Consider the following 55,202-nt stretch of genomic DNA (forward strand, 5'->3'; position numbering starts at 1 on the left):
AATTCTGACTGAATTTCAAGTGATTACTAATATACACAGAAGTACAGATGAGTTCTAATAGCTGAGGTCATTCTCATAACTCCAGGAACCTTGGGGTGGGGTATCCTGGAAAAAAAAAGTGAGGCAGAGCAGTTGGTTTTTCTGCCAGTTAAGCTGAGATGAACTTTTTCTGCCAAAATAGTCTCCTCTAATTGCATAAATTTATACACAACAGGGATAAGAATTGCTTACTCTGCTATTTCACCTATTCTAGCTTTTTTTAAAAAAGAGAAATTGTTTGACATTTCAAGGTCTTTGAACTGCTTTGCATTTGAAAGCATGTGGGACACAAAGATCTCCTGGGGAGCTTATTTAAAAGGCAGAAACAAGAGTGGCACCCTCAGGGGATCTGATTGGTAATGACCCAGGAATCGGTATTTTTGCATTAACTCCCACTTATTCCTACTGGTGCTGGTGAGACGCAGACAGTTTTAGGATAACTGAAAGGAAATTTACTGTCTGTGTGAAGTGTGCAGTTAGTGCCAGAAGGTGGCTCCATAACATATTAGATCAGGCACTTTGCCGTAACTAGCTAACTAGCTCACTTACTTGTTATGGCTGTAGGGATGGAGCGGGAAGGGAGAGTGGAAGACGGTGCAGGAATATGATGTGGCCGAAGCAATAAATGAACACTAAACTAATTTTACAATCATCACTCGTTATTCACTTCCCTCAGAAGTATTATAGTAACACTTTGTTGTCGTTAAAGGAAATTTTCTTTAAAGTACACCAGAAAAACTTTATTTCCTATAAATATTAAGGCACAGAGGCTCTCTTCCTGAACACCAAGCGTTCAAATATGAGAGAAACAATCTTATGGTCCGCTACTGCTGCCATTCACTCTCGTCTCCATACAGAATCCCAGTTGTGGACCATAAAGACCAGGTGGGGATGAGGCGGTACCACATGTCACCACTTCCTGTTTAAGCTGCTGCTTCTCTCTTACTCAGCTTCTCAAAGACACTCACTTGGGTATAATCGGGGTCTGAGTCCCAATAATATGGTCTCCGGCTCTAGCCTTATCAACAAAATGACTGGATCCCCAGCTCCTGACTCTGCCTTTGATGTCAGGAATGTCTGAGATGTGTCACATGTGTTCACAAGGCAGTGTGCTTCTTTACTTCCCCTTCCTTGGAGGTTTCCTGAATGTCCTGAGTTACTGCAATGAGGTCACTCTTCCTGGAGGTAATTGCTGCTGTCACCATGTCCCCAGCACCACCCATGCAGGTGACAGGTCTTCATTCCACTCTAATCCTTATCACAGGTTTTTGGCTTGAATTGCGAAAAGGAGGCTGGGGATGGCTATGGATAAATAAACTCTGCTGATACGAGGCACAAAGCAAAGCAGCCTTATACTCCATCGTATCTCTCATTTACCTGGCTCCTCATTTCAGTCCCTAATCCGCCCCATACCCTCCAGCCAGGAAAAAAATTGTGACCGAGACATCACTGTGGAACCCCAAGCATTATATAACCTCACCGATGTGCTGGGAATGTCCCTGGAGCACACTTGTGCCTGGATTCTGATTCTCTCTGAGGTCTGTTCCTTTCCCATCTAGCACACGGACTGGGAGGGAAGGCAGCACAGGACCTTGGATGTGGGGCCAAGGACAGCTGCAGCGCAGTATCATTGAGCCCGTTGTGTTTCTTCTGAGCCTCTCCGGGTCCCTTCAGTCAAGTATAAGCCAGGCCGTCTTGCCCTGCCAACCGGACATATCCAAATGACAAGCTGTTTAGGCACTTGCTCTGGGACCCTCACTATTCATTTATGACACGAGTCCGAAGAAAATGAACCATCCTGGACATTTTCAAAATATGGTAGCCTCTGAGAGAGGGCAGAGCCTGCAGTCACCTCTTCCGGAATTCAGTGGGGTCCTTGATCAAGTAATGAAGTAAACACTTCCAGAAAAGAAAACAAAATTTGTAGATGGATTCATAGAAACAGGTTGGGTTGTAAACAATGAAAACGGGTGAACAATTTAAGGAGACTTTCTAGTGAGGAAAAATAACTTCAGAAGTAATCAGGCTCTGTACTGGGGCCGTAGAATTACAGAGCCTTGGAGAGGAGAGGCGGGGAGGGGAAGGCAAGCACCACAGTTTAAAAAGGCCATGCATTTGGTCTCTGTGTCCACAGCTTCGGCATGCTTTCTCACTTTTTTCTTGCTTAGTTGACTGAATTCAATGATTATCCTGAAAGACCATATTTCTCAACCATTCTTCAGTATACCAGAATTATCTTCCTAAAGGACAGTGAATCATTTTACTCCCCTTCACAAAAACCTGCAATGGCCCCTTTTGTCTATAGGGAAAAAAAAGCCTAAACTCTTTAATATACTTTGGTCATACACAGCCTTTACCAGGTTTACAAAAACAAAAGTAATAGGTAACATACAACAGGAAGCCACTGGCACAGTGATCGAGACTTGGAGCCACAGCCGTGCCACTAACCAGCTATGAGAACTTGGGCAGACCTGTGTAGCCTCTAAGCTTCGGTGTCCTTGGTAAAGTGGGGATGGTTATAGTACCCAACTCACTGTGCTCTTGTGAAGGGTCAATGACCGCGTGTTGCATTTTGTATTTCCCACTTACTCCACGTGCTGCCACTCTAGTGTAGGTTCTGTTTTTCATGTCTCCAGTTCATTGTCACAGCTAGGCGGATGTCTTCTCAGTTCCACATTCCTTTCCCCGAGCAAAAACCCTCCACCCATTTTCCACGTGCAGAAGTTTTTCTCAGAATTCCAGACCTGGCTTGAGTGCCACCTCCTCTAACAGTGCATCCTTTGCCCTTCCCCCATCAAAACGCACACCTCTTTATCATCCTCCTCATGCACCTCCCTGATCCCTTCATTCCGCCTCATGTTACAGTTTACAATCCACATATTTCTCTCTCTTTTCTCTTGGATTATAAATTATCTGAGGTTTTTTAAATCAGACGCCAACATTTAACTTTTCTTCCATTCCGAGCACGGATCAGAATGATTTGTACATGATAGGCACTCCATTTGGTTGTAATTATTAATTAAATTGACTTGCCTTAAAATTTCAGTCCTGGGGCCGGCCCAGTGGCGCAGCAATTAAGTACGCACATTCCGCTTTGGCGGCCCAGGGTTTGCCAGTTCGGATCCCAGGTGTGGACTCGGCACAGCTTGTCAAGCCATGCTGTGGCAGGTGTCCCACATATAAAGTGGAGGAAGATAGGCACAGATGTGAGCTCAGGGCCAGTAATCCTCAGAAAAAAGAGGAGGATTGGCAGCAGATGTTAGCTCAGGGCTAATCTTCCTCAAAAAAAAAAAAAATTTCAGTCCTCCTATTAATTTAGTCTCTTTTCCTTTTGATAAATTCCATAATACTATAGGTAAGAAAATATTCACTATCCAAATTCTAAATGATATTTCTTATTTTAAAATTATTTTTCCCTAAGTATCTGTGGCATAGCAGAAAAATCCCATTGATAATTTAGTTTCCATTACATTATATGACAGAAAAGTTATTCTCTAATACTTAGAGATTCTTAGCTAGGATTTTTAAAGCAAATTTATTTTTTTAATTATAAAAGTGCTATAAGAATATTATAAAACCTTGAGAAAGAGAGAGAAAAAGCAATACATATCCCCACCTGTCAAATATGACCCTGTTTTCTAAGGCCCTCCCACGCAAAGTGTGGTCTGAGCCAGCAGCAGCAGCAGCTGGAAGCTTGTAAGAAATGCAGAATCTCATCTGTATCCTAGACCAGTTCGATCAGAATATGACTGATTTGCACAGTAAAGTTTGAAAAGCACTGTTCTAAGGTACTATCTAGAACCCAGCAGAGCATGTTTTACCAAGCATCTCCATCCTTCTAGCAAATATTTATTGAGCATCTGCTATATGCCAGGTACTGTACCAAGTACTGTGTTTTCATCTGCAAGATTTCTTCCAGGACTGACTCAAGAATACAAGGAAAGAATGTTGCCTTCTCTTGAACTGTTTTCGCGGGCAAATCAAGTAGTTTTGATTGGAAAAGCTGCTAGAAGTGAAAAACATCTCATCGTGAAGTGGATCCACTTCTCTTGTTTTCAAGTTCTCATGCAGTGATGTCTCTAAGTCCAAAGTTTAATACTTTCTGAATTTGCTCACTCCTTCCATTAAGAGCTGAAAAATAAGAAAAAAAACCAAAAGGCTTTGAAATTAACATGCCACAGCAGAGCTTAAAGAACACATTTTGTTTGCTTTAGATAGCTTCCATAGAGTTTTGTGCTTGGGAGTTAAAAAAAAAGGTTTTTTTACATTCAAGGGAAGCCCAGAAAGGTGACATTTCAAAAGTAATCTTGGGATCTTCCTTCACAGAGTGTTTTTGCGGGGAGGCAGGGGGAGCATTTCATTGATGCAAACAGCCAGATGATGTATTCCCACTATCCTGTGGTGTACTTGAAAAAAGAGCACTGTGCTGAAGTGCCTTTTCAGCGTCAGAAGATCCATGATAAATAGTGTACACTTTCTTATTAACCGAAAGGATACTCCTGCAGTAAAAAAAAAAAAAAAAGAAAAGAAAAGAAAGAAAGAAAGAAAAAAAACTTTCGGTAATATTATACAGCTCAAAAGGTTGAAAAGGAAGCTTAAATGAATGTTAAGAATAGCCGGGAAGAGGAAATTTTAATAAAACGTCAACAGGAGGCAAAATGCAGCAGGAGTTACGGTATAGAAAGGTGGCTGAGGCGCAGGCGTTGCTGTTGGGGAGTTAGCCTGGACATGAGGTGAGGCCATTTGGTAATTAAATGTCAGCTGCCCTACAGATCTGTATAGGAGCCTTCAGTGTGCTCTTGGTACAGGCTGCTGTTTCCTTTTCCCTAAGGCCCTCTTGAGGCCCTGAGGAGCCCCTAACTGGAGCCCTCCAGGGCCCCACCATGGAGGCCAGGGTGCTTTGCCTGTTTGTCAAGATGTGTCTGTGATTATCGATGTCCAAAGTCCTCCTGTCATGAGAGACCCTATAGTTTACTGCCACGGAAAAGTACCATTTGAAGGAGTAGGAGACATTGCGGAAAGCGGGGAAATGGACTTGAGAGTCTCATTCCAAGCGGGATTTCCAAGCAGCGCCAGCACATGAACTGCTCCCTGACTGCCCCCGGGCACCCATTTCATCTACGAAAAGGGGATCTCCCTGCCTTGTGGAGATTCTGTGAAGAGCAAATGGGACAAAGAATTTGGAAGAAGATTCCAAACAAGGCAATACAGATGTAAAGTATCATTTCCTTCTCTGTAAAATGGGAGTAAGTGATGTGTACGTGAATCTTAATTACGAATTGATTGAAACACAGACCATCCTTGATACTGTCATCCAAATATGAGATACAGCACCTTTCTCAGCCACTTCACCTCTCGTATTTCCGCTGCCTCTGTGGTTTATTGAGAATGCAACACTTCCTGTGTAATGTCATTGTGTGTGTGTGTGTGTGTGTGTGTGTGTCGAGGAAGGAAAGACATTTGTGGTTTCGTTTAACATCTGAGCGCTGACTGCGTGAAAGGCTGGAGGAAAGAAGACTTGTCCGAGGTCTGACGGGTCCGACCCTGCAAGCCTCGCCGCTTGCAGCCCCTGCAGCAGGTCTGTCCACCTGCCCGAGCGCAGGAGGACCAGAGGGAGGAGGCGGGGCAGCCAAGGGCTGAGGGCTGCTCGCTGGGCCGCCCTGGAGGGCGCGGGCCAATCAGAGCGCGCTCTGCCGGCGGCCAATCACAGGCCGCCTAGCCCCGCCAATCTGCCCAGCAGTGCGGGGCGGGGCCGCGGGAGTGCCGGCGCCGCCGGTTAGACTTGGGAGCGCTTCAGGAAGCCTCCGGGCAGGGGAGTCCGTGCCGACACGCCGGGGAGGGCTCGCAGGCAGGCCCAGCTTAGGTGGCAGCCCAGGGACACACACGGAAGACAAATCAGGCCGCGATGGTGCGTCCGGGCGCTCACGTGTGTACAGACCCGCCGGCTTGTCTATATGCGGTGTGGGCACCTGTCGTGTGAGTGGCTCCGGGTGTGGCTGCTCGTCGGTCGTGCAGTTTCTGTAAGATTTATCCCTAGGGGCCTACCTTCCCCAGCTCCAGAGGGGAACGTAAGAAGTTTAACTGAGCCGGGTCTGAGCAGATTAAGCGAGTGGAACAGCCGCTGGGCCGGGCCGGAGAGGGTGGGGAGTGCGGGTGTTGGGGGTTAGGGACCACCTATTCGTCCCGTCTGCCAGGCAGAAAGGCCTTTCGGCAAGACTGGCTTGACAGAGGTGGCCCTGAAATGCCTCGAGAGCCTAGGCAATAATGATCACTGAGTGAGTGGCACTGGGCTGACCCTGGGCAGTTTGTTGACTGACAGAGTGATGCTAGCAGTTAGGAAGGCGAGGAGCAAACTCAGGATGGGGACCATCTGCTCCCCCAACCCCAGCGGGACAAAGACATCATCGGAGGTCTGCAATGCCGACTGGATGGCCTCGCTGCCCCCTCACCTCCACAACGTCCCCCTTTCCAATCTGGCAATCCCAGGTATTCTTTTCCTGCTTGCTCCCCCTGTGTGTGATTCTGCCATTTTAGTGTTGTTAATGGGTTGTGTTGCTTTTCTATTGTGCTGAGAAAATAATTGTCAGTGACCTTAACTAAGCCTCTTTTTATTTCCAAACCAAAAACTTAGTGAAGCAGCTGCTGTACGGAGATTTAAGCACACTGCATCATTGGCAGAGGGACTCAGGAAAATGGAAGCACTGTTTTTGTTTGTTTGTTTGTGTCTTTGTTTTGTTTTTACTTAATAGCCTCATTCTAAGAATATTACCTTCTTACTGTTGGGGCCAGGGTATGTGAAGGGTGCGTTTACTTAAAGCACTTAAAGAGAAAAGGAGAGATCAAGGGTAATGAATAGAAAATCATTCATGATTTTAGATCTGAGTCAAAATTAAAACTGAAAAGTATTTCCTTTCTCATTTATCTGACCTTTCATATTGGAGAAACAAAAAACAGATTAGCATTCGAGAATAGGTTCAGACCCAGACGGAGCATAAAGACGTATTTTTGTTGTTGGAGAAGCCAGAAATAGAGAATGCAAGCGCTCGTCACAGGCAGTCATTAGGTGAGATGAGGTGGTGGTGGTTGAAGCTTTGTCTATATATACACAGGTGTCTGCTCGGCTGATCTAGAACCAAAGCCTTGAAAAGCGCTTCTGCTACAGCCACTGTCCCTCTTCCGGGGGTTTTATACATTGACAACACTCTCATTAGATTTGTTAAATGTGACCTCTTCCTTCCACTCAAAAGCTGGGTGAAGCATGGTTCTAGGGAAAGACGTTGGACTACAGTGATCTTGGTGTAGTGGTGCTGGGCAAAGTCCTAGATGCTGGTACCTGGAAAGCACTCCTAGGGGTAGGGGATGGGCCACTCCCACTCCTTTCTCTCACCTGGAGACAGAGCAATCAGCTTCACTCCTAGACTAACAGGCAAATGCCCGAGCATCCCAGGAGCTGTCTGCCTTTTCGGTGGCTGATGAGATGACCTCATGCAACCTCGGATCTTTGCTTTCTATGCACAAGCAAGAGCAGTGCTGGCTTCAGACGCAGCCTTTCCTTCCTCATCTCTTCTTTTGGAAGTCTTCCAGGCTCATTGTCCTCGTGGGCTCTTGTTGCTTTTGAGCAAGGAGAGAGTTGCAAAATCTCTTCAGAGTTATGATCACTTGTGTTCTATCAGCCATTGACTACAGCTTCTTGGGAAAGGCCAGTTGGTCACACTTCAGAACAGGTCTTTTCCATGTTTCCTGGATGCCTGTGGAGTTATCACTGAAGTGATGCACAGGCCTCTTTTAACATTAGTCATTTGTCTTCAGGCCTTCTGATGGAGCTGTTTGGCAGGTGCTGGGGCAGGTAGTGTGTTTGCAAACAGAATGGCATCTTAGGCAGGCTGTAAATAGCTCTGTCACTCCGGGCCTGTTGGGGTAGGTTGGGGCTTCCTCCTTCCCTGTGTCCTTTGGACAGCTCCGTCCACAGCTGCGGCCCTGCCCGTGGCTTGGCTGTGTACCCTGACTCCATGACTCCGCAGAGGAGCAGGCATTTGTTCTGCAGTCTGTTGGGTGTCTCACGGGGATGAATTGCCCGGGTTTGCAAACAGCAGGAGCCTACTCCTGCAACTGGAAATTCTGTGATTACCCACCATGGAGGACGCAGAATTGGTTCATCCTGCTTTGTGAAGTCCAGTCCTTCTAAGCAAAAAAGAAAAGGGCTTGACTCCTCAAAGTATGCTGGATTCACTACTGTGAATGCCCTTTTCCCAGCAACAGAAGAGACATAAGTGTATGCATGTGTAAGCTTAAGACAGGAAAACCACGTATTAAGTGCTAGCCATTCATGGACCGTCTGCCCCACCCCTATTCCACCACTAGTTCCTGTTCCCCTACCTCAGGTTAATATTCCCAGCCAAAGGCTAGCAGTCTAGTTCTGCGGAGCCTTGCTGGCAAATTCTGAAATGCAGAGGGCATTCAGGAAGTGGATCTTCTTCCTCCTTCCTCTCATGCTCTTCTGCCTCATCATCACCTTCACCATAATAGTTGTTATTTACTGAGCCCTACCGTGCAGCACCACTGGCATACATTACACCTCTGGGATAGATATTAACATCGTCATTTTAGAAATAAGGAAATTATTGTCCAGAGGAGTTAAGTAATTTTCTCAAGATCACACAAATAGTAAATAGCAGAACTAATATTTGAGCCCTAGGTAGCAGGCTCCAAAACCCAGGCACTGTCCCTGTGCTCCTAAGGGGACCTTGGGAGGTGCAGAGCAGCCGTGGGGGCTGGGAGGTAGTTTTCACAGACCATCCTCTGCAGTGAGTGAAAGAACTTTTAAAACTAGGTGGTCTTTATCTGAGTGACTATGCATCACTGTGAAGAGATAGATAGACATATATGTGTACATATTATATATCTGAGTAAATATATATATATTTCCCTGTTTACAATTATGTGTGTGTGTGTGTGTGTGTGTGTGTGTATATATATATTTAGAATTGGAACCCAGTGTGTGTGTGTGTGTGTGTGTGTGTGTATAGATTTAGAATTGGAACCCAGTAAGTTTTAAATTCAAATTTAGTGCTTAGACCTATTTTGTGTGTGTGTGTGTGCACGTGTGTGCTCAAGTTGCCAACCTAGGACATCTGTAAGATCGGATCCTATCTGTCGCGGTGGGGGTGGGCGGCAGTGATGTGGGAAAGGGCAGGGAAAAGGCAGAGGGTCAGGCAGTGCTAGCAAACCTGGGATGGGGGAAACTGGTTGGATGTGAGTGTATCTGCCGCATTCACCTAAGTAGTTGTGGGAGAGAACATGTGTGAATATGCACCTCTCAACAAAGCCTCGATGTATTATTTTACTTCCACAACTGTTAAGAACACCTGTTAATGACCAGTGTCACGCAAACACACTGAAATATCTTGGAGAAGAACCTCAGAACAATTCTCATTGCCAACTGTATCGAATGATTGGAGACCCTAAGGATAAAGGATCTGGAAATTGCAAAAGTCAGATTTTTAAATTAAAACGTTAAACTCTACAAACATTTTTGCTGACGTTAGTGAAAGCATGATATTCTTTATGGACAGATAGACTGATAGGAAATTTTTTTCTATAATGTGTACAGCTTTTCAATGAATTCTTTTTCTCTGTATATTTTAGTGCTATTTCTTTTTTGCTTCTTTTTATTTGGAAGGTCTATTGGAAAGAGACTTGAACTTAAGGATCTTGAAATTTGATATTGTTGATTCTGGTTGTGTGATATTGAAGAAGTATATGAATTTCTCGGAACTTAGTTTCCTCATTTGTAATTAAGGTGTTAGATTAAACAAAATATAGAGTCCTTTCCAAATTAAAAGTTCTTTTTTTTTTTTTTTTGAGGAAGAGTAGCCCTGAGCTAACGTTTGCTGCCAATCCTCCTCTTTTTGCTGAGGAAGATTGGCCCTGAGCTAACATCTGTGCCCGTCTTCCTCCACTTTATATGTGGGACGCCTGCCACAGCATGGCTCGCCAAGCAGCGCCATGTCTGCACCCGGGATCCAAACCGGCAAACCCCGGGCCCCCGAAGTAGAACATGCAAACTTAACGGCTGTGTCACTGGGCCAGCCCCCAAATTAAAAATTATTTGATTAATTTGAGAGGTTTTTGTTTAGTTGGTTGGTTTTTGGTTTTTGCCTGTTCTTTGTCTAAAGGTGGAAAGAGATGGGAAGAATGATTGGCTCATTTAAGTCTAAAGGCCATTTCTTTTATGCGTCTTCAGAGCAAGACATTATTTTTGGCATGTGCAAACAAGGACTCGCAATTGCCAGAATGAAGCAGGGTCTTCTCACTTTGGCCTCCTAAAAGGGACTGCAGATTAGTTGTTCTAAATGGACAGATCTGAGTACGTTTTAAGAAACCTCCATGCTCAGGCCTGTGGGAGACCCGACGGTGAATCAGGTGTCAACCTTGCTGTGTGTATATGTGTGTGTGTATATACACCTTCACCATACATAATTTTTAGAAAAACTAATTGGGTAAATATTAAAACAGAGATAAAGTGTTCCAGAAGGACACAGAATGGAAAGATTAATTCCAACTTTTAAGGTTAGGAACTACTTTGTTGAAAAAATGGCAGTTGACTTGGGATTTAAAGAATGGTCAACATTTCGAGAGATGTGGCTTGGGGGTCAGGACTGAAAAGAGGGCTTTCCAAGTGAAATAAGCCAATTGGGTGAAGGGATGGGGGTACATTTGGGACATGGCTGGAGGACTCCCTCTCCTGCCCCTCAGTAAGGCGTTGTTAATATGTCTGATCACAGCACTTCTCGTCTGTCTTCCACATTGTCTATGAACAACTTGCACACGCAGAATTTGACTTATTTCTCTTTATAATACTAAGTCCTAGTTCGGGGTAGCAGCTCGGTTGTTGGTGACTGTTGAGTGAATAATTTAATGCTTGGAACTGGAGAGTAAGAATGCTGGAAAAGTGGCTTGCAGCCACCGTCATTTTCAGTTGTGATCAGAGCTAAACCCAATAGAGCGGTTTGGTTCATCTTCTGTAAATAGCCGTATGAAGCAATCTGAACATTTCCAATCCATTTCTTGTTACTTTTGCATACTATTCCTGCAGCTCTAGATGAGGCTTGTCACTCAGCCCCTTGAGAAATGAAAATTCTGAGGCAGAGCGAAGTGGTCAGAAGAGTCAGAGCAGAACTCTGGAGAACTTCTGTCCTAGAAACAATTCTTCCGCCTGCATATTTTCTGCCTTCCTTCTTCCCTTGTCATGTTTGAGCTTCTCACCTTTCCCGTCTCGCAGCAGCCTCAGCCTGCTCTCATTTCTTGTTCTCCTCTTCACCTTCCTTCCACTGACCCGGCCTGTATCATCCTGCCCTCTCCCTTTCCGGGCTCAGCCCTTGCTCCCACACTTCTCACTGCTCTCCAATTTCCAGACGGTTCTCTGTTCTCATCTTACTGATGATGATTCCCTTCTCTTCTTTTTCGCTTTTCTGGAATCCTCTCCTTTCACGTGCACTTCTGCTTTGACTGCCTGGTGACTTCTATGACTCTTCTACTGTGGTCCCACACTCCCTCCCTACATACGTGACATGGAGACAAAATCACCCTGGGGTCAGGATGCAGGAATCTTACTCAGATCCTGCTATGGAAGTTGGATCAGGTCTGGTGTATCTAAGAGAGATGTGAGGGACACCACCCCAAAAGAAAAGGGCTTGACTCTTCAAGTATGCTGGATTCACTACTGTGAATGCCCTTTTCCCAGCAACAGAAGAGACATGAGTGTATGCATACATAAGCTTAAGACGTGTACTAAGTGCTAGCCATTCACGGTGGACCCTCTGCCCCACCCCTATCCCACCACTAGTTTAGGTTGGCTCTGCTTTGAGGATAGTGTGAGCCATGAGTTGGCCCTGGGACAAATCTATTCTCCTACAGGATTTGAAGCTTTAGAAAACCAAGGACCGAGCTGAATCAACCAGGGCTGACCCAATCAAGAAAAAATCATATGGGACCAAAATGGTCCCCTAAGTGGGAATAGTTTGGTGTTGTCGTTTTGCATGGTCGTAGTGAGGAATAAAAAGAGGCTATGACTTTGGTGTTCCCATTAGTGGGTTTCTCTTCTAGGAAGCTTCATCACTTCCCTAGATTTCCCCCCTCCCAACCCAGTCACACAAAAGCCACAAGGAATTCAGGAGTCACATGTGTCTGTAAGAGGTGGCATCATGGAGGGTGTAGGTTATTAACACTAAAGCCACACTGTCTGGCTTTGAACTCCAACTCTGTTCCTCTCGACTCTGTGACCTGGACAAGTTACTAACCTCCCTGTGCCTCAGTGTCCTTCTCTGTAAAACAGAGATAATAATGGCACTAACTCATTCGGTCAGAGTGAGAATTACATAAATTTATTCATATAGCACACTTAGAATAGTTTCTGTCATAATATAAGTGCTATGTAATAATAATAATAGTAATTATTATTATTATATGTCTTTTTTACATTAATCACAACGTTCATCTGTTGAAAGCCTGAACCTGAAATGAACAACAAAAAAGAGGTGTAAGATGCAGTCCATACGCTCAGGTAATTTACGGTCTAGTCAAAGAGCTGACCTTCCAGTTGAGCCGTGTGGCTCAGTGTTCTCCGTCTGATCAGATCAGGATAACTCGAACGGTACTGTCCTCGGGTACTGAGAGTTAAGGGAAGGGTGCATGCAGGGCTGCCCAGGAAGCGTGCCCCGAGGGAGTCTTCAGTGCAGTGTGAGGACAGCTGATCAAGAGAGCCAGGAAATCCTCTTTATCTCCTTACTCTGCCCTCCCATCCCAAGTTCAGCTGTCAAGCTTTGTCATTTCCAGACATCCAAAGCCTTTGGGAAAAATTCAACTCTCCGTGACAGGACCATATTGTTAACTTTGCTTCTGCTCTCCTCATTTCCCCATCACTTGCCCCCCTAACCCAGTCATTTTGTTTCCAGCTCCAGATTAGGAATATTACAGAATGCTTTCCTTTGAGCAAGTCTCTACGCATAGTTTATAACTCCTTCCCCAGCCATCGGGATAGCTTCATGATCTCTCCAAACATATGCATCACCCCCGCGTCCCCCGCCACACACAGACACACATACTACCCATCACCCACGCAGAAACACCTAGCTGTGACCGCAGCCTCATCCTCAAGAGAGCCCACATTCTAATGCCTGTCATGGTTTACTCTTTATAAAGATCCTGCAAATCATGCCCTCTGACATTTCAAATCCTGGGCGCCTGCTCGGTCACCTGCACGGTGCTGTGTCAGATGTGCTTCTGAAGCTGAGGATTTGGTTTCTAGGACGTGATCTGACCTGACTTCCACTCCATGGGTCAGGCTGGCTCCATATCTCTCCCAGCCTCTAAAAGCGTCCAAGTCCAGGGACACTAGAGGTAATGTTAGCGAAATGCTTCAGTGCCCTGTAACTTTGCCTTTGGGAAAAATGCAAACTATTTTGCAAATGCTAACTAACGCTAATTAGAGTTTCAAACCATGCCTGCAGAGGACGGATTATTTATAGATGTTGTTACAGGTGGGTGTGTTTGTCTGTGTGAAAAGAAATTGAACACACATCAAGACCCAAATTTAGGTGGAGGAGATCTTTGACCAAATCTGTTTGAGTATTTACACACGTGGTTAAACAAGAGTCCTTCCACTCTCTCACATCCATAGAAATTTCAGTTTTATATTGCTAAGCACCCGTGGGGATCAAAGAGTACCTGGGAGGATGACATTAGCAGATCTCTAGGTAGCTCCAAGAGAAAATGGATTTGTTGGGGCCGGCCCAGTGGTGCAGCAGTTAAGTGCGCACATTCAGCTTCAGCGGCCCGGAGTTCACTGGTTCGGATCCCAGGCGCGGACATGGCACCACCTGGCAAAAAGCCGCTGTGGTAGGCATCCCACATATAAAGTAGAGGAAGATGGGCATGGATGTTAGCTCAGGGCCAGTCTCCCTCAGCAAAAAGAGGAGGATTGGCAGCAGTTAGCTCAGGGCTAATCTTCCTCAAAAAGAGAAAAGAAAAGAAAATGGATTTGGCCAGAGACGGCTGCATTGCTCTGAGGGGGATGTCTAGATTGTGGTATCTATGAAAGGTCAGCAGTCTCTCTTGGATCCATTGTCTGCTAAGCAGCTGAAATTTTCTTAGAGAATAACAGGGTTTTTCTTTTTTAAATTTCTAATTATTTTAGAACTATTGGCTGTAATGTGTTATTTCTTCCTGGAGAGTATCCTATCGATATTTTTTTTCTCTGTACACACCTGACAATGGCAAAATAACGGAAAAATAGTAAGTATGTGTACCCGATAATGCAAATCTCTTAAGAGTGCAGCAGTAAGGGTGGAACTGAAAAATTCCTAGACTGTCAGCCTGAGATGAATATTTTATGAACAGGTATGACTTCAAGGCTTATATAATGAAAGCAGTATTCTTAAAGTACAGTTGAAACCAGATGGAAAAAAATGCCAAAGAGATAAAGATGAATAGTCCCTCCTCCCCTCCCTGGGTTTGAGTTCAGGTCGTTGTCCTGGCAGGAGGTGCCCAGATGGACCCGCCTAACAATTATATGAGCACCTTATATCAGTTTGGCTAAAAAAAAATTATTACTGCTTGTTTATTCCTTTTGCTTCTCATTGCCTATGTTCAAAAAATGTATTCATCTCAAGGAAAATCATTTATTCAAAGGATATTTATTGAGCGCCCTTTTGTGCCAGGTACTGTGTTAGATGAAGTAAATATGGAGATAAATAAGGTTCTTCTTCCTGCTCTTCATGAAGTCGTGATCTTAGAAGAGAGCCGAAATTCAAACACTATGGAGAAGAATGCATAGGACACTAAAACCCTCAGAAAACCAACACCCAATTCCGTTACTGGAAGGAGGAGGAAAGCTGGGTAGATTGGGCTTCCAAGAGGAGATGACCCTTGGGTGGAGTTGTAAAGAGCAACTAGCAGACATCCAGGTATTACAAAGAGAGAGAAGAGGGTCACAATGCAGAGGTACCAAGGAGCCAGATAAAAGGTGACCTTGAGGAAACCCAAGAGTCTAGAGTGGTCAGGGCATAGATTTAATTTAAAGAAAGGTTTGGAAATGAGACTGGGAAAGTGGGCTAATGAACCTTATGTGTCATGCCAAGATTAAACGTTAAACATTATCCCGAAAGCAAAAAGCAGCCATCGAAAGACTTGGTCAGGTAACCACTACCCTCACCCACAGCAACTATTATATCCAATATAAGATGACTTGAGTTTGCAATTAGTGTCTTTATTTTTTTATAATGTTTTAAAATTTCACCTCTTTAGGAAATCTATCCTGACCTTCTAGTTCCATTTAAGTGACCTCCCAAGCTCCTCTAATGTTCTGCTTGTTCCGCGTGAATTCTGTCGTTTCTTGTTTAACTATTATTTCCCCAACTATATTGGCAGCTGGGGGGCGGGGGTGGGGGAGCTAGCTCTGTGCACTACACCACCACCCAGCTGTGAAATGGAAACTTTTACTTCCTGTACCAGATCATCAAATACCACTTATTTCACACACTGACATCCAGGGTTAAACCAACAGGCTCAATAAAAGCAGGAGAATTCTGTATTAGAATATTTAATTTTCTTTATTGCAGTAACATTGGATTATAACATAGAATATTTAATTTAATATAATGTTTTCTCCTACCCTAAACAATTTACCATTTTCCCCTAAACGTTCATACTTTATTTCTTTTGTGTTAAATACTGAAAATTTGTTAACAAAACTGAGAGGGCTCATCGGGGGATGACCAAGTGCCCTTGTGAGGTGTCACTTTACCACAGACAATGCCATCTGTTCAGAGATAGAGCAGGGTGATAATTAGCAAAATAGAGAAAGAATTTCTAATTAGTGAATTACTTATACAATATCTTATTTGTAGGTAAGGATTGGGGTTTATTGGACAGTGGAGGAAGAGAAAGTCTTTCCAGAGAAAAATAGATATCCATCCATATGTGTAACACTTTAAAATGCCTCCTATACATGGAATTGAAAACCCTTTGACTCACACAAGTCGTTGGATGTTGAGGCTGATTTGGGGAATATCTAGAACAATGGAATTCCCATGGTGCCCTGCAGAGCCCTGGGGAGGCTTGGTGCTCCCTTGGAGCCCCCAAGACACCTCAAGACCAGGAATGGGGACTATCAGGGACAGGCCTTTACCAGAGAAGCTGAACCCAGAGAACCCAGAGAAGCTCTACCTACATGCATTTGTTTTTACATATAAATACTTCATTTGACAACATTCCAGGTCTTCAAGTGCCCTGAAAACCCGATTTCCTCTAACTCTCTCCAGCTCATCCAGCCAGTTGAGGGTAGACCAGGATCAGCTCTCTCGATTCCCAGGCTGATGTCTGTCCTCAGACAGTCGGATGTCCTTTGGCTTCTCAGCACATAAAAAATAAGTTGATCAACATCCTCTGGTTCCAAGGGTTCTGCCTTCTACAATTGCTTTGCTGCACTGTGAATAATTATGAATTCAGTAGGCACCTGATTAAAAATTAAATTGGCCACATGGCCCTCTCAGATTTTACTGACAGTTTGATGGCTATTATTAACAGTCTCCCACTTGCCCCATGGAAAATAATCCAGTCTTATAGGGGAAGTTTATCCCTTTGGGTTGGCAGAGTTTAAAGATGTTATTCTTTGGTTTGGAAACTGCTAAATGGTCCCCCGATCTTGAACTGTGGACTCCCGTTAGCTCTATTTTTTCTCCTAAAGATGCCTCAGCCTTCCTGCACTTTCCAGGGAGGAGTCAAGTTCTCTACAAATGCGGCACTTTTCTCAAAGACCTAATTCGAGTGTGAGTGTGTGAGATGGGAGACCCCAAGGAGATGTTATTAGAAGATAATTTATGTGGGCATAGTTTGCAGGAAATCTACTCTCTGGGACTTTTCCTCTTAAATTGTTCAATGCGATATTTTATTATAGCTGCTCCTTTAGTCATCCTCTCTGGTTTATTTTCGTCCTCTGTGTTTTCTGACACATTGCTCTCTATTGACCCAGATAACTCAAACTAGAAGGACAAATGGAGATAAATGGGGCTGGGGGTAAGCAGGTGCTGGGGGTGAAAAGGTGCAGAGAGTAACTCTGCCTGTTTAAAGAATATGGATGCACCAAAGAGAAGTTTGGGAAAGGACCAAGAGACCTAGGCTTACCTGTCCTAGGCAGCTCTCTGAACAGCTGTTTGTTCAAGAAATCAAGCTTACACTTAATCTATACACTTATATTCAGTGCCTACTATATGCCAGAATGAATTAGACATGACTCCACCCTCAAAAACTCACAGTCAGATGTCAGAGACAAATATGGAGATAATTACCACAGTGTCCCAAGTTCATCACGTGTCAACAAAATGCCGTGGAAGCACACAGCAAAGAGCAGTTACATCTGCTTGGTGGAGTGAGGTGAGCTCACAGACAAATGACTGGGACCTGAGTCACATACGGATACAGGCACACCTCAGAGATATTATGGGTTTGGTTCCAACCTCCATAATAAAGCAAGTCACATGAATTTTTTGGTTTCCCCGTGCATATAAAAGTTATGTTTACACTACTGTTGTCTCTTAATTGTACAAGAGCACAACCTAAAACAATGTACAGACCTTAATCAAAAAATGCTTTATTGCTGGGGCTGAGCCTGTGGCTGAGTGGTTAAGTTCATGTGCTCCACTTTAGCGGCCTGGGGTTTGCCAGTTCAGATCTTGGGCGCAGACCTACACACTGCTCATCAAGCCATGCTGTGGCGGCATCCCATATAGAGGAACTAGAATGACCTACAACTAGGATATGCAACTATTATTGGCACTTTGGGGAGAAGAAGAAAAAAAAGAGGAAGATTGGCAACAGATGTTAGCTCAGGGCCAATCTTCCTCACCAGAAAAAAACACACACAAAAAACAAACCCCACCATACTTTTAAAAAAAAATGCTTTATTTCTAAAAAATACTAACCATCATCTGAGCCTTCAGTGAGTCATACTCTTTTTGCTGGTGGAGGGTCTTGCCTCAATATTGATGACTACTGACTGATCAGGGTGGTGGTTGCTGAAGGTTGAAGTTGCTGTAGCAATTTCTTAAAATAGGGCAATGATGAAGTTGGTCACATCGATTAACTCTTCCTTTCACAAATGATTTCTCTGTAGCACGTGATGCCATTTGATAGCATTTTACCCACAATAGAACTTCTTTCGAAATTGGAGTCAATCTTCTGAAACCCTGCCACTACTTTATCAACTATGTTTATGTAATATTCTAAGTCCTTTGTTGTCATTTCAACAATCTTCACAGCATCTTCACCAGGAGTAGATTCCACCTCAAGAAACCACTTTCTTTGCTCATCCGTAAGAAGCAACTCCTCATCCATTAAAGTTTTATCATGAGATTGCAGTAATTCAGTCACGTCTTCAGGCTCCACTTCTAATTTTAGTTCTCTTGCTATTTCTACCACATCTGCAGTTACTTCCTCCACTGAAGTCTTGAACCCCTCAAAGTCATCCTTGAGGGTTGGAATCAATTGCCTCCAAACTCTTGTTAATGTCGATACTTTGACTTTTTCCCATGAATCACAGTGTTCTTAATGGCATCTAGAATGGTGAATCCTTTCTAGAAGGTTTTCAATTTACTTTGCCCAGATCCATCAGAGGAATCACTCTCTGTAGCAGGTATAGCCTTATGAAATGTATTTCTTAAATAATAAGCCTTGAAAGTAGAAATTACTCCTTGATCCATGGGTCACAGAATGGGTGTTGTGTTAGCAGGCACAAAAACATTAAGCTCATTGTGCATCTCCATCAGAGCGGTTGGGTGACCAGGTGCATTGTTAATGACAGTAGTATTTTGAAAGGAATCTCTTTTTCTGAGCAGTACGTCTCAACAATAGACTTAAAATATTCAGTAAACCATGTTGTAAACAGATGTGCTGTCATTCAAACTGTGTTGTTCCATTTATAGAGCACAGGCAGAGTAGATGTAGCATAATTCTTAAGGGCCCTGGGATTTTTGGAATGGTAAATGAGCATTGGCTTCAACTTAAAGTCACCAGCTGCATTAGCCAGTGACAAGAGAGTCAGCCTGTCCTTTGAAGCTTTGAAGCCAGGCATTGACTTCTCCTCTCTAACTATGAAAGTCCTAGATGGCGTCTTCTTCCAATAGAAGGCTGTTTCATGTCCAGTGAAAATCTGTGGTTTAGTGTAGCCTTCTTTGTTAATGGTCTTGGCTAGCTCTTCTGGACAACTTGCTGCAGCTTCTGCATCAGCACTTGCTGCTTCACCTTGCACTTTTATGTTATGGAGACAGTTTCTTTCCTTAAACCCCATGAACCAACCTCTGGTGGCTTCAAACTTTTCTTCTGCAGCTGTGTCACTTCTCTCAACCTTCATAGAACTGAAGAGAGGTAGGGCCCTGCTCCGCATTAGGCTTTGACTTAAGAGAATGCTGTGGCTGGTTTGATCTTCCATCTAGACCACTAAAACTTTCTCCATATTGGCAATAAGGCTGTTTTGCTTTCTTATCATTTGTGTTCACTGGAGTAGCACTTTCAATTTCCTTCCAGAACTTTTCCTTTACATCCGCAACTTGGCTAACCGTTTGGCACAAGAGGCCTAGCTTCCGGCCCATCTCACCTTTCATCATGCCTCCTCACTAAGTTTAATCATTGCTAGCTTTTGATTTAAAGTGAGAGACCTGCGATTCTTCCTTTCGCTTAAACACTTAGAGGCCATTGTAGGGCTATCAATTGGCCTAATTTCAATATTGTTGTGTCTCGGGGACTAGGGAGACCCGAGAAGAGGGAGAGAGACAGGAATGAATGGCCGGTCAGTGGAGCAGTCAGAACACAGGACATTTATTGATTAAGTTCACCATCCTATATGGGCATGGTTCATGGCCCCCCAAAACAATTACAATAGTAACATCAAAGATCACTGATCACAGATCACCATAACAAATATAATAATAATGGAAAATTTGAAATATTGTGAGAATTACCAAAATGTGACACAGAGACACGAAGTGAGCAAATGCTCTCGGAAAAATGGCGTAAGTAGACTTGCTCAGTGCAGGTTTGCCACAAACCTTCAATTTGTAAAAAATGCAGTATCTGTGAAGTAGGATATCTTAAAACAAGGTATGCCTGTAATTAAAATGGAAAGGCAAGGCACAATGAGATTGTTCCCAAGGCCTCTAAGGGTTTTTTGTTTTTCTAAACAAATCTTTTGCTATGTTCAATAACTGTAAGGCCTGCTTTTCATACATAACTTTGCAAATGAGTCTGTTCTTACCTCAGGCTGCAGAAATATTTTCACATGCAAAATTACAATCTATTCATATCAAATTTATTGCCACATTCAATATTCGTAGAGATTAAATACCTGAGTTGTAATACAAGATGTTTTTCTACAAAAGCTGCCCTAAAAATCTTCAGCATTTAAGGACACATGTTCATTTTTATGTCTGTTCTTAACATTCTTTATCTTATCTCTATCTTTAACTTTTATTCACATGGGAGGCAGTATCGAGAAGCAGTTCAGCGTGTGGGTTCTGTTTTACCATACGTACGACCAGATCCTAGTTACTAGTTATGTCACCTTGAATAACAAGTTTAACCTCTCTGTCCCTTAGTTTTCCCATCTGTGAAATGGAGATAATTACAGTGTCTACTTCACAAGTGCAGGTTACAGGAGGCACCGTCCACAAGACCACCCTCACTCTGACACCAATTGCAAGTTTGGGGGGTCCTCAGGATCACCCTTAGTTTCAATAATTTGCTAGAAGGACTCACAAAACTCACTGAAACCTATTATACTCACAGTTACTGTTTATTACAGCTGAAAGCTACAGATAGAAATCGGCCAAGTGCAGAGGTATGTAGTACAGAGTCCAGGGGAGGTCCAAACGGGAGCTTCCAGCCATCTGTCCCCTGGAGCCCTGGGTGGAGCAACTTTCCTGATGTTGATGTGTGACAATTGCACAAAGGATCGCTAACCAGGGATGCTCACCTGAGCCTTGGTGGCCAGTCTCTACTGAGCCTCCACATGTCTGGCCTCAGTATCCAGCCCCCCAGAGGTCAAGTCTGGACCCACGTGACTCAAAACCACCACCATAAATCTCATCCTTACACTTTTTGATGTGGCCCCAAAGCCCCTCCAGGTAGACAAAGATACTCTTATCAGCCAGAATATTCCTAGAGTTTAAGAGATTACCTCCTAGCGCAAGGACAAAGAGCAGGCCTCTCCTTGGGCAAGGTTAAAGTATTACACAACAAAGGTGTTTAAGAATTAAATAAGATAATACACTAATACACGCAATGTGCTTAGAATATTACCTAGCACAAAACAGGAATAACTTTTGGTTATATAGTTATTATTAACAATCCTTTCTGATCACCTCGTTTGTACCTAGCATCATACTAGATGCTATAGGAAATCTTTACAAAATTAACAAGGTGTAGTTTGTGATCCTGTAGGAGAGATACTGAGGTTCAAATGAAGCCAATAAAAGCAGAATGCAGTGAGTGCCGCAGTAAAGACACCAGCTGTGCTGGGGACCTGGAAAAGGGGTGGTTATTTCCACATAGGGGTTCAGGAACAGCTGCACCGGGAGTCAACCTGGGAGCTGGCTTGAGGGATGGGTAGGATTTCAATGTGGGGAGGAAGGGCATTCTAAACAGAAGGAACCAAATGAGTAAGATTGGAGATGGGAACGCAAGGGCACCTTCAGGGGACAGAGAAGGGCTGTAGGTACTCACTGTAGAAGTGACAGGAAAAAGAAATGGAAAAGCCTGGAAAGACAGACTTAAGCCAGATTGAGAGAGGTTTTCAACCTGGTGCTGAGCACTTTCTGCTTTATCGAGTGGACTTTAGGGAGCCGGTGACAATTTAGGGCCCAAAGAACCCCCCCCAAAAGTATTTTGTTTCTTTTCATGACTCTGGTCTTTGAAGATGCTCTTTCCCCAACCATGACACCGTCCCTTCCAATACCCCCCACTTTACTTGGCCGATTACAATTTATTCTGCAAGAAACATCTCAGTTCTACTTCTATGCACACCTCCATCATGGGACACATTATGTGCTGTTGAGACTGTTTACCTGTCTTTCTGCTGTACACAACTCTGTGGTCCTCTCTGTGTGCTCGGTGTCTGTATGCTGGTTCAGAATCAGTACTTTCTGGAAAAAGAGGGAGCAAAAGAGGAGAGAGATGAGGAATCTTGAAACGTCTACAAAAAATTTAAGCATAAAGCAGATGTTTCTAGTTAATTTAAGGAGAAACTCAGACACACAGAGAGAAAGTTATCATGCATAGGGAAAGACAAAATCTGATAACAGCATTGTCAAGTCTTCTCAAGGTGTCCCAAGGCTTCAATAATAATAATAAATAGAGGAAGACGAGCCTACTTATATAACACTTATAAAGCACTTACTAGGTGCCAGATATTGCTCTCCTTGATTTTTGTAAACCCAGTTAACCTTCACAACCCACTGACGTAAGTGCTATTATTATCTCCGTTTGACAGATGAAGAAATGGAGGTACAGAGAAGTTAAGCAAATTTCAACAAAAATCCTGATAACAATACTGGAATTGCATAAACCTGGTCTTGCCAAATTCATTTAATTGTATTTGAATAAAAGACATTGATAGAGTTGGAGATTGACCCAGTGTTGGGCTGTGACTTCAATTCCTTTTGTTGCCTGTCGTACAGAGTAGTTTTCTTTTCATCCGGGGCGTTTGTTTCTGTGCCAGACTCTAATGCCTGAGCACCCAGGAGGACGGCTGTGTTGGAAGGACTGCCTGCTAACCTGTTCCGGCTGAACAAGTCACTTTATTTTTTTCAAGACCAGACATCCAGGAGGCTTTGTATTGACTCAGAACAAAAGCAGCCCAGTGGTTTAAGTGGTCTGTGTAGTAATCACCCAGCAAGGCTCCAGCAGAGAAAAATCTTTCTGCCTCTGTACAGAGAGATCAGCAGAGGCTGTTAGCAGCTTTGTGAGCTTGTCAGAACACTTCCTGGGTGGGGGGTGTTCTCCTTCACTTCTCCTGCTGTGGGTAATGTATAAATGTCCTTTAAACCCATCATTTCGTGTAATTTAGACTGCTACTTGTTGGATTGTCCCCCCTCCTTTTTCCCTTTCCTGTCAGAGCGCTGAGCTTAGTGCTTCATTTACAGAAAAGAGAACAAACCCTTCTTGTTCTCGCAGGGGATCGAGCCGAGGAGCTTCCCTGGGTCTCCGTCATTCTGCAGTTTGTCAAAGGGATCTTCAGCTCACCCTGCCCTGAGCAAAATTTCAAACAAGCTAGGGGATTATGAAGGTGTTTTATTCAAAGTCCCCACAATAAATTTCGTAAAAATGTTCCACAAAGCAATGAAATGCCAGCCTTTAGAGTGAAGGGAACTGTTACCTAAATGCTAAACAAGAAGCGAGCTACTGGCCAATAGGTTCAATCAACATAGCGCAGACCCAATGCTCGCCACCCAGAGGATCGTCCTTGTGAGAGTGCGAACCTGGATCTGTGTGAGGGAAAGGACTGTTCCAGCAATTTGACGAAATTCTCGGATGAGCCAAAAATAAATGAATACCACCCTCAGGCTTGAGAAATGATTTGATCTTTGCAAGCATGAGAGTTAAATCTATAAGCACGTTTTCTGCTTAAGTATAGCAAATATCAAAGAAATGTATCTTATTTCTTTGCAATAATTAAAAATCATTGTTAAAATAGGGTCATAAATTCATTTAATTAGCTGTTAATAAATTGGAACCATCCAATTCTTGAGATAGAAGAGACCCTCAAGTTCATTTCATCCACCTTCCTAAATTTGCAAATGGAGAAACTGATCTCCAGTATGAACTTAAAAGCTGAAGCTCAAACAAGTCATCAGAGCAGAGCCAGTGCTGGGATTCAGGGTTCTGAGCTGTGTAACTGCAAAGAAAATGTGTCCTCAACTGAGAGAAGGTTAGAGTGCCCTCATGTGTCCCTACAAAGAAATTCTTCATGTCTTTGTAAAATTTAAAATGACTTTAATCTCTCCATCAATTTTCCTGCATTGGGGTGAGGGTCAGACATTTAGCTCTAAAAGCAAACCTCATGATCACCATGTTATGGGAAGTAAACGTGCAATGCATTTGACTTCTTTGATCAGTAAGGTGGTGGGAGCAATAATACCATCCCTAGAGTAGCTGTGTGTGGGTTCGGGTCTGTTTGACCTGGGTTTCTGTCCCAGGAGGCCAGGTGCAATCTCTGTAACCCAGAACGAGTTGCAAAACCAGTCTGAACCTCAGTTTCCTCATCTGTAAAATGCAGGTAATCACTGCCCTGCAGGATTGTGGCAGAGATTAAGTGAGATCATGAAAGTAAAGTGCCCGGCCTGGCACTTGATACATAATGAACACTCAATAAAGTGAAGTTGTTACTAGTTATTTTCAGACGTGAGCCCCCACCAGGGATCACCAGCAAGTCCCTGATGTAGGAACTGAAGTGCAGATGCTGGGGAGGTAAACAGAACGGCTGTGGCTGCTTTTAGCTCTTGGATGAGACGTTTCCATGAGCTCTGGGGGCAGAGGGAACAGGGAGATACTTTTTAAAGAACATACTGAATATGTGATTCCTCCAAAATGAATTCTTTCTTCACGTGGAAATTCAAATGGGGAAATTCAAATGGAACGACGCCAAATGGCTTTCCCACTGGTGGAATCTCTTTCAGAGGTGACTCTTGGTCTCTGACCCTAAAGATCCAGCAGTCAAAGAAAAAGCCTCTACTCTGAAAGACAATATTTGAAAACTGGATCCTATTGATGGCATTAATCCAATTCTTTTAGAAGTCTTTATTTATTGAGAGGGTAACCATATTAAAATCAATAAAGAACAGAGGTGGAAAACTATGTCTGGATGAATTCCTCCTTTGATTTTAACTTTTCTTAACTCTTTAGTTTATGAAACAGTTCTGCTTAAGTGTTCAGCAGAATTGCAATAAATCAAGTCCCTTTGCCCCAGTGAACTTTCAAAGGTTCCCTCCTCCCCCATAGTAATTCTCACAGCCTTCCTTTTCACACATGTGCGAGGGAGGTATCATTACGTACAATACAAAAGCCTTGACCTTTAAATGTCAGTGGAGGTGTAGAGTCTGGTGATTCTGTATCTTCCACTAGCTTCTTGGAGAATCAACAGAAATGGTCCAACAGTCTGTATGGGGGGAAGGGGGAGGGGCAAAAGGAGCACACCACCTGTGCCCCCCTCTTTTTATTTTTACACAACCATGGAAAAGGAAAGGCAAGATTGGGCTGGACTCTGTGATCTAAATACTAATTCTAGATACCACCGTCACTGGGACATTTATGTAGATCATCACACTGCAAGAGCAGATCAAAGGCTGCTCGGAGTTTGCAAGCCTTGCGCCTGGTGTTGCTCACGCTTTCTGGGACTCTGTTACCTTTAAATAAGGCAAATGCAGCACCTGAGGCCGAGGCGTTATTATTTATCGTAAGTTCATCATCGGGCGCATCTATGGTTGTGGAGGGGCAGAGCTGGAGCCTCTGAGCCTCAGCAGGAGAACACCACTCTCAGCGGCACAGGCAGCTGTGACATGCCAGCTGGAGAATGCTGCGCTCCACAGCACGGCAGGGCTATTGTGGGCAACGTGGAGCTGGAGCTCGACTCTCTGTGGTCATAAATCTTTAGTCTGCTACTGAAAAGATATTCCCTGCCTCATCCTTGGAAGTCTCCTGTTTGCAGATTGACTGAACAACACATATTCTAGCTGCTGTCGTTACCTCAATAGCATTTGTGAAACACTCTGTTGTTGCTGTTCATCTCATTTTCTGTTTTATGCTTTTGAACCTTTATACATCATTTTTCTCCTTAGAATGCCCCTAAAAATCTATATATCTTGATTATCAATGCTTATATTGCTAGCCTTTATGGTAGAGTTTTGATTGCAGCACACCAAGAAAAAAAAGATTTTTCATAAGATGATCTTTTTAAAGTCCATCTCAACCAGAAAGAAGGCTCCTCTTGTCCTATCCCACTTTCTCCTGTCCTTTATGTGGCGCTCCCCTACTCCCCAGCTAGGTCTGCCTCTGCCAGTGGTCTCTGGTCCAGGCACTGGGTGAGATGAGGCGAGGGGGGCGGTCCAGCAGAGGAGAGCCCCTGGTGCGATGGGGCCTGAAAACAGCGTTGGACCGAGGCACGTGTTTGCTTCAGACAGGTTGATTCATGATTTAGAGAGAACTGTAGAAGTGGAATTGTAGCCCATCTTTGAAAAACCCCCATTAGCTTTGTCTCCTCTCCCCAGTGTCTCAGCCCTGCAGCCCCTGTGAGTCCCTCTTTCTCTTACCTTCCATTCTCTGCCTTCCTTCCTGGCCTTCCTCTCAACCTTTCTCCCCTTTCTCAGCAGAGCAACTTAGGTCTTTCCAAGCTTCTGGCTCCAAACTTGCACACCCCCACCCGCTGCTGAATACTGCTCCCAGTATGTCAGAAACCATTAATGCCAAAGATGAATATTTCAGTTGTGCTTAGCAAACAAAAGATAGCACAGTTACGAGGATTTGCTCTGCTTCGAGGACAGTGTGGACTAAAAATGACTTTTTTTTTCTTGTCACGTGTTCATATTCAAGATAAAGAGTTTACTATGTGCGTCAAAGAGACCTTTTTTTTAAACATCTTGCCCATGTTGTAAGGAGTCACTGGTGAAAATCTGCATCAACTGGCACCAAATGTGCAGTTTATCCCAGCGGTGCTTTCACATCCCTTGTAGACGGGTCCCTTCAACCAGTGCTCTGCTGGTGTGCCCCCAGCATAGCTATCCCTGGAAGCCCACTGTCCTGCCAGAGCTGGCTGTCGTGCATAAGGAAAAATGTTGGAGAGGGAGCTGAGCAAGTGATGGCCTCTATGGGAAGTCGGAGCCATAGTGTAGGAGTCCGGAGTCCAGTTGGACCAGTGCTTTCTGAAGGGCCACAGAGGTGTCCCTGCATATTCCTTGTCACCGTTTGAGTCTGACAGTGGACACTGGTGCTGAGTAAGTGAGCAGTTCCTAAATGGCTCTTCTGAAACTTGACCTTGCTGATAAGTTCCGTACCCATTGAGACATATGTTTTTAGTCATTTTTAAAATTAAGTAGTGGTCTCTCCAAACCCTAGAAAAATATCTAGAGTTTTTGATCAAATGAGCTTGAGTAGAATTGTTTTGATTGCCTTAGTTTTAGTACATTTGAATTTTTTTTTCATTTCTTAAAAATTGCAGGTCCGTTAAAATGCAAGCACTTTTAGTGAGACAATGTGTTTGAAGGCCTAAATCCCAATTTTTAGCTCATTTCCTAAGAAATATTGTTGAAAGATTTTTTAATAAAAATTTTATTAAGACAGAGTTCTATGTAAGTCAAAGCATGAAACATCTTATTTTCTCAGAAAAATTCAGTCCTTTAAAATGGCTTAACAAATCACCATGCTGTCATCTCTGAAACTCTCAAAGATGGATGGACAGTATCAGGAAGAGCTTTTGTTGAGCTGGGCTTCTCAGTGTCTGATCCCACTTCCATTTGAGATCTGTTCTCTCTTCCTTTTCTCCTTAGGAGATTACTCTCTCTCTCTTTGGCTTAAACACTGATGGCTTTTCTGTCTCTTTATGAGGCATGATACTGCTCTCTCTTCTGCCGTTTGCACTGTCTTTGACCTAGTTGAGCCTTTTTCTCACCCAGACACCTTCTGGTCATCTGAATGACGTGGCTTCATTAAGATAGAGTGTAAGCAAGATTTTTGGTCTTTTGCGTTTGAGCACCTTTGATACCCTTTCGTCATTGTTTTTGGATGGGGAAGGGTCTTTGCAGCTAAGATCTTATTACTTTGCCGAGAACATTTTTTTGGTATGTGTATTTCATGTTAATTTAGAAAACCACATTTGACATTCAATACCATTTTATGCAGCATCAGCTCCAGTGGGTAACCAGCCCAACAGCTGCACCTGTTTTCCTGTGAGTTGCCTGCATTATTCTGGCCTCACTTGACAGGGTATGTGCTAATAATCAGGGAAAGAATATGTAAATTATGAATCATATGACCTAAAGTTCAAACTGAGTAAAATAGACAAGTCCTAATTGAACAGTGACTATTCCTGATAGAAAATGCATTCATCTTTAGTATATGTTTTAAGACCAAGCTTACAATGGACTAGACTGTCTTAGTTTTGATAGAAATAATATGATGAAGTCCCAATAAAAATTTGCAGTTTACATGGCTCTTTTGAAAAATGAGCTCATGGGGCCAGCCTGAAGGCATAGTGGTTAAATTCAGCACACTCCACTTCAGCAACCCAGGTTCAGTTCCTGGGTGCAGACCTACACCACTCATTGGCGGCCATGCTGTGGCAGCGACCCACATACAAAATAGAGGAAGATTGGCATAGATGTTAGCTCAGGGTGAATCTTCCTCATAAAAAAAAAAATGGAGCTCAAAATAATAAGTGTCTTTAAAAGAAATTTTGCAGAATGATGATTATATCTATTAGAAGCTCTCTATTGATATTAATAAAAATCATTCTGTGAAATAGTGGATTTTTTTTTAGTTCTTTTAAACATACTTTTCATGTAAATGAAGCCTGTTTTGTTTTTCCTCCTGATTAGAGTTTTTGTCTGGATTTCGTTTCAGATGGGCTAGTGTTAGTGTCAACACAGGCACCTAGACATGCACATAAACACTTTGGTAACTGAGAGACTTTAGTCCCAAACACCTCTGTGGATGTCGCTGCGACGATGTCTTGCTGTCTAAACATTTGGTATAACAACTTGTAAGATTTGTTTTACCTGGAATCACTGCCTGAATCAAAATTCTTATAATAGTGAAATCACACATGTGGGCTGGCAAAAGCATTTCAGTTGCAGGTACATCCAGGTGAGGATGGAGAATGTGTCACATCTCCCAATAGGCTTAGCTACTCTCCCAAAGTGTTGCACATTAGTGCTCTCAACTTACCACATTATTGAGTGAAAATGTCTTCTAGAAAAGTTAAAAGCCTGTGAATAAAACAAGTGAACTCAAGGGGCCTGAATAGCCCACACATGCAAAGAAAAATGGGAAGTGATAAAGCATGTTGAGAGAGGCAAACTAACATGAACTTGGCCATGCTCATGTCCCCAAGAACTATGCACTAATGTTTTCAGTGTGTGAGAAAAGACAGAAAAACTCCTGAAAGTACTATGGACTCTGATGTTTGGTGTTTAAAATACTGTATATTCTGGAAAGATTCTTTATGGATGTTTATATAGGTGTTTGAGTGTTTTAGTGATATTTATTAAAACTGATAGGGCTTTTGGATGGGTTGGGAAAGCGTTACTGTTTTTTCCATTTCAAATAATGGATTATAGGTTTTCACTCTCCAATAGTCTGCTATCCAATATGCTTTTAACAACAGATTGGATTTGTTTCTCTGTGTTTGTTTTTCTATAGAATTCACTCGAGGATGTCTAATTCTATGATGTTAAAAATAAAAAGTTCAAGAATATCCTTGGAACTTTTTCTTCTACACTTTCAAATTGTGTAGTACTGTATTTATTTATTCCTAAGTTATTGACATAGGAGCAGCCTAGAGATAATTTATAGTTTTACTTTTCGTGCCAGTTTATAGGTAAACTGTATGATACTGTGATCTGAATTTAGCCCTTTTGATGTTGATTCTGGATATAACCTAAAACAAATCACTTAAACTGCAGACTTCATCTTGCCCAGTTAACTGCCACAGCAGACCCCTGAGTGTAAGTAGTTAATGAGGTTTCACAACATTATTTAGAAACAAGAATTGTTTGTTTCTCAGATAGTATCATCCAAGTAGAAGATGACACAAGTCCCTTAATAGTGAAATAGTAATAATAATAATTTGTTTGAGCTCATTCTGTTGGCCAGGGACTCTTCTAAGTGCTTACCTGAGTTAATCATTTAAGCCTAAACACAAACCATTGACGTTAGTGCCATTGTTATCTCTATATGACAAATGAAGAAACTGAAGCTCAGTGTTTCAGTCCATAGCTAGTAAGCAGTAGAGCCAGGACTATGACCTTAGGCAGCTTGGCACCAGACCCCATGCTCTGAACACTGCGGGAGCTCTCCGTTTAGCTTATTCAGAGCTACGGTAATTCACCAAGTTATAGTAATTCACTCAAAACTCACCATTTGTAGATTTCTTCTTGATAAACTAGCATGTTGTAAACTGCAAGTCTGGGTCCTTTGGGCCTGAGAAGGCAGAGAAATGACTTGTTGGGCCTGGAGATGCCTATTGGGAATATTTAAAGGATAACTGGAAAAGAGGGAATTGAATTGGTTCCCAACTCATTAGTGTTCTGGGGGCAGGGGATGGGAACACAACCGTCCAGTATTGGGTCGCCTGATGGGGGAGTGTCCAGTTACTAGAGGCAATGAGAGACATGCCAGTTAAGGACAAAAAGAGGTGCAGGGTCAGAGATCCAGCCCAGACAAGTCAGATGTCCATTTGGCAACCAGGGAGCTCTGCCTAGAGCCATACTTCTCAGCCTTTTGTTCTTTATCACCATACTAAGGAGTTTTTTTAGCCATTTCTATCCTGCTCGCCACCCCCAACCGTGAAATTTTGATACCACAGATATACTGTATATCTGTTTAGGTACTGTGTGTGTGTGTGTGTGTATTTATATATATATATATATATATGCTTTATACATAAAAAGAGTAAGATTTTTTCATCCCCCAAGAACAATTTTTATCCCCTTGAGAGCAATGTCACTCCAAAGAGAATGCATAGCCTAGAGGCACCCATACATTAAATGATGTGAGTAAACACAGAGTGGGAGGGCAGGCTTCAAAATTAGGTCTTGGAAGGCAGGGTAGTACTTAAGGGAGAGGGGAAAAGAGATTTTCTTAAATATGTGAGTTCAAGGGTTCTTTGACCTGGGGTCACCATCCCACCTCCCCAGATGCCACCCAGAGATGTCATAAAGAAGCTTCTCTTTCTTTCTCTTATGTTTCACTTAACTCTTGTCTTATCCTTCCTTCCGTGGCTATAAGTATAGCCACCATGTCATCTGAAATGCCACTGTGCTGTAATGAAATGTATCATTTCAGGGTGTGTGATTTGAATTCTTTTTGTTTTATTTGGAGACCAGGTTCCCAAGAAGCTTGCTTTAAATTCTTTTTAATTAATTGAGTCCAGAAAAATGGCTACTACTCCAGTTTGCAAGAAATGGGTAATGAAAGTGCTTTAACTAACAACTATTATGTGCTAACTTGAGAGCTCCTAATTCCCAAATTAGAAGTCGCAGAAAGAATCAAATGGCAATTGGTATTCCAGATAAAGAGCAAACTGATTGTCCCTGGCCCTCCCACGGCCAGCTTATTTCCTTATAGATGGTCTCTTAGATTATCTTCTAACCTAATGCTGGCCAGGAGGAAATAACTAGAACACTGAGCAAACCCTTTCCCATTCAAATCTCTCTTTCCTCATGATTTTGCTGCCACGGTGACTATACTGAACTGTGCAACCCAGCCCACATCTTGAAGGCCCTAATTAGCCTTAAATAACTTCATCTAATCACTTACTAGAAGGCATGAGAAGGAAAACAAGGCCTCCCACTGTTTTTCTTCTTTACAAACAAGCTATGGTTGTTCAACTGGTCAGGGCAGGAGGCATTCTTGGAACAGAAGGAATGATGAAGAAAGCTTCTACCAAGATATGGAGAAGGCTGCCCACCAGATTATTATTTGAAGATTTGAAAGTGCTAGAAACCAACCAGGGAAGGTGACCCAGAAGTCAGAGAGCTTTTTGGCAAAGGATAGTCTTACATTTATGGCAGCAGATGTCCAGCCTGGGTGCCCAATAGAATCACCTGGGAGCTTTTCAAGTTTGCCATTCTCAACTCCCACCCCAGAGAGATTCTGACTCATTGGGTCCGGGGTGGGTCTTGGGCACTGGTGTTGTTTAAAAGCTCCCCACCCCGGGGAGTTTCTGATGTGCATCCAGGGTTGAGAATCACTGCTTTAGATTACAGAGTGCTTTCACATATATTATCTAGGGTTCTGTATACATGAAGAGAGGAGATAGAAACATTTTTAATGCCTGTCGATTGTATAAGGAAAAAAGAGACAAGAGTAGTAATTATGAAAATGAAAGGATTGCACAAAAATAAGTTTCCAAAAATTGGAGGAAAGAACCTCACCTTTGCAGAGCTAAAATTGGGGATGATATCAATCCATGGAGTGTGTAGAACATTAAGAATATGTGTCCGTATTTCCTGCTCTATAGGGAATGTTCTTGAGATGACAGCAAAATTCCCTACCCAGAGAAGTCTGAAAATAGTCATCCAATATTTGATGCCTATTATTTCCTAAAGCCTTATTCATTCTACTCTATAAATGAGAAATATTGGAAAAGAGAAGGAGGACATTTGCTGTTAGTCAAAAAATATGTTGGAAAACATGTTAATATTTCCATGTGCATTTTCGGGCTGTGCACATGATTTGCATGTATAGACAGACAAAATGCCTCAACAGTGATCCTAACCGCTTTCATATGGTTATAAATTCTGCACGTAAAAGTAGCATCTAACTACTGTGGTTATAGCTGAAGGATGACGTAGAGCCAACTCTGGGCTCTCAGATTAGGGAGAATAGAAGTCAAGTTACAATGAGGCAGAAGAAAAGTCAGTTGTGCTCAGAAAGTAGGGTATTGAATTGTAAGGTTTTAGAAGTGGGTGATGACAAAGCTTAGGCTGTGACCAAGAGAGTAAGTGACAGCTACTGTCAACAAAGCAGAGGCTAAGCTATCATCTCCGTGTCAACCAACAAGGTTGAAATGAACCACACTTCATGTGCGGGAAAGAAAATCTTCGAGACCCTAAGTATTTAAGATAAGGAGCTTCAGTTAATTCACCCCTCCTCCCTCTAGTTTTTAACTAACAGAGACTGACTAATAGTAATAGAAACAGTAGTTCAGCACTTACTTAGTGTCAGCATTGTTCCAAGCACTTTGCATACATTCCAATATTCACAGCAATTTTTGTGACAATAGGCACTATCATGCCCAATTTACAGACAAGAAAACTGAGACGTAGAGTAGACAACTTGCCCAATGTGGGTTATAAATGCCGGGGAGAAGACATAGACAGAGTTGGCTGAGAGATTATTTCATGGAAGATATCAGCAAACGAAAGTGAATGGAGTCCAGGAAGAGGCCTGCCCATCAGTGTATTTGCACACCAACAGATAGATACGTGTAGGGACTGGTGAGAGATGAGTCTGAAATAATGCATGGGAGCCATACTGGAGAGAGTCCTAAACACCGGTGTTCAGAGTTTGAACCTGATTTTGGGGGAGGAGGAAAATGACATAGCACTGTAGCTTCAGATGATTAACTTTTGAATATGAACAAATTAGAGAGAGGCTGCACTGAAAGGACACAAGTTAGGGTTCTGTTTGTCCTGATTATATGAGAGGTAATGAGTGTATGGACGAGGGGGTAACAGTTGAAGGTTAAAGGAAGAGACTGTGTGATACATCTAAGAGTCAAACGCAAAGTTTTTGTAGCTGGCTGGATGCAGGGGGTGAGAGAGAGGGAAGAAGTTAAGTAGAATCTAAGGTTTCAAGTCTGAGAAACTGAGTGAACGATTGGTGGAAGTTCAGGAGAGGCCCTTTTTGGGGGGTGGGAGGTACAACATGAGTAGCTGGACCTTGAAAATCTGCGATTTGTTGTGTGAGTAGGCCATTGGGTGGAAGACCACAGCAGGAAGTCGGAAACATAAATTTGGAACTTAGAAGAGTCTGGGCTGGAAATGAAGCCTTTGGGGTTATCAGCATAATGGTGCTGTGGTAAAACTGGGGAGTGGATGAAACCTCTGAAGAGGGGGAAAAGAAGCCAGTAGAGGTTTTCGGAAAACATTTACATTTGGGGACAAGCAGAAGGAAGAGGAGCCAGCAAAGGAAGCAAAAGGAGTGGCAACTGGTAACAGAAGGATAGGAACACTGAGAACCATGCATCCCGGAATACAAGGAACGAGAGTTTCCAGAAAAGAGCTGATTTAGCAAAACCTCAGAGAAGCCAAGAAGAATAACACCATCTGGAATTGTTGATTTGAAGGTTTTAAGGATCAAGAGTAGCAGTAGAAGGACAGGAGGTGGCTTTGCATGGGAAGGAGTGAGGAGATCATAGGAGACAAAGGCCGCAGGACTTGCCTCCCTTTCAAGAGTGTGACAGCGAGGAAGAAAGAGAAGACGGTCACTTGAGGGGATAAGACACGTAAGGGAAAGTGCTTTGTTTTGTTCTTAAGATAAAGAGCACCCCTTAAATCTACTGTAGACAGAGATGAAGGAGTCGGAGAGAGGGATGAGGGAAGCTGCGCAGGTATCGCTGGGTAGTAGCAGCAACAGCGCTTTCCCTGACAGAAATCACAGCAGAGTGAGGTCCTAAACTGTTTCCTCTCTTGGCATAAAACAAACCAGAACTCATGGAACTGCTGTGCTTAATGACTCAACGCTCAGCACTTCTCTCAGAGAATAAGGCGAGGACCCATGAGGCAGGGTTCTTCTCCTCTGCTGGGGGAATGCGTGAGTTTAATCCATACGTCCCAGGGCAGAGAGGGAGAAGGAGCCCACACCGCACAGTCGTTAAAGGGTAAAATAACCTCCCTCGGGTCCAGGGAGAAGACAACGCTTTGATAGTGAATTTGGGGTGTAAAATATTAGGATTTTCTTTTTATAATTACTATTTGTAGGTTGTATAACATGTAAATATTCTATGTGCAGGAGAGGGGAGGACATTTTTATCCTGTTTTTCAAAAAAGAAATAGTTAAATGCACTTAAGTACCTGAATGTTATTTCCCTCACTCTATATGAGGCAAAAGCTTCCTGGGAAAAAATGAGCAGAAAGGCAAACATATTGATAGTGGTTAATGAGTGATGGCTAGCTTCGAAAGCTGTAGGCCTAGGTAGGACAACTGCCATAAAACATTCTGCAAACAATGTGCTCCGTTGTCCTGTCCTTTCCTGTCAAGGGGAGGGAGGGCTGCGCTGGACACAGGATGTCACAAAGGAAAAGGGGAAATGGAAAAGGGAGCAGAGAGATAAACAGAGACGCCATGTTCCAGGGAATGCGCACACCCTCCCTCTTCTGTGGGTACCACGTGTGTCCCTGTGTTTTCAGAAATGGTCCCTGGAGCCCCATCACTGTCACATTGCTGCATATTCCTCAGACGTGGAGAAAAACCTTGGAGGTCCTTAGCACATCTCCCTCTGGAGATGGAACTGAGCTTAGCACCAACAAGAGAACCCCAGAGGGGATTTGTCTCTCCTCCGTGCTTGGGTAATGGCTGGTCCCTCATCCCCAGGGAAGAATTAAGTTCAGTGCGTGCCTCGCACTATATTACACACTCAATCCTGAACAGCTGGACTGCTAATATAATTTAAAAAGAAGAGAGAACTGGCTGTTCACCATCTATATATAATGTATTCATAATAAATCTCTCAATGAGGAGGTATAAAGGTTTCCTGTCTCTGTACAGCCAAAGGAAGCAGAGCATTAGGCAAGTATCCAGTGAGTCTCATTAACAGAGCCAACCAATGTGGTAAATCCAGGGGGACTCGCTCCACATTTCTATTAGTCACGGCAATTTCTTTTACCTGAAATATGCTAATAATTTTCTCACTTGCAAAACTGACTTTGCCTAAGGATTAATAGATGTGCTTTTTCTTAATAGTTACTGAATATCCTCCATGTTCTAGAGACCACATAAAAATAAAGCATTGCCTGTCACCCTTTTTTTTCTTTTTTCACTTTATTTCTGAGAACGTAAAATAGTAAAGCCATCCCAGAATGATTTATTTTCAAGAAAATGGAAATAATAAGGCATAAGACAGTAGAGTTTTGTAAAATTCTATATTATGTATGAAATGCCTCTAACAATAAGATCATCTCAGTGTCTAAGAGGGTACCTACCCTCTTTCCTTTAATGCAGAGGAAAAGGACATGATTTTGACCATTTAGTAGCACATTTGACTCATTAAGGGATGAATTCAAAAAGAGGGCCACGTAACTAACCTGTATCGAGTTCTTCAGAAGGTTTATCTGATCTGTCAAGAAGTCATTTCTACTGACTCCTTTTTACAATAGTAAAATAGTGTATACAAAATCATAAAAAGAAGATAGTTTGGGTTTTTTTAATTCTTACCTTCCTAGAATTTAAATGCCTGTTGCAGCATTATTGGGATAGAGAGTTTTCGTAGGCTTTGTTTCGATGACTGCACGAATAAAGTGGATTTGCCACCATTGAGCGTACTTCAATGAGAGATGCTTAAGCAACCTCCACTTTGTCTCTGCTATGAATATTCTTCAGCAGACATCTTTGTTTTTCTAAATGTTAGTTTATTTCCTCAGGATAGCTTTTCTGAAATGAAATTACTAGATCAAATGGTATGAATATTTTAAAGCTCCTCTTTCCAAACATATTTCTCAGTAGCTTTCCAAAAGGGTTTTAATTTACCTTACATTAACAATATACGAGAATTATAGTTTTACCTCAGGCTTAACAAGCTGATAATAAGACTACGTTACTTTTATTTGTGCTTACTCATTCCTGGCAAGCTTGAAAATTTTTTCAAGTCTTCGTTTACAACTTTTGTGTGCATTTGGTTCTTAATTTTTGTTTGTTTTCTTCTCAGTTGGCTTATTTTTCCCAGCTCCAGCCTCAACTGCTCTCCTCCCCTTTATTGCTTTGTATAGGTTCCCATGACTCATTCAGCTACTGGGTAGATGAAAAGTCCCCAGTGGGGCCTGACCAAACCCCAGCTATCAAACGCCTCGCCAGGATCTCCTTGGTGAAGAAGCTGATGAAGAAATGGTCTGTGACTCAGAACCTGACTTTCCGAGAACAGCTGGAAGCTGGGATCCGCTACTTCGACCTGCGTGTGTCTTCCAAGCCAGGGGATGCCGACCAGGAGATCTACTTCATTCATGGGCTCTTTGGCATCAAGGTCTGGGATGGGCTGATGGAGATTGACTCCTTTCTTGCACAGCACCCGAGGGAGATTGTCTTCCTGGATTTCAACCACTTCTACGCCATGGAGGAGGCCCATCACCAACGGCTGATTCTCCGCATCCGGGAGGCCTTTGGAAGCAAGCTGTGCTCAGCCTGCAGTGTGGAGAGTCTGAGGCTACAGACCCTGTGGGAGAAGAAGTGCCAGGTAGGAGGAAACAGAGATGAGCTTCCAAGGGCGAGAACCTCACTCTTTCTGCTGTTTCTATATGGCCAGCTGTAAGACAGCTCACTCCAGCGCTCTTAGACCAGAAGGTATAGATTGTTTGGAATATCAAACACAGCACACTGGTTCCCAGGCTGTAGGATAGGGCTCCCCCGGCGCCATCGAACTGGGATTAACACCTGCCAAATATTTAAAACTTGTTTGGCAACCTGTTTGACATCTAAATTAACTTTGAGTGGGCTGGCCGGAACCAACCCAAAGCACAGTCGTCAAATGGGACCAGTTGGTCATACCACTTTTCTGTCTCCCATAGAGCCCATTTTCGCCTTCCTAATTGCCCTCAGGGATAATCCATTCCATCCTGCCTTCAACTCGGTGTCAGAGAATCCCTGCCAAGGGATTGATTGGTAAATTACAGCATTAGCTGAGAAAGGCACATGAGGTGATTCATCTCAGGGGTGTTAACATCTTCAAAGGCCATCTTCACAGAATTTGGGTCATACTGGCAGGAGTTAAGGAAGGAAGAGCCTGTGGAAGGGATCCAGGTTGGAAGAACAGTCCCCAGATTGCTCAGGCTGAGGACAGCCCCCAAACATAGACCCATGAAAGACACACTCAAGAAAAAGAAAGTGAGCTTCAGATATATTCCACTCTGATCCCAAAGGATGGTAGATAGTGGGAGAGGGGAGCTTCAGGAAAGGTCAGCCTGCACTTAGACTCTTTTTATTTTAAAAAGGGGAAAAAACAAGTACTTTTCATTCATAGTTGCTCACTTACTCATAGATACATTAACCAAAGCATCTAAAAGAGGCAGTTATTGTTAAACTTAAGGAAGAGCTTTTAGTTAAAAGTCAATTAACGATTATTCACTTGCAAATATTTATTGAACACCAAGTATGTGCCAAGCATCATTCTCAGTACTTGGGGTAAATCGGTACACAAAGATCTTTGCCCTGAGGGAGCTTTCATTCAGCTGGAGGGAGATAGATCGTAGATAATAAACATAGTAAACACATTATATATAATGCTAGGAAAGTGATCGGAGCGATGAAAAAAGAAAGTCAAGCGTAGTAAGGGAGAGCCAGGGCTCTGTGGGTTGGAGGGTTGGTTGCAATTTTAAATAGCTTGATCAGGGTAGACAGTTAAGGGAGTTAATAGGGGCTTATTAGGGGAAGAGTTTTCTCAACAGAGGAACCAGCCAGTGCAGAGCCCCAAAGCAGGAGTGTGCCGGACACCCCAGGAAAAGCAGGGCCTTGGGGCTGGATGGAGAGCAGAGCAGCAGGAGGTCAGAGAGATAATGGGTGATCATGTAAGGACTTTGGCTTTTACTCTGAGTGAGGAAAGTTCTGGAAGGGTTCTGAGCACAGGGTGCTGAGACCTGAATTAGGTTTTAATGGGATCTCTGTGATTGCTAGGAGGAGACGAGGGGTAGGAGGAGCGAGGAACGATGGGAAACCAGCGAGGAGACTACTAGTCGGCAGTGGTCAGATCGGAATCTATGGGAAGGTAGGGCCAACAGGGTTTTCTGATGGATGGGATTTGGGGCGTGAAAGAAAGTGAGGATTCAAGGATGACTCCCAGGTTTGGCCTGAGTAACTGGAAACACCAAGTTGTTTTGCACACCTGTAAAAATGCTAAATGCCTTTGACTCCACAGAGGCTAATGGGTTAACTTTTAGTATCTGTTAAAAGTTGTCTAAGCCACTTTTTCTCACTAAAATTTTGTAAGTGGTATTTTGCCAACGATTTATCACACTGTTACCAAAGTGAGTTCACCTCCTGGCGAGTTAAAATCAGACTCTCCACCAGAAGTAGTGGTCTCACAACGTAGGGTATATTTGCAGCAAATAGAAGGCCATGCAGAACCATTTCCAAAGTTGGCATCCCCGAACGAAGGGGAAGCAGGGCCGTTTATTTCCGATGAGGAATGAATATTCAAAAGGGAGAGGTGGGTTTTCGCTTGAGCAGGCTCATTTGGAAAACAAGCCTCCACATAAACTGCAGGTTATGCTAATAAGGCCTAAGCTCCTCCCAGAGAAGAGATCTTAGCATTAAAAATAAGGCAAAGGTCATAGGCACCCGCTTTTGTGGTAGGGCTTGGTCTGGTTCAGGGTGGTTGGTGACTGCATCCCTTAAACAATGAAATGTGCCCAAACCCACTCTTGAGTTCCTCAGGGCAGTCAGTCAGTGACAATGCCTCTCCCTCTAAACTTGAGTTGGTATCTGTTCCAACTCACAGGTCTAATTTGGAGAGATTTTTTCCCCAGTGGAGTCTCTCTCTTACAATGTTAAACAATAGTAATAACAACAGTCATAATAGCAACTAACATTTATTGAGCCTTTCCACTGTGCTAGGTACGTGGATTAACATGTGTAATCCTCTGCACAACACTAGAAGGTTGGTCAGTATTTTGTTATTATCCCCATTTTACACATGAGAAAACGGGAGACTTGGAGAGGTTAAGCACCTTGCCCAGAGAACATTGTTAGTGAGTGGTGTAGGGGAGGAAGATAATTCCTCTATCCTCTAGGTCCTTCTGGCTGGTCTAAGAATTAAATTGACATGAGGCAGAATAAAAGGGGAAAATAGAACAAAATTTAATAACATGTATACATGGGAGAGACCCAGGAAAACTGAGTAACTCACTGAAATGGCCAAAGCCACCACCTTAAATACCATCTTCAGCTAAAGACAAAAGAGGATGTTGGGGGTAGTGGTTTGGGACTTCAAAGGGAGGAAGGCAATTTACATGGAGATAGAAATGCATATGTTTGATAACCAAGTATTTTTTGGGCCATCTATAGACAATGTGACCTGGGAGATAGAAATTTGGTAAAAATGGGCTTGTTAGTGCCTTCCTGTCTATCGCACCTAGTTAACATCTTACTATAGTTATCTTCTGGTATTAGCTCCTTCATGGAACAGATCTTCTGTCTTAAGTTCCTTTAGGCAGTTAGGGAGAAGGTCAAAGTTTCTTTCAGAGTCTGTTGTCTTTAAAAATAATCAAGGCAGGGGCTGGCCCCATGGCCGAGTGGTTAAGTTTGCGCCCTCTGCTGCAGGCGGCCCAGTGTTTCGTTGGTTCGAGTCCTGGGCGTGGACATGGCACTGCTCATCAAACCACGCTGAGGCAGCGTCCCACATACCACAACTAGAAGAATCCACAATGAAGAATATACAACTATGTACCGGGGGGCTTTGGGGAGAAAAAGGAAATAATAAAATCTTAAAAAAAAAAAAACCAAGGCAAAGAGACACATTTTGGGGTGGCTGATTTTGATCCCCCACATGGCAAGAGCCTGTTACACATCTTGGTGACTTTCACAACTAGTGTAGTAGATGATGCCAATAGAAACACTTTCTCTTTATTCATGAGCCACTATTAGCAGGGTCTCAGAGGGTTAGCAGAATGGAGAAAGGGACAGAGATCTGTAAGAGGGCTTTTGACTGTGGGGATTCAGGGAAGGTTAAATTTGAGTATAGCTAAGTTTATAAACAGATATTTGTGATAAATATAGTTTTATAACTTTGTATACACATAGTGTTCTGGATAGGTTGCCATATTGCATGCTAAATTGCTTAGAAATCTGCAGGAGTAACAGATATTTTCAGGAATAATGCATAGTGTGGACAGTGAATTTCTAGCAGCACAGCAATGATCTATCATAAAGTATGGGCTAATCTGTGTCATCCAATGACAAGTATGCCTAAAATTATGAAGGAAAGAGTCTGTGATGACAAACCAGAAAAAGAGAGAATGTCATCCATTTGAATTCTGGCATCTCCTTTTTCTTCTTCCTTTCCCAACATTTCCCTGCCAGGTCTCTTCCCAAAAGCTAAGCAGATCTCCCAGAGTCCTCAGGCATCTCCCCCTGCTGGGGCAGTGCCATACTGGCAGTTAAGCGTCAAATATTCATTATGTAATGAGCTGCCTTGCGTGTAACCCCCTGAGTATTTTATGGCTACAATTTAATAGCAAGAACTGTACAACCATTTTGTCAAATTTCATTTATTCAACATGCAATTACATCACAACTCACAGGTGTATCTCTGTACATTAGTGGCTATGAGTTTTGAGGGTACAGTGAATTAGAATATTTAATCTGCATCTTGACAGTATTTAGAATCTTAATGAAAAGGTAAGAATACAGAACACTAGTAAAATACAAAACACCTGATATACAGTTGAGGATAAAACTACCTCAAATGTACTATATGAAGAAAGGGGTTTGTAAGCACTCAATTGAAAAATAGTACATAGTATAAATCTACATCCCAGGGGCCTCTAGTAAAGGACTGGTCAGAATGAGAAGAGGTCAATTATGGAACAATTCTCAAAGGAAATAAGATTTTTAATCTGAGTCTCAAGAGAAAAACTGATCATTGGAAGGGAAAGTATTTCAGAGAAAAATACAGCAGAGCCAGGTAGGGGGCACATGCAAAACCCGGGCCCTGGGGCAACAGTTACTGCCCCTGGAACTCTGTAGAATGAGGGTTGGTTTGCTAGGCCAACCTCCTCCTGTAAACAGAAATTCTCCCTATAACCTTTAGGGTCAGATTGCCCAAAAAGACTCTCGAGGAAAAGTATTCAAACCCCTTTCCTGTAATTTGTACTTTCTGCATCTTTTCCAAGGCAGAGTAAAGAATAGACTGTCTTTTCGTCCCTCACGCACAGGAAACGGTCTGACAGGCCCTGTCGAGGGTCACACAGCCTCCGCCTCTCCCACAGTCCATGTCACAGGCCAGCTTTCCTCACTTATGATGCTGGAGACCTCTGCCTTCCAAACTAGCCAGTTCCACCGCCAGCAGCAAATCTACCCGATCTCCCAGGCAATCTGCTTACAATGAGCCGGTGATTAACCTCATTAACACACAGCCAGCATTAGCAGTCAGTCAGACATTACTCAAATCCATTAAAAACAACAAGAACAGCTATTAGCCTGTTCAGGCATCAAGCCTGGCGCTCCCCAGCCCTAGGCCTTCAGGAGCGGTTAGTCTGGCACCTTAGTCATGAGCTAAATGTGCACCGGAAACAAGACACACGTTCAGAGCCCTCGATCTTGGGTGCCTGGAGGATTATGCTCTGGGGCCAGCTATCTGAGGATTGCAGTCCAGAGAGTGTAAACATGCACGCTGGACATTCCTCCAGGAAGAATCACTGGTACCCAGGAGGGAAAAGATATGTGACTTCTAGAAACCAAATTAGCAACTCTCTGTCCCCCAGCTGCCTCTCAGAAACTAATTAATGCTGTGGATGTGGCTTGCTAATTATTTTGAAATCACCACCATCCTGAGAGGTCCCTCTGGAGACCCATCAGCTCCTCAAAGTCTTTCCTACCTCAAGCAGAGAACTCCCTCCCTCTCCTGGGACAGGCAATTTCACTCAGAGTCAGCATGCACAGTGCAAGATGTGTGTGCTCCCAAATTAGTTGTGTATTGATCTGAACTCCAAGAGCTGTGTCAGTTTCATGAGCAAAGGAGTCATAACTTCCAGACAGCAGTAGCCACAGGGGTTCTCCACCTGGGTCCAGAGATTCCCAAGGGGAGAGAGTGTGAGTGGAATGTAAGAAGTCTGTGAATTTGGATAGGAAAAAACTACGTTTATTCTCACTCACCTTTTTTTTTTTAAAGATTTTATTTTTCCTTTTTCTCCCCAAAGCCCCCTGGTACATAGTTGCGTATTTTTGGTTGTGGGTCCTTCCAGTTGTGGCATGTGGGACCCCACCCCAGCATAGCCCAACGCAAGTGGTGCCATGTCCCCGCCCAGGATCCGAACTGGCGAAACCCCAGGCCGCCAAAGCGGAGCGCGAGAACTTAACCACTCCGCCACGCAGCCGGTCCCAATTCTCACTAACTTTTAACTGAAAATTAATATCCCCATTGATTGTAAGTGCCTGCGTTGACCACAGCAGGATTGGCCCTACTGTGACTTTGTCCCCATGGAAATCACAGAGATTTCCATATCACATTTCAGTTCTTATGGATATCTTTTGAAATATCATTTATACTCATCAGTAACTCAAAATTATGGAACGTATTAGATTTACAACAAAATATTTTATTTGAAGGTATTTATTATGAAGCATATCCATTAATTTATTGCAACCTTAATTAATATGTTGATAGCTGTATTTCCATCTCATTGATTTTCTTTGTAATCCTGTGTATTTTATTTTACGCATTCATTTAAAGCAGTCTGAGAAGGCATTCAGGATTTTACCGTGCTTCCACAGGTGTTCATGACAAAAGAAAAGTTAAGAATCTTCAAGTCACACCTGTAACAAGTACTTTAATCTTTGCTTATTGATTTTTCTAAAAGAATGTATAACAATTCTTGACTTTCCATGTATGTCTATATTTGTTTGCCTTTCCACCTAGCCGTCAGCGTAAAGCTAAGGAGTTGCCATTCAGCTTGTCCATGAACTGTTCTCCTTTTCTGTTTGGAACGTTTCAGGTTCTTATTTTCTATCACTGTCCCTTCTACAAGCAATACCCCTTCCTGTGGCCAGGAAAGAAGATTCCAGCACCCTGGGCAAACACCACAAGTGTGCACAAGCTAATCCTCTTCTTGGAGACCACTCTGAGTGAGCGGGCCCCTCGCGGCTCCTTCCACGTCTCTCAAGCAATTCTCACCCCCAGAGTGAAGACCATTGCCCGAGGCCTGGTTGGTGGCCTCAAGAACACTCTGGTTCACAGGTAGGAATTTGCTTCCATGTCATCAGTAAGGTTGTAGAAAAAAAAAACCATTGATCTTGATTCTCTTCTGAATAAACAGCAGTAAAGCCATATAGTTTGAAGATTGAAAATAACAACAAAACAAAAAACCTTATATTTGAAAAAGCTATGCATTTGAGATGGCTTGCGTTAACTGTGGCCAAGGATCTCTAAATACTTCGTGAAATATACATATGACATCATAGACACTGCCTAAATTTTGATACTGAAGCAAAGTGCTTTAAGTCAACACCCGGATGTTGGCTCCTGCAGGTGGTCACAGCATTTTCTTGCCTCTGCCCTCGCGGCCGGCCCAAGTGCTCACTCGTTTAAGAAGCATTCAGTGAGCCTGCTCTGCTGAAGCTAAGGATTCAGAGATGGCCCTCCAGGGATTTGGGGTGTCCTTCTCCCTTTCGTGGTGACAGTGAGTCCTAAGACGCAGCCTGGGATGCCCCCGCTATGCCAGAGCCTCAGATACTTCCTCAGTACAGAATCAAGCCTGACTCTACCATCAGGCAGGAGAAGCTCCAAAAAGTTTGTATTAGATGATGTTCTTTATCCTAGACACCAATTAACAATAGGCGTTGTCAGGAAAAAGGTGTTGTCCAGAAAAGTCTTACATATATGTACATGTATGCATCTGTGTTGATGCCTGTGTCTGTGTGTAAAAGGAATGTTATAAATACGTTTGGATAACAGGGCATCCCTTGCCATCCAAGCTGAGGAAGCTAATACATTTGGGTGACAAAGGATATTTACAGGTGTCACTTTGGTCCCAGGTGATGAACACCAGAGTTCAGATAGTGCAAGATTCATCCATAAACCTGCCCCTGTCTCTTTGGCTCTGAGTTTGGATAGCATGACTTCAGATAGCAGGAGGTCATCTGGCAGGAGTCTGGATAGGAAGGAGCACCTGCACGTTTCTTTCTCGGCGAGAGCTCCTGATTAGTTGGCCATGAACGAAACCAGAAACCCCACTCTAGTCTTCACTGAATTATTTGTGCTGAACTTGGAAAAGAGAATTTTATAAACCAGTGACATATCTCTGAATGATCCAGAGTTACAAACTTTTTTTTTATAATATATGTTCATGTATGCACACCATTTTCCTCATGCCTTTGTAAATTTATAGATTAACATTATTTATTTATTTATTCGTTCAGCAAAGATTGAGTACCTAGGAAGAGCTAAGTCCAAAGATACAAGATGAATAATACAGTCTCTACTCTCAAGGAACTCACAGTCTAGCAGGAAAGCTAAACATGTAAATTTCTATGAAGGAATATGAAAATCACTATAATAAATGTTGGTGCTGAGAGCTGTGCTAGTAAAAGAGAGGACGTGTTTAAAAATAAAGACAATGTACATCTGTAAACCGTATTCTGAATATAAAGTACCCTCCTGCAGATGATTTCATTGATTCTTAAATTGAGACAGCCTCTAGGAGGACACATTGTCTGGAGCAGTTTATCGTCCCCTTTTAAGATGGGCTCAGTGAGGTGCAGTGACCCAGAGCCACATAGCTGGTAAGAGTCAATAATGTGTCTCAACTCTGGACTTCTGACTGTTGGACTATGGCCCTTTCCAGTGCTTAGTGCTGACTTGAATGGAGCGTGTTTCAGTGCCCTGTTCCTTTCTGCTCCACTGGGCTGTAATTAATTGTCTTATTAATACCCGAATCTGGTCAGATCTTACTGGTTACAACTGTGAACCCACAAAGTCCCCATGCTTTTCATACTTGTAAATTCCTAGACCATTCATCTGGCTACAGATGCAGCACAAGGCCCTTTCACTTAGTGCTAATGATGGCGGCACGCACCCAAAACCAAGGCATCCCAGCATGCCAGAGCCCTCGCCTATTGGTAGCAAGCATATGTCTGCAAGATTGGAAAGATACTTGGGCGTCTTGACCCCTGCTGATCACAAGAATATTACAGGGATGCGTCATGCATTCCTAGGCCTCCACGTCAACTGAAGGAAGAAGTTCAACTTTGGTCAACAGTTTGTACCCAGACACATGCACAACATGTGACTGCCATTTCCTCTGTGCTACTGAACAAGCATAGGAAAGAAGCAGCTGTCATAGGGTCTTCTCATGAGTCCCAGCACCTGGAAAGTCTGTCCTAACTAAGGTACACAGGGGTGCTGTCAAACTGGTCCTGGGCACAGATTGGCAGCTTAACCAAGAGGAAACAGACAAGGTCTGTTTTCCTACAAATGTGGTGGTTTTCTCAGCAGAGTTAACCCTCCCTCCCCCAACTCTTTGGTAAACATGGGCCTGAGATCTTGTTCACTTTGGTTCATCACCCTAAAAGGAAGCCATGAAAAACATAGCCATCTGACTGAAGTTCTATGGCAATTATCCTTTTTATGGTAGGGTTCTTAGAACCTTGCAATCCTACTGAAATCAAATAAAAGCAAGTTTTGCCTAAACCTGATTGATGACAAAGCATCCATGGGACCACAGACCAGGCCACGAACTGAAATCAGAAGCCTGAGATTGAAGTCTGACTTGGTCCCTGTTATGGGCTGAATTGTGTTCCCTGAAAATTTGTATGTTGAGGCCCTAACCCCTAGTACCTCAGAATGTGACTATATTTGGTGATAGAGCCTTTAAAGAGGTAATGAAGTTAAAATGAGGCCGTTAGGGTGTATCCTAAGCCAGTCTGACTGGTGTCCTTATAAGAAGAGGAGGTTAGGACAGAGAGAGAGACACCAGGGATGCTGGGACACAGAGGAATGATCATGTGAGGACACAGCAAGGAGGCAACCATCTACAAACCAAGGAGAGAGGCCTCCTGAGAAACCAGTCCTGCCGACACCTTGTTCTTGGACTTTCAGCCTCCAGAACTGTGGGAAAATTAACTTCTGTTGTTTGAGCCATCCAGTCTGGCACTTTCTTATGGCAGCCCTAGCAAACTAACGCAGTCCTTTAACAACAGGGTGGCCTTTGACAAGTTTCCTGAGGTCTCTGAGCTTTGGTTTTCTCACCAGTTAAATGGGTTAATAATACCACACAAGGTTCTAGAGTCTTAACATGAAGATGCTACCACAGTGCCTGGCACAGAAGAGGCATGCCATCCCTGTCTGTGAAAAAACTCAGAGACACAACAGACTGGCCTGTTCTCCCTGTGCCTCAAAGTCAACAGAAAGTTTCTCACCTCCTGCTCTGCAGCCCGTGGGATTTGGTGCCTTGCAGGCCTGTCCGCAGTATCTGGCTCAGCCTTCTGCATTGATCTCTCATCTTCGTAAATGCCTGGAGTTAAGAAAATAAAGTGGCTCCTCCTCACAGTGGGTTCTACATTTCCCTTTCTTTGTGTGTGATCTCGGTTATTTGATCCTTGCCTTGGGGAAGGTGGACACATGCAACCTGAAGCTGACACAGAGCTCTTTGTCGCTGGAGACCACAGGGGCACACCTTTCCCTGCTTTCTCTGCTCAGGCTGCTGGGATCCTCGGAGGTGTGGCTGGTGTCAGCCAACTGGAGGTGCCACCGAGCCTTTAATTCTCATTTCCACGTGATGACCAGAAGGTGGCGCCGGCATTTCACACTTGAACACTGACTAGCCATCGTTAAAAAAAGTCTTGAATGTCCCCTTCATGCTGGCCTCTGTGTATTCCTGGTCCTGAGCTCCAAGGGAAGGCCGGATTTGTAGTCCTTTGTTCTCAGGCCACAACATTTTGTCACCTAGCAGCAGGATGTGACCACTTCAGGAAAATTTCTCACCCCCAGCCCCCGAATCCCTCTACCTCACACTCTAGCATTGACGATTCCTTCTCTCGTGCCAAACACTTACATAGTGCTTACTCTATCCCAGGCACAGTTCTAAGCACTTTACGTGTATTACTTTATTTAATTTCTTGAAAATCTATATGAAGGAAGTATAATGATTATCCCCATTTTACATGAGAAGAGACTGAGGCACAGAGAAATTGAATAAGTAGAGGTCAAGTTGAGGTAGTTAAGTCTTCAGGAGTCCCAATTAAAAATGGAAGTACCTGTGATGGTGTTCCATTGATTCTTAATCAGCTATTAATATAAAAATGCAAATCAATTTATGAGATGGGTTTTAGCCCATCGCTGATTGTAGAGTCTGCTGAGTGAGGGAAGAGGGCGAGGACAGATGATAGTTATCATGATAAGAGGAGAAGGACAGAATGGTACCAAGGCCTTGATAGGGTTGTCTAGGAGAAGACTGCGAAGTCAGAAGATCAGCTAAAAGAAGAGAAGTCAGCTTCAAAGGAGAAAAGGAAAGGTGAAGATGACAACTAAAGAGTGTATTACCAGAGGAGGAGAAAGGGACCCATTAAGTTAATAAAGTTGACTTATTCTCAATTTTGGCCTAGAGCATACCCATCTTAAAATATCTCCAGTCACTTAGCCAAAACATAAGCCCCAGTTTGTGTCGTCCTTAAAGCCTTCTCAACGTCTTGAGTATTTAGTGAACTGTTTTTACTGTGATGCAAAACTGTGAGTGCACTTGAATGCTGCCTCCTCTGTACCACCCATGGTATTTTATACTTGCTACTAATATAGAAAGTATCACATTAAATTGTCATCCTTTGTTTATGTCACTAAACTGTGAGCTTCTTTGGGCAAAACAGTCTGACTATCCCATAGAAAGCCCTCAAATTATAAAATGAGACCGACAGACTGTGTTTGTGAGACAACCGAGTAAGCAGTGGTCTATTAAGAAGCTACACACGGTGCTGGAACAACTGTATATCCAGATGGGAGAAGTGAACCTTGACCCCTACTTCATAGCATGCATAAAAAGTAACTTGAGATGGATCATAGATCTAAATATAAAAGCTAAAACCATAAAGCTTTTAGAATAAAACAGGAAAGTATTTTTGTGTCTTGGGCATGGGCAGAAGTTTCTTAGGTCACAAAAACTATAAAAGAAGAAATTGATAAATTAGACTGTGTCAAAATTAAATTCAGCTCACCAAAATATGCCATTGAGAAAATGAATAGGCAAGCTATAGGCAGGGATAGAATATTCACAAAGCATATCTGACAAAAGACTGGCATCCAGAATATATAAATAACTTCCATAATTCAACAATTAGAAGAAAAAGAAAAAAAAAGAAAAAATGGATAAAAGAACAGTTACTTCACAAAGAAGATACATAAATGACCAATAAGCACATGACAAACTGCTCAACATCATTAGTTTTCAGAAAAATGCAAATTAAAACACTATGTCTTTACACACACACTGAAGTGGCTGAAATTAAAAAGACTCTAGCATCAAATTTAGGGGAGGATATGAAGCAAACAGAACTCTCATACTTTGTTGATGGGAATATACAATGGAACAACCTCTTTGGGAAAGATCTGGAAGTTTCTTATAACTGTAAACCTACCATATAATAAAGCAGTTTCACTCCTTGGTATTTACCCAAGAGAAATGAAAATAAACATCCACAAAAAGACTTGTATAAGAATAAAAGAGTTTTACTTATAATATCCAAAAACTGGGAATGCCTCATTTATCCATCAATAGGAAAATGGATAAACAAACTACAGTACATTCATACAATGGAATACTATGCAGTGATTAGAAAAAAGAACAAACTGCTGATGTGTGCAACAATGTGGATGAATTTCAAAACCATAATGCTGAGTGAAAGAACCTCAAATACAAGAATACATATTGCATGGCTTATATGAACTTCTTGAACTAATCAATAGTAGAAAAAAATCAGTATAACTGTTGCTTCTGGGAGGACAGGGAGAGGGATTGGTGGGGAAGGTGCAGGCAGGAGCTTTCTGGGTGCTGGTAATGTTCTATGCCTCGATATGGGTATGGATTATGTGTATACATTTGTCGAAACTCAACTAGTGCACACTGAAGATTTGTGTATTTTATCGGATGTAAACGTTATGTCAAAAGAAAAACAAACTGAAAACAAATATTAAAGCCTAGTTAATGATTGGCATACTGAGATATTTAGATGTATTTAGATGTGTGCAGTTGGAATTTGTCAGAAATATAAGATGGATTGGTAGAAGGATAGAGTGAAGGATTAATGGATAGATATGTACTGAGCAAGTAGAGTAAAGTGTTAGTGGTAGAATCTAGGTGGTGGACATACTCACTGTAAATTTCTTTCAGTGTTAGAATATGTTTGAAAAATTTCATGACAAAAAAAATTAAAGAACCTACCAATACAATAAGGCGGCTCTTGATCTTAGTCTTTCAAGGTCCTGTTGACATGGTGCCTCTTTGGTGCTTGAGGCAAATCAACTCCTCTTCCAGCACAGAAACCCCAAAAGTACAAGTCTCTGAAGAAATAGACATCACTTCCTCCCTGAAAGAGATACAGAGCTGCAACAGACAAACTTCTGGGGGCTCGTGATTCTACTGACATACTTTTGTTCCATTAACAGAAACATTTTGCTTCTGTTTCTGGAAGAGACCTTCAAACTCTATTCTCTGTTCTCTCCTGTGTAGGAATCTTCCCGCCATCCTGGACTGGGTGAAAACTCAGAAGCCCGGAGCCATGGGGGTCAACATCATCACGTCTGACTTTGTGGACCTGGTGGACTTTGCCACAACTGTCATTGAATTGAATGACCTCCTGCAGGAGGATAGAGCTTTAGCTAAATGCTGATTTAATTTTTCATTTAACTTAATGTTGAATTTGTTGATCCAGGCAAGAGTGCTAAAGGATTTCCTGTTGGGATGGCCCCTGGGCTGTGATGCTAAAATAAGTAAGAGGAGGGCATTTTTTTCCCTCCTAACAGGGCCATTTGGATAAAATTACAGGGCATTTAATGGCATTTTTCCCAAATGAGACTTTCAAAGAACTTAAGTCCAAGGGAAGAAAGCATGTTTCACATGATCAAGGTCAGGATCTGCCCACTGGCTTCTGATGTTGAATGTAGTACGGAAATAGGGGTCTCCACGTCCCACTGGGGTATTGGGTGTCCCCTAATTGGCCCAGTTCCCTGTTGTCTTCTAGGATGTTGTGTTTGAGCCAGTGAGAAGGCTGAACCAGAAAGGCAACCCTGGTCAAAACAATGGCTCATTGCAGGTGTGGACTGCCCTGTGGGTGGCATCAACCTGGGAGAAAGGGCCATGTCTCTAGGCATGTTAAATGTCACCACTTCTTCCCTGAGAGAGGAAGACTTCTTTATCACCAAGGTATTTCAGCCACAAGCTGTTCTTGCTTAGATCGTGCTTGGCAACTAGTGACCGTCATTCTTTAGTTAAACGGTTAAACATACTGCCCTTGGTATCAGAAGTGTGTTTCCTGGTTTTAAAACATTGATTCCTTTCTATTTCTTTTGGCCCCTTCTTAAAAGTGAAAGGAACAATGATGAGACATCTTTTCGGTGTGGGGCCCAACAAGAGATAGACATGCATGTTTGTTGCATGCCAGATTCTTTCATTTAATTTTGTAGCTTTTCCCAAGATGGCTGCCAGGTAGGTGCCTGCATCCTTTTGGCAAAGTCATTTCTGGAGTGCGATCTTCAACCAAGATCTTGGAACTGCATTTTGTGGTTGTCTGCCTAGGACTCAGGTCTGCACTGTGGGACGCACTGCTGAGGGAAGGCCCCTTGTCTGTGACACCGTGGAGGCAGACACAGGAGGCATGGGAAAGTGCAATGGATTTAAGGAGGAAGCTCCAAGTGAGTTTGGAGCCATTCTGTAACTCCTTGAAAAACAAGACTACCTCGGGGACATTTAGGATGACTTGTGTGTCATCAAGTGAGAAATACTCAGTGTTGGAACATTTCCAGTTCATGTCTTGATTGTTCTACTTTCTGCAGGTTGTTCTGAGCCTACTAGTCGCCACTGTATGAGGGCTTTGAAACTCAAGAGGGGGATTTTTCTTTTACTTGATAAGAGGTGGTAATCCCTCAAGAGCTCTCTTGTGTTTTGTTTTATTTATTTATTTATTATTTATTTATTTATAGATTAAGTATCTTCAGTGCTTCTTACCCTAAGAGCACTCACAAAGGAGCTTCCTGAACTTTTCTCACCCAGGCCAGATGCTGCCATGGTCTTCCTCCCCTCAACAGGACCACACTTCTCAGGACTGTGAGTGACCTCTGACTCTGCTGTAGATGTCCTGGCTCCCCCAGTCATGTCTGGGACAGTGTTCATGTGTGAGTGTGGTCCAGATCTGAGAAGCCACTACCAAGCCATGCACTGGAACAGAAGATGAAATGGGTCATGAAGAACTCCAAATTCCTGAGGAAGACCCTCCAGAAGAAGGTTGAAAGGGGAGGAGCTAGAGAGAAAGCTGGGTATGGGAGTGTGCACACTTCGATGCTCCTCAGACCTGTCTGAGAATCCCCAAGGAAGGCAGCTTCGGGGTTCTTAAGGAGGAAAGATAAACACGGAATCCTGGACGGATGTGTGCATTCATAAAGATCATGAGACCACCTCCCAGCAGCTTCCCATTCCTATTCTTGGATGCTCCTAGCTGGACTTTGCATACTACATGCTGCAGTATGGGGTATCCTAGGTGAGCTACTAAAAGCACATGCATACCCCCAACTCTTGGTCTTTCAGCCTTTCCTCTCTGTAGGGTAATTTAAGCCCTGACCCTTTGCTTCCACAACTTGAGGAGGTCACAACTGCAAATGCTTCTGGGAAAATCTGGTTTAACTTTTCCTTTTCTTGCATTTGAAGCCCTCCCCAGTGAGGATTCTGGGATTTTATTGTCAACTACCTTAGGGCCTTCTCTGGAAATGAATAAGAAGGTGGGTGCCCTCACTTTCTCAATCTTCCTCCAGTTCTGATATTAAACTCAGTTTAAACAAGCTCTGAAGTCCCTGGCCCACCCTCAGGGTTTTACTTGTGTTGTTATTATTTCGTTTTGGTCTTGTTTTTAATTCTTGGTCAATTGCTAGGGACTAGATCATTGCCCCTCTTTTAACCCTGTGTTACTTGTCAAAGAGATAAGGAGGCAAGAGGAGACTTACTCTGCTCTGTTTTATTTGAGCCTCAGCTTTGTCCAGGTGCTCGGTGCTATGAGGCCAAGCGTGTTGACAGGTATCTGCACAGGATGCCAATGACAACCAAGGGCTGCTGACTATTCAGTGAAATGTTTACTTGATTTTCTCCTTTAGTTTTAAAATATATAGTTGCACTTCACTTGGGTTGTAACATTTAAGTGCACCTCAGTGTTTGCATGAGAAGAGAAAAGTCATCAAGCATGACACAAAAGCACAGAAAATGATACAAGGTCGCCTGCATGGAGTCCTCCACTGCATGGCGAGTGCAGGCCTCATTTCTTCATGCTGCTTTGGGTTGCCAGCTGGGCTTCCATTCTGAAATTCTGCACAGGAGCTCTGGGAAGTAGGAGAAGGGTTATTTATCATTCATCCTTGATAAACACCTTTGAATGGGCAGAATCTCTGCCCCCAGAAAGAGTTGCTCAGCGTGTAGTGAAGGATGTGTGCATTCTGCTCCTTGATCGAAGGCCAAGCAGGAGAGTTGAGTGATGGGACAGAGGGAAAATAGACTTTAGTTCTATAACTCATTCTGCAACTGGCAACAATAAACATGGTGACCCAACCACATCACTTATTCTCGCAAGTTCTGGGGACCTTTCAGATCAAACAAGGCTCTGATATTTGCTCAGAATTAACTTTACGATTAGCTAAAAAGCTTCTTGATTGAGCCAAAGAGGACTTTAGTTTCACAGGATTTGGGGCAATATTTGTTCTGAAATGTAGACTGACTTTTTCATGAGCTCCCTGGACCATTTCCCACATGGCCACATTTCCATGGCTTTGTGGCAAGGGGGACCATCACAGATTTCAGTTAGATTAAAGCAGTGTTTAAAGGCTTGAACTTTGAGCCTATTAGAAGTACCACTGTGGTTTCATGGGTACAGAAGATATTGTTAGAATTGGAGACAGAGGTCAAGATGGAATTGATGGAAGGGAATAATAAATTATTGAGGATTAAATTTTAAATTAATGGCAGATCTAAGAGGATTATGCCAAAAAATATTATATATTTGCTATATTAGACTGTATAGTAATTAAGTTTATTTTCCTTAGCACTGAGTGCAGACCCCTGAATTATCGAGAACAGTTAAGCCACGGTCCAAACCCAGGATTTTATATAAACTCAAAGAAAAGCACAAGATTCTGAGCCCAGGTCATGATCGATCCTAAGAATCCTCGTTCTTCTTCCATGACCTCATATTCACATCAGAAAGTTTCTGTTTCTGTTCAAGGAGACAATGTAATGGAGCATTCTGGAATTAAAGGCAGTTTTGTGGTGTGTCAGGATTTTCTATTTCTGTTTTTCTGAATATTGCCGTAATAAAGTCCTCCCCAAAGAGACATTATTACAACCCAGCTAGGAGGCTTAGTGCTCAGCTAAAGGTGGAGAAAAAGGAGATATTAAGACTGAAATGAAACTGCCTCTTTTCCTGAGAAGCAAAAGGGCTACCCCAATTCAGGCCATCTTACAGAATTAGTTTATGCCACAGTTGAAATTTTTGTGTTTTTCTTTCTTGGCTGACTGCGGATTTTCACTGGTGGGTTCTGGGAAACAAAACAGGCTAATGAGTAGGACACAGCCGTGAGACTCCCCTCCTGTGGCTGAGCGACTGAGTGATGCTGTGCTGGATTTGCCTTGGCTCCTTCCTCTGGAATAAAGAGGCTGTCTGGTCCTTTAGTGCTGTTTTGCAAACCTTGGGTGAGTAGCTCCCCAGAATATCGCTCCCTAGTGATTAGGTTCACTGCCTTATAGTCAGGGGCTCCACAGTCGTGGTAGTTCTTCCCTGAGTGGTGTGTGTAGAGAAATACTACTTGGACTTATTTCTCAAAAGTGTGGCGTGGGATGACAGAACTTGTCCAACAGCGGCGCCTTCAGTAATCCAGATAATGAATAGGGCTGAAAGAAAGCTGCTTGCATGTACATGAGATCCTGAAAGGTGGGCTTTCCCAAATACCTGCTAAATAGGCACATTATGCCGAAAGGAAAGGGATAGAAATTGATACCATCAAGTGTCCAAACTGATAGGAAGTTTGTTTTATATGGCATAGAACTTGCTTCTCCCTCTGAATTCCAGTAACTTTCCAGTACATCTTGCTCATCTGCCTCAGGCTGCTTTCTAGTTTTTGCCACCATAGCTTTGTCACTCACAAATGTTGCCTTGGATACAAAGGAGCGAACTGTTTGAGTGATAAGTGATGTACCTGGAAACTTCACGCTTAATTCCAAATAATACTGAACAGCTCTTTACTGCCC

At 43.0% G+C, this 55,202-nt stretch overlaps 1 protein-coding gene across 1 annotated transcript; it reads left to right on the forward strand.

The window, feature by feature from the left end:
- Positions 1-5,780: 5,780 nt before the first annotated feature.
- PLCXD2 (phosphatidylinositol specific phospholipase C X domain containing 2) lies at positions 5,781-54,939 on the forward strand. Its single transcript, XM_044771626.2, has 4 exons — positions 5,781-6,525; positions 36,783-37,243; positions 43,713-43,954; positions 50,433-54,939. Exons 1-4 carry the CDS (start codon positions 6,363-6,365, stop codon positions 50,590-50,592), a joined length of 1,026 nt encoding a protein of 341 aa, XP_044627561.1. The 5' UTR covers positions 5,781-6,362; the 3' UTR covers positions 50,593-54,939.
- Positions 54,940-55,202: the final 263 nt, after the last annotated feature.

This window comes from Equus asinus, chromosome 5 (genome assembly GCF_041296235.1).
Source record: "Equus asinus isolate D_3611 breed Donkey chromosome 5, EquAss-T2T_v2, whole genome shotgun sequence".
Lineage (NCBI taxonomy): Eukaryota > Metazoa > Chordata > Mammalia > Perissodactyla > Equidae > Equus > Equus asinus.

Bases quoted from the DNA above. Each gene is read 5' to 3' on its own strand.
- PLCXD2 (XM_044771626.2), top strand. From the start codon at position 6,363: ATGCTAGCAGTTAGGAAGGCGAGGAGCAAACTCAGGATGGGGACCATC. The intron at 6,526-36,782 runs GTATTCTTTTCC...TGCTTTGTATAG, and splicing joins TTCCAATCTGGCAATCCCAG to GTTCCCATGACTCATTCAGC. The intron at 37,244-43,712 runs GTAGGAGGAAAC...GGAACGTTTCAG, and splicing joins TGTGGGAGAAGAAGTGCCAG to GTTCTTATTTTCTATCACTG.